At 46.4% G+C, this 72,089-nt stretch overlaps 1 protein-coding gene across 1 annotated transcript; it reads right to left on the minus strand.

Annotated features, from left to right (window-relative positions):
- Positions 1 to 19,914: 19,914 nt before the first annotated feature.
- Positions 19,915 to 29,937, minus strand: Mphosph6 (M phase phosphoprotein 6). Its single transcript, NM_001129881.3, is given in 5 exon segments — positions 19,915 to 20,585; positions 20,960 to 21,057; positions 22,727 to 22,817; positions 25,535 to 25,647; positions 29,833 to 29,937. Coding segments are annotated over 5 exon segments (486 nt in total). The 5' UTR covers positions 29,884 to 29,937; the 3' UTR covers positions 19,915 to 20,452.
- Between the last annotated feature and the right edge of the window lie 42,152 nt (positions 29,938 to 72,089).

A 72,089-nucleotide genomic window follows, 5' to 3' on the forward strand; every position in this document is an offset into this window, starting at 1 on the left:
ACAGCTAGGGAAAGAGAAAGGAGCCACTAATGTGAAGCCTCAGACTACTTAGCCTGGTGCATCATGGGGCTGAAGGTGCAGAGTAGACCCCGGAATATAAGGAAGCTTTCATGATATAGGCAAGGGTCGTGTGGTGGAAGGCTTGAAAGTCATGCCAGAGAGTCAGACAACCCAGGAGCGTTGGTCTTCTTGAGGTTTGAACCCCAGGCTTTGCATGTGACATGTATGTGCTCTCTCCTAAGCATCCATGTGCTCTCTGCTAAACTGTGCCCTCAGAGTCAAGAGACCTCAGAAGAAGAAAACAGAACATTCAACCTCGGCCTCAGCGGTTGGGGTAGAATCATCTCTCACTACCCACCGGGGGTCCCAGGACCTCCATAGATAACAAACTCTGCCAGCTAACGCCTGTGAAACGCTGTGTAACAAGCAGTCACACAGTTTAGCAGCTTAAATGGTTGTGGGAAGTTTTTCTGGGGGGTGGGTGAGTGGGTGACTGAGTCACCAAACCAGTGAGATGGAGAGGAGAACGTTTGTCATGTCAGCTGGATGCATCCAAGATCATTGCCTAATGGCGTGTGGCGTGGGGCTGGGTTTCAGGCTCAGTAGGTGGGAAGGTGGAAGCGAGCGAGAAGAACAAGTACGGGGCTGTGTGTGTGTGACAGTAGGTGGCTGGGCAAAGTTAGAATTTTGTTACTCTACTTCCCCAGTGCCTCCAGTTTCCAGAGATCCTGCAAGTGGAGCAGAGAACTGTTCTGAGACTGGGGAATTTCTGTTTTTAATACACACAAGTTTGGAGAGTTCACACACACACACACACACACACACACACACACACTCTCTCTCTCTCTCTCTCTCTCCCTCTTTCTTCTTCTTCTTCTTCTTCTTCTTCTTCTTCTTCTTCTTCTTCTTCTTCTTCTTCTTCTTCCTCTTCTTCTTCTTCTTCCTCTTCTTCCTCTTCCTCTCCCTCCTCTCCCTCCTCCTCCTCCTCCTCATCTTCCTCTTCCTCTTCCTCCTCCTCCTCCTCTTCCTCTCCCTCCTCTCCCTCCTCCTCTTCCTCATCTTCCTCTTCCTCTTCCTCCTCCTCCTCTTTCTCCCCCCTCCTCCCTCCTCCCTCCTCCCTCCTCCTCCTCCTCTTCCTCCTCCTCCTCCTCCTCCTCTTCCTCCTCCTCCTCCTCCTCCTCTTCCTCTTCCTCCTCCTCCTCCTCCTCCTCCTCCTCCTCCTCCTCCTCCTCCTCCTCCTCTTCTTCTTCTTCTTCTTCTTCTTCTTCTTCTTCTTCTTCTTCTTCTTCTTCTTCATGATCCTGTAGCAGGAACAACGGGGCCACCTTTGTGTAAATGCTGTGGGTTGCACAGCTGCAAAAGCATCTCCTACAGGAGGACCTAACTGAGGACTGCCTGAGAGACCAAGGATTGCTGGTGCAGACAATGCCAGCCAATCGGGAACTGCTGTTTAGAAGATGCTTTCGGGCTGGAAAGATGGCTCAGTGGTTAAGAACATTGGCTGCTCTTCCAGAGGTCCTGAGTTCAAATCCCAGCAACCACACGGTGGCTCACAACCATCTGTAATGGGATCCGATGCCCTCTTCTGGGGTGTCTGAAGAAGACAGGGGTAGTGTACTCACATACATAAAATAAATAAATAGTTTAAAAAAGATTTGTAGAAGAGATACTCTCACTGGGACCAATGGGAGCACCGGTGGTATTAGAGGGGCTTGCAGCAGTGTTCCGATGAGCTCCCCACATTTCTCACCTGCTCCTGGGTGTCTCTGACTCTGTGCCACCTCACCTCCAACCCCCAAGGGCAGGTAGGGTCAGGCTGAGTAGTCTAGGGCACAGGCAACATGATCCCTTATGACCCTGCAAAAGGAATCCTCTGAGGGCCTGGATTCTAATTGCTCCTATCCTGTCTGGTGCTTAAGAGATCTATAAAACAAAAATGTCTCTTACCTGTAGGCCTCACTTGCCCAAGGACAGGTAACTTCCTGGAATGCTGGGGGCTGTCGGTCAGGTAAGGTGTCCAGCCGCGTGCTTCCACTTCTGTAGATAAGTTTGGTTGCCCTGACAGCAACAAGATGTGCTTGCTCACACGCAGAGGTATGTAGGGAGGAAGTATGCTAGGATGTACGCTTGTCCCTGATTGAGCAAAGGCTGGTAGTGTGTAGCTTTGTGGATTTGCAGTTAAAAGCTTCTGACTAACGTAACTGGAGTCATTCTCTGGGCATCGCAGGTGTGGACCTGGCCAGTGTCCATTGTCCTGGCCAGTATTTAATAAAGCTATAAATACCCAGTGGCATTGTTTCTGATTAAGAGAGAAGCTTTATATAGCAAGCAGTAGAGTCAGGAGAATTAGACCCAAAGGTCCTGTTAGGGGCATAGAAGGGGCTCTAAGAGGTCCACTCATCACCCTAGTAAGATCCTTCGGTCTTGTCTTTGGTCTTAATTCATTCTAACAATTGTCTAGCATTTCCTCTGCTCTCCCTGTTTGATTTACCTAGAGACAACATTCTCCTAGGAAGACACATATCCTACCCCCTTTTCAGCTGCCCTTAGGTCTAGGCCTCTATGGTTTTGTAAGACTGTGGTGACCAGAGATTCTGGTTCTGTAGGATGACTATACTCCGCCGGGCTAGGCTGAGATAGAGCTCCCTTCTGGCAGCTGGTGCCTGGCTTTTGAGGGCTTCCACCTCCAGAATGGGCTAGTCCTGGCTCATTTTGGTGGGGAGGGGGCTGAAGGAACAGGGGCTACCCAGAGAAAGCCCCTCTTGTCCACTGAGAGGGAAATGGGAACAAGTCCTGTGAAAGACTTCAGGGCAGAATGAACCAGCATGTTACCTCACATGACCCACATGCTACATGGAGGACAATGCTCCCCATCACACGTTCCAGCCCAAATCTAGAGATGAACAGCATGCTCCTCCCAGGACAAGGGTGTGCATGCAGGGAGGCTAAAGGACAGCATTGAGTCTGTCACCTACCATGAGTGGCCCCACAGGCCTCTGAAGAAATAGTTGTGCTGAGAGAAACATTGAAGAGGAATCAAATGCAACCGTTTCTCATAGAGTCGTAAAAATGAAATAATATTCACACCCATAAGATTTATACACCCTAAGTATACAACTCAAAGAGCCTTTTGCAGTTTTTTTAGACAGAGTCTCACATACCCTGGGCTAGTCTCAAACTCGCCATCAGCTAAGAATGTCTTTGAACTTACCTGATCCTTTTGTCTCTACGTCCAAATGCTAGGATTATAGGGATGTATTACCACCCCCAGCCATGATTTCTTTAAATACACCCTTAAGTATTTATATTCAGTTTTTAATATGAGCGCTTGGGAACTGAAGGAAGAAAGAAAGGAAGAAAGTGGTTCAGGATCATTCTGAGCTACATAGTGAGTTTGAGGCTAGCCTCAGCTCCATGAGGCCAAGTCTCAAATAATAATGACTACAAACAACTCAAGATAGCAAAATAAGAAAAAGAGACGTGAAGAAGGACGCAAGACAAGAGTCTGATCAAGGCGACAATTTTATTTCTCCCCAAGGCTGGATTTATACCATAACATGAGTAACAGAGGGAGGGGGGAAGTAAGAAACATTTATGCAGGCCAAGGACACACTATTCGTGTGGTCAGGGAATTGGCTGATGTTGACACGATGTCAGAAAGGTCACAGGTTTGTCATATCTATTAGTCAGCAGGATGTTGGTTTTTTAGAAAGGTTACAGGTCATCACATTGGGTATCTGTTTTTCTTTTTTCTTTTTCTTTTTTTTTTTTTTTTTTTTCGGAGCTGGGGACCGAACCCAGGGCCTTGCGCTTGTTAGGCAAGCGCTCTACCGCTGAGCTAAATCCCCAACCCCCCACATTGGGTATCTTAATGTCAGATGTTATCACATGATTATTCGTCTTGACCACCAGATTTGTATTAGTCTTCTGCAGCTGGCTGGGGATTTTCCATGAACCCAGTCATATTTAATGCTAACCATAATAATAACATCAATAATGGAGGGCTTCAGGGGCATGGCTCCCAACATGTAGATTTCTTTGTAGTTAGGAATGGTGGTGCACATGTTTAATCTCTGCCTTTGAAGGCAGAGGCATGAGCAGTACAAGTTCGAGACCAGCCTGGGCCACACAGAGGGATCTTGTCTCAAAGCAACAGTAGCTATAATAAAACCTAGTCCCTGGTGTTGGGGATTTAGCTCAGTGGTAGAGCGCTTGCCTAGCAAGCGCAAGGCCCTGGGTTCGGTCCCCAGCTCCGAAAAAAAGAAAAAGAAAAAAAAAAAAAAAAAAAAAAAAACCTAGTCCCTGGAGTAAGACAGAAGAGACTTCGGAACAATTTGCCTTGTCCATGATGCTTCCCGCGTGATTTTTTTCTTTCCCTTCAAATTATTTTTTTCTTAAATTAAGATCATCGTCACCCTATTTTTAAAAATTAAGATCGTGGGGTTGGGGATTTAGCTCAGTGGTAGAGCACTTGCCTAGCAAGCGCAAGGCCCTGGGTTCGGTCCCCAGCTCCGAAAAAAAGAATTTAAAAAAAAAAAATTAAGATCGTTATCCTATTCATACTGAACGCATATTCAGACTTTTGCAGTTTTGTAACCAATGTTTTCCAATTACTATTGGCTAACTTCTGTGCTCACCGGTGTTTCTGGTGCTGCCCAAGCTGTCTTCGCTTTGTTTTGAGTCTGGGCTTCAGCGTTTCTCACAGAGAGGGCATGCGCAGTTCTCAGGCTTTCCGACTTGGAAAACAAAGGTCACCGTGGAGTTCTACATCCAAGTGACAAGTCCTCCCAAGTGGTCCCACTTCTAAGATGGGCTTGCTGGCAAGTGCTTGAAATCCCAGAAGGCTGAGGCAGGGGGAAATCATGAGCTTGAGGCCAGGTTCATAGCGATGTACACAGTGAGAATCTGTCTGAACGCTAACACTGGCTCCCCCACCCCCACCCCAAACGCAACAGCAACAGACCAAGTAATCAACATAGCAACCAGCCAACAGAAACACCAGTTCCATTTCTAAATTAGACTCCAAGGTCCGGTTGCTAAGGGACCTATCTTTTCTGGGAGTCATCATGTTTGATTTTTGCTTTCCATTGTAGCCAAGTCCTCCTGCTGGTCATAGATACATTTTGTCTGTTGCGTTCAAGTTTGCCCACATCCAACCTTAGGGATAACTATGCGCGGGCTCAGGTCTCCACCGTGAGCAGGCAGGGTCAGAGTGAGGAACCGCCCCCTCCCTCCTCAGGGAGAGCACTCAGCAGGTGTGAGGCCCTAACGAGTGAGAGCTCCGCACTGACTGGAGGGAGGGAGCTCTGGAATGTGGCTACAAAGGCACAGCCAGACCATCTGGAGTCCACTGTGGACGTCATGGAAATCCATAAACATTTTCAGCAAAGAAAGGGCACAGCGGAGTTCCAGATTCATAAAGTGACTTGGCTTTCGCTGCTGGCTTCGCTCTTCTCTTTGCTTCTCCTGCATCTCCAGAATTCCTTGTCTTGCTTTCTATGCCTAGGCCTGTTTCCGCAGCCTCCGGGCATTTACATTTGGAAAATGCTTCCCACAATACAGATAAAAGCTTCCATCATTAGCGTGCAGACAAGAGAGCACCCCAGAGTACTGGCTTTAACCCTGGGTTGTAAATTGTCTTGACTCATAGCAAGCAGAGACAGAATTTGCATTAGGTTTGGCCATCTTCCGTTAAGTTAAAACACACACACCAACTAGTTATTCAAGGAACACGGGTGTGAGAGAAAGAGAAATGAATAGAGACCCATAGTTGAACGGAATCTTAAGAGAGACACCAGCCAGTCACAGCGCAGAGCCCTGACCTTAAGGTCTTAAGTGCCTTTTAATCTGTGAAGTAATGGTGTTTAGCAGATAATCCAACGCTGCTTGGATATTGTATGATGTGAGGAAGTCAGTAGTCACTTTAGTTGTGATTACTGTAAGGGCTTTCACAGACACAGGCACTAAAATACACGTATGACGTAAGTGGTTGGATTACAAATGACACAAGCCGGCGGTGGGTAGGTGACTGAGGTAAGGAGACGCCTGTGAGTGGGTAATTTTTGAAATAGAAAATTGGGGTGTGTGAAAATTTATCTTAGGGCATCTGTTCTTTATAGAGTTGAGATGGACCGTCATATAAAGTCTTTGGAAGAAATTTAAAGCACTTTTAAAAAGAGATATGAATTTAATCAACATGAATGCCCAGACGAAGCATGAAGAATGTGGCTTCTTCCCAGTGATTCTTTTATCTTACTTTTGAAATTAATTTTTAACATTAGCATGGGTTTCATCTTGACATTTTCATATATATCTTCATCAGTGATTCTGTCCTTGATTTCTTCACTGACACCCCTTTCATTCACCCAACCTTTTATCCAACGGACCACCATCCATCTGCCATTTGCCTGTTCATCCACCATCTGTCCACCAACCCATCTGCTCATTCATCTGCTTGACATCTGTCTGTCCATCCACCCATCCATCCACCCATCCATCCACCCATCCATCCACCCATCCATCCATCCATCCACCCACCCATCCATCCACCCATCCATCCATCATTTGTCCATCCATCCACCCATCCATCCATCATTCGTCCATCCATCCACCCGTCTGTCCATCCATCCATCATCCATCCATCCATCCACCTATCCATCTGTCCACCCATCCATCCATCATCCATCCATTCATCCATCCACCCATCTGTCCACCCGTCCGTCCACCTGTCTGTCCATCTATCTATCCGTCATCCATCCATCCACCCATCCATCCATTCATCCACCCATCCATCCATCCATCTGTCCACCCATCCATCCATCATCCATCTATCCATCCGTCATCCATCCATCCATCCATCCACCCATCTGTCCACCCGTCCGTCCACCTGTCTGTCCATCTATCTATCCGTCATCCATCCATCCACCCATCCATCCATTCATCCACCCATCCATCCATCCATCCATCCATCCATCTGTCCACCCATCCATCCATCATCCATCTATCTATCCGTCATCCATCCATCCATCCATCCATCCACCCGTCCGTCCATCCATCTATCCATCCATCCATCCACCCATCCATCCATCCACCCATCCATCCATCATTCGTCCATCCATCCACCCGTCTGTCCATCCATCCATCATCCATCCATCCATCCATCCACCCATCCATCCGTCATCCATCCATTCATCCATCCACCCATCTGTCCACCCATCCGTCCACCTGTCTGTCCATCTATCCATCCGTCATCCATCCATCCATCCATCCATCCATTCATCCACCCATCCATCCATCCATCTGTCCACCCATCCATCCATCTGTCATCCATCTATCCATCTGTCATCCATCCATCCACCCATCCATCCATGCATCCATCCATCCATCCATCCATCTGTCCATCCATCCATCCATCCATCCATCCATCCGTCCGTCCATCCATCCGTCATCCATCTATCCATCCGTCATCCATCCATCCATCCGTCATCCATCCATCCACCCATCCACCCATCCATCCATGCATCCATCCATCCATCCACCTGTCCATCCATCCATCCATCCATCCATCCACCCGTCCGTCCATCCATCCACCCGTCCGTACATCCATCCACCCGTCCGTCCATCCATCCACCCGTCTACTTAGCATATAGTACCCATTCATCCATACACCCATCCCCACCAACCCATCTATTCTTTATCCACCCATCCATCTATTCCACCATGTATTCATTATCCATCCGACAATCCATCTATCTACTCACCTACCATCCATCCTATCACCTATCCATCTGACTAGCCATTCACTTTCCATTCAGCCTACCCATCCAGGCACACTTTTATCTAATTATTCATTTATACTGTCTTATCTCTCCATAAATTAGCAATGAAGATCGCTACAATATTTGGCCCAGATTTTCTGTGTTAATTTGTGTTACTCCCACTAAAGAAGGTGTGGAGATGAGGAATCCTAGCAGCTTATTTTGAGGCTGATGGGAAGACATAGAAGGGATCAAGAAGGAAAAGCTGTCAAGAAGTTGCCTCAGTAAGGACAGCATCAACTGCAACAGCAGCAGTGGAAGAGAACACGTTATGCATACACGTCTCAAAACTATCCAACTGGTGGCTATGGCTGTTTTGATACAGCTTGTGGTCAGTGGCTGGTTGAGTGCCGTCCTGAGAAACTGTTTCTGGTACTTCTAGAATGCAGTGTCCAAGCCAACCGTTCCTCCACAACTCCGGGGAAAAGTTATTTTTTGTAATCTGATCGGTCAGATATTTAAATAAGGCATAGCAGTCTTTAAAAGGGTGTATCTATATTGCATGCAAATTACATTCCACTGCTGACTAAATCGAGCAATAATTCTCCTGGTTGGTTGACAGAGCTGCAAGATAACAGAGACCCTATGTGGTGAAGATTTGGTCCTGACCTTTTCAAGGGTCCTGAGGATGTTAAAAACTTCAACCTGATGCTAGTCTCTTCCTTGCCCTGTTTTCTCAGAGAAGTCCAATGAAGAAAAGCCTTCTCCTCTCTCCTCCTCCCCCATCTTCCTCCCCTCTTTGTTGTTTTGTGTTGCAGTCTCCCCCCACCCCCAGTATGGCCTTGAGCTTTCGCTTTTCTTTCAAAGAATGAAATTCTCACCCGTAATTCCAGAACTTGAAAGACAGAGGCAGGAGCTAAGGAGTTCAAGGCCATCTGGGGTATACAGTGAATCAAGCCTAATCTGGGCTACAATAAAACAAAAAAGTATTTACTCTCTATCAAAGAAATGAAGAGTGAATTAACTTATATTCAAATTTCTATACTAAGAGTTGACTTAATATGAATTAGAATTCTTGGAATCAGCTAGTTCCGATTCTAACACTTGAAGTTATTAAAACCAATAATCTTCCAACATGCATTATTCATACTTAAGAGCAACGTTTCCCTACTTTCATAATTACTACTTCTGATCGCTTGAATCTATTTAGTAGCTTGCCGAGTGTATGCACTATCTTTATTGATGAGAGCTGGTCAGCTCATGGAGACCAGGCATTTCTTGGTTCCCACCCTCACCTCTCTTAGACACAGATGTGGCAATGACCGGTTTCTGGTTTCAAAATGATCCACAGGTGCTGTGGAGGGCGTGTTTCCAAGTCGCATTCTCTCAGTCTTAACCCTTAGGTGTGTCTGGCTCAGAATGAAGTTAGAAGGTCTTCTCCTCTTCCTCCTCTTCTTCCTCTTCCTTCTCCTCCTCTTCTTCCTTCCTCCCCCCTCCTCCTCCTCCTCCTTCTTTTTCTTCTTCTCTCTCTGATGTATGAGATAGGGTTGGTCTCTCTCTCTCTCCAGACAAGACAGCAAACACACACACACACACACACACACACACACACACACACACACACACACACAGAGAGACAGAGAGACAGAGAGAGAAAGAGACACAGAGAGACAGAGAGACACAGAGAGACACAGAGAGACACAGAGAGAGAGATAAGTCAGAGGATGAGGTAGGTGTCTTTCTTAATCGCTTCTCTTTGAATCTCCGACCGAACCTGGAGCTCACTGATGGCTAGGCCTCAGGAATACTCCTGATTCTGCCTCCCATTGCTGGGGTTACACTTAGTTTGTATAAACAAACTCTCGATCCAGTCGTTCCTTTGCCTTTTGCTGGATAGCCCCGGTCACTGCTGTTCCCCTTGCTAGAGACAGCAGGGACAACTTTGTGGTGTGCATCTGGCTCTTTGGGGATGGCAATTTCTGAAAGTTCAGTATTCCCAGAATGTGGGGGTGGAGGCCACCCTTTGTTGACCGATTCTGAACTCGGCTGCTGCGTCACCACTCTCCGCCCATGGATGAGATGGCCTGGGACTGACAACACTCGCTCCATCTACACAGTTCATCCCATCATGACCTTCTTTCCTGCAACTCTCGGGGCTCTCGACTCACAGTGACACCGGAGGAGCTCCAGGAGTCAGAGAAACGCAAGCGAAAGCAGTGAGGTATTTGATGAGATGGTGACATCTGTTCTGAGAGCCTCTCACGCTTTAGTGTGTAACGCAGGCTGGCCTCAAACTCCTACTACCCCCGCCTCACCCTCTGACGTGCTGGGCTACAGGCATGAGCTCCTACGCCTGGCTGTGAACCTTTTAAAGTTAATGTTTCGTCATTTCTGGCTGTTAAAATTCTCCTCCAATGCTTTAAAGATGCTCGGAGTCCATCTTGTATGGATGGCGTGGTGGGTCTTGGTGTGGCTCCTCCGTTTTTCTGACAACTTAAGGGGTGGTCCTCCAGCTGCATGCTGGGCCTTGAGGATGTATGCCAGCATTCACCCCAAGACCCAGCATTACTGATGATGCACCAAATCTTCATTTTCTGTACTCCGGGGCCTTGGGTTTGGTTTAAATTCTTCTTTTAAAAAATGAAACAGCTCCCTCTGAAGTTAAACACCCCACCCATAAAAAACCGGAAGAAGCTATTTGTCATTTTATCTTTTGCCCTGAAATTCCTCTGGTCCAGTCTCACCACACAGGGAGAGCTCTGGGTTCATTTTTGGGAGCTTGGCTTGGATGCCTTGCACCCCCACCCCGCACTGCCCCTCTTCCCACTTTGCCTCAGAGTCGAATCCAGAGTGGAATGGGGACTCAGCCAGACAGGAACAGAAGGCTGAACAATAATGGCTCAGTCCCTAACAAGACTGACTCACTAGACCGAGGGTCCGAGAGCTCCATCCCAGAAGGCAGGCAAAAAGCTGGTTTGATAGGGTACACCTCTAATTACTGCAGGGGTGAGACAGAAGCAGACATGAGCAGCTCCTTGGAAGTTTCGTGGCCAGCCAGTCTAGCCTGCTTGGTGATGTTCCAGGCTAGTGCCTCTGCCTCAAATGAAAGATGTCCGACAGTGCATGAGGAGTGAGGTCTACACCTTCCACGCTCACACACATGTGCAGCATCCCCCAACATGAACATGTGTGCATGTGTGCACACGCACGTACACATGCACACACATTTAAAAGTATAAAAATTAAAAAGAAGGGAATTGTATGTCCCCAAATAATGAGGTTCTGATTTCTTGGGGGGGGGCGGGGAAATGCTGATAATGATTCATTATAATTGGACCTTGAATTATAATGAATTTAATGGGGGCAGATTTTGAGTTTGTGAATAGACACCCTCAGATACAGGATTACCATAGAAACAGTGAAGGATGCAGAACCTTTGTGGAGCCCAGTACACACTAAATGAGTTCATAGAAGAGAGTCAGAAAAACCACTTGTAGTAGGTTGAGTAATGGAAGGTATTTCTCATTCCGTTCGCTATTACCTGGGAAAGCTCTGCTTTCCCAGAGGAAAGCGGTCCAGAGGGGGACCACTTGAAGAACTCAGGGGCTGGAACTGAATGAAGAGTGAGTCAGGACTCCAGCTTTCCAAAAGGGTCATATTTCACACATGATGGCCCGAGAACTTGTGATGATAAACGGTGATATGCCAAGAAAGCGCTCATTAAATGATTGTTTCTCAAGCTCCTTTTGGGTTGCCATAGATGCACACGCAGTATTTACCATGGAATTGCTGGCATCGAGAACATCTTTGTCAAAATAATCACTGTGTCTGAAACAGCTGTTCACGTGAGCGGAACCCACGACATGGGTAGAAGGTCGATTTATAAAAAGGCACTAATGAAGGCTGGAGAGATGGCTCAGTAGCTAAGAGCGCTTGCAGAGGGCTTGTGGAGAACATGCTTGGTTCCCAGCATCCACGAGATGTCTCAAAGTAACCTCTAACCCCAGTTCCAGGGGACCCGATATGTTCTCTTGGCCTTTATGAATATGTGCACGCATGAGATAAACACACAGGCGCACATGCACATACATGCATTTTTAAAAAAAATAAAATAAATAATAAAATAAAAAATTACTAGCTATAGAAATACATTACGCTTTTAAAACAGAGTCTCCGGAGAGGACAGGGACTCTAAGGAAGACCAACAGAGTCAACCTGGACCCCTGAGGGCCCCTGAGACTGAATCACCAACCAATGAGTGAATATAGACTGGACTCCCCCCCACCCCCGACACACATATGTAGCAGATGTGCAGCTTGGCCTTCGTGTGGGTCCCTGGATTAGCTGCCTGCCTGTTGATTCTGTTCCCCTAACTGGTCAGCCTTATCTGACCTCAGTAACAGAGAATACAGTTAGCCCTGTAGTGACCAATGGACCGGGGTGGTTTCCCCTTCTCAGAGAAGGGAATGAAGCATCGGGCAAGAGCTGCAAAAAGCGGGGAGGGGGTTGGGAGAGATGGGGACTGATATTGGGATGTTAAGTGAATAAATAAATTAATTAAAAATATTGGGGTCTTATGAGACTAGGCTGTTTTGGAACAGTATCCTCAGAATATTTTTTCCCCTCCAAAAGTATGGCATGAATGAAGCATGGGGCTTTCTTGTCAGGGTTCCAGTCCTAATGCTCTGCCTTTGCTGTGTGGGAGCAGGGGCACCCAATGTCTCTGTGCCTCTTCGTCTTCCTGGGACAGAGGGAGATACATTTCATCCTCTCTTCTCATACCAGTCAGTCCCCGTCTCAGCGTTAGATCTAAGCAAATGATTAAAGTTTGAAATGCCCCGGCGCATGATACTACATCTCTTTCCCTTAGTCGTCACAGTGGGCTGCTCTTGGTCTTCGGGAACACTTATGACCGCAGCCGCTCTCCTCCGAGTAGCATCTCTGCCCCAGTATCATCTGCTCCCTTGTGGTTACGTGAGAGGGAGCTTGGGTAGCCAAGCGTGGCTCTGTGTACCGTCTCTTCGTGTAGCAGCATGGGGTTTCCGTTTCTATGGATTCAGAATCTGGTCTGTAGTTAAGACCAGTCTTCTGGGCTGGGGATTTAGCTCAGTGGTAGAGTGCTTGCCTAGCAAGCCCAAGGCCCTGGGTTCGGTCCTCAGCTCCGAAAAAAAAAAAAAAAGACCACAAAAAAACAAAAAAACAAAAAAAAAAAAAACAAACAAACAGAAAAACAAAACAGTCTTCTGTGTTACCCAGAATTTAGTTAGGGTTTACTGCTGTGAACTGACACCATGACCAAGGCAACTCTTATTTATTTATTGGATATTTTTATTTACATTTCAAATGATATTCCCTTTCCTGGTTTCCCGTCCATAAGTCCCCTATCCCACACCCCTCTCCCTAGTTCTCTAAGGATGTTACCCCTCCCTAACCACCCTCCCTTCCCGCCTCCCCTCCCTGACATTCCCCTACACTGCCGGGTCCAGCCTTGGCAGGACCAAGGGCTTCTCCTCCCATTGGTGCCCAACAAGACCATCCTCTGCTACATAGGCAGCTGGAGCCCTGGGTCAGTCCATGTATAGTCTTTGGGTAGTGGTTTAGTCCCTAGGAGCTCCGATTGGTTGGCATTGCTGTTCTTATGGGGTTGCAAGCCCCTTCAGCTTGACCAAGGCAACTCTTATAAAAACATTTAATTGAGGCTGGCTTACAGGTTCAGAGATTCAGCCCATTATCATCAAGGCAGGAACATGGTAGCATTCAGGCAGACATGGCGTAGAAGGAGCTGAGAGTCCTAGATCTTCATCTGAAGGCTACCAGCAAAATACTGGCTTCTAAGCAGCTAGGATGAGGGTCTTAAAGCCCACGTCCACAGAGATACACTTACTCCAACAAGGCCACACCCACAGCGACACACCCACTCCAACAAGGCCACACCCACTCCAACAAGGCCACACCCACTCCAACAAGGCCATACCCACTCCAACAAGGCCACACCCACTCCAACAAGGCCACACCCACTCCAACAAGACCACACCCACCCTAACAAAGCCACACCCACTCCAACAAGGCCACACCCGCCCCAACAAAAGCCACACCCACTCCAACAGGCCCACACCTTCTAATAGTGCCACTCCTTGGGCTGAGCATATACAAACCACCACAGAGGGTCAGAACCAATGGGTGAATGAATTTATCAAAAGAGGATTTATTAGATTGGTTTGCATGGTTTGGGGTCTGGGAAGTTCATCAGCGGTGACCTGCACACTGAAGAGGCTATAAAACTAGTAGCTGCTTAGTCAGTGAGGCTGGATATGATAGAGGGAGACATCGGCCCTTTCCCAAATGCTCTGTGATGGAGCTCCTCCTCCAGTGTGACGTCAGTGCCTAGCAGGCTGCAGGAAAGTCACGAGTTACCCGGCAAACTAGATTTAATATCCTTCACCTAATAGCTTTCAGGTTTCTCCCCCCAAGCCCTGGCACAGCCAAAGGTATCCATTACCTGGTATCTTGCGGTTCAATTACTTGCACCCGGTCCACAGAGGCACGCCCAAATGGCTGCATTTTAGTTAGAGATAGTCTGAGCATTAGAGGGAGAGAATCTGAAGATCTGATAGTGTTATAAAGCTGGGTGTGGCCACACACACCTGAAATCCCAGCAGAGTTCAAGGTCAGCATGGATTACATAGTGAGTTTTGACCTTGTCAAAAGAAAACCACAATCAAAACACAAGCCTTGGACCCAAGCTGCCGCCTGCACAAGAAACCAACTCCTGATCTACCAGTCAGGCAGCCAATGTGCTAAGCAGCTCACGCTTGCAGAAAGCCAGGGTGCTCCCTCTACTGATAACCTGGACACTCAACAATAGCTTAAAAAACATTCGTTTTTAAAAACTACAAATAGGTTTCATTATGACACTTGCACACACATGTGCTTCAAGATGGTTTTCCTGTGCTGACCCTTTCTGTGCTGACCCTTCCTGTGCTGACCCTTCCTGTGCTGACTGCTCTCCTTGGTCACCCCCACCCCCATTGGTTTCAGTGTCACATGTATTCTTCTTACTCCTTCACCCATAATCCTTTTCAACTTTGTTTCATGACTTCACACACACACACACACACACACACACACACACACACACACACACCTAAAATCTATAATCTGCACGAGAGAAAAAAGCATGATGTACGTCTTTCTGATCCTGACTTATTAACACAATTACTTCCAGTTCTGTCCATTTTCCCGTAAATGTGCTGGTGTTGGTTTTTTAATTTTCATTACATTTATTGTATTCACTTTTACAGCCCAACATCAGCTGCCCCTCTTCTCAGTACCCTCCCATGCAGATCCTTCCTGTTCCACCCCTCAGATGAACAGCTTGGTCTTCATGTGGGTCCTCCAACAACAGAAGCAGGGTCTGTTCCTAAGCCTGTTGCCTGCCTGCCTGTGGAGTCTATTGCCCTAACTGGGCTGCTTCATCTGTCCTCAGTGAGAGAGGATGCATGTAGTCCTGGAGTGGCTTGATGTGCCAAGGGTGGGGGTGGGGTAGTGACTTCATTTCCTTAACCTTGAGTAAAATTCCACCCTTTCATGTACCACATCTTCAGTACCCATTTGTCTGATGAACACCGAATGTCAACTCCATTTCTTAGCTATTATGAATTTGCCACCTTAAATACAAAAACAAACCCTCCAGATATACCTTTGATCAAACAACACATAGCCAGTACTTGAAAAAGTGTTCCACATCCTTAGCCATCGGGAAAACTGCAAATTAAACCGTGAGATTCCATCCGAAGGCAGTTTGAATGGTTGTGATCCAGAAAATCAGTAACAACAAATGCTGGAGAGGACACCGGGAACAGAGAACCCTTATTTCGTTGCCAGTGGGAGTGTAAACTGGTGTAGCTACTAGATCAGAAGGGAGGTTGCTCATAAACTAAAAACAGAATTACCATGGGACCCAGCTAGGTACTAGCTGTGGAACAGTAGGTCACTTGGGCCAGGTGAGGCCTAGCAGCCATGTTCTCTAGTCTTTGTCTCTGCCACCAAAGTCAAATATATGCCTTGAATCATTTGCGCAGTGTTCCTTTGCAGCTTCCTCATGCCAAGCAGCTCAAACAGGGCACACCTGCGCCTTCCCTTCCTTTACATGCTAATGCATTTCCGATCTCCGACCTGACTTTGAGGCTTTGCCAAAAATCCAAGTGGGTTGGGGATGACACAAGTTCAGGCTAAGTAGCTTTTGCTTCATTGCCTGGTTGGTTTTTATTTGCACAGCACTATGCCTTAATAGGTTTTGTGGGATTTATGCTTCATTTATTAAACAAGTATTTATGCCAACTGTGAACACACCTGCGATCTCAGCACGTCAGAGGCCAAGGCGGGATTGCCTGGTAACGGCCAGAAACACTGGCCTAACTTATTATTGCCCGTTGACATTCTTTTTCTCTTCATAGTATTTACCCATGGCCCATGTTTGAAGCTTTTGATGTTCTTCCCCTTTTAAACAGAGCCTCACTATGTAGCCCGAGTTGGCCTGGTACTTGCTATTTGACCTAGGCTGGCATTGAACTCACGATCTTGCTTTTGTCTCCTGAGTGCTGGCATTACCAGACATGTATTGCCCGCCCTGCCCAATAGTTTTAAGTTGGCATGTGAGTGAGAATCTTCACAAGGGAAGAGAAGTCTAAAGAAATGACCGGTGTGTGGTGTTAATAAACTATTTGGACTGAAAGCTTGGGGCAGGCTGTGAAGACAAATGGGACAGTGAAGAGCTAGGGTAGGGCAGTACGGATTCTGGTGACATCCTATGGGGAGGGTAGAAAGCCATGGGATGTCACTAAATGAACCAGGGAAATGGCGGCCATGTTTTCAGCTGAACTTCCGATCTGTTCACGAGTCCAGGGGTCCACGGCAGTTGGTGCTCCTCTCCAAGATCTGGGATGACAAAGGTTTATGTCAGGGATACTACAGTCCTAACTCCCATCCTCTGGTGACCGAGGTTAATTTCCGGCATTGTCACAGAAAGAACATTCTCGCCCAAACATTCTTCATGGCTTGCTGCTTAGGAAGGCAGGTCAGATGGCCCCTTCAAAAAAGTTGCAGGTCCGGGGTTGGGGATTTGGCTCAGTGGTAGAGCGCTCGCCTAGGAAGCGAAAGGCCCTGGGTTCGGTCCCCAGCTCCGAGAAAAAGAAATTAAAAAAAAAAAAAAGTTGCAGGTCCTCAAGCAATTTCAGCTTGAAATAATCAACAGACCGATTTAGCATATTTTAGGATAGCTCCTTGGCCATCTTTACCTTAACAGGAAATGCAAAACAAAGAACTGGCCACTTTAGACTTTAGTACTAAAGAGAGAGAGAGAGAGAGAGAGAGAGAGAGAGAGAGAGAGAGAGAGAGACAGAGAGAGAGAGAGAGGGAGGGAGGGAGGGAGAGAGGGAGGGAGGGAGGGAGAGAGAGAGAGAGAGAGAATGTGCATGCAGCTGGGAGAAGGCAGGGCTAAGTCTGCAGCGGGGGTCCACAGGGATTTCTGGTCTCCTCTCCGGGTGCTGTCGATATAGCGCAGACAGAGGGAGTCAGGAACCAGGGATTCATGGGTCTACCTTTCCTTCCCGGCATCTGCGTGCCAGGCAGAGAAGGGGAAAGGCAGATACCTGGGCAAGCAGAACCCAGTCTGATTTGGAGTGAGTGCGGAGGACGGAAGGGTTGGAGGAGAGGCGGCCTTTTCTCAGGAGTTTTAAGCTCAACTCTTTTAAGATTAAAAGCCTTCCCCAGTGATCCTTAATGAAGAGATGATCCTTGCTTGCTCATACTGGTTTATTTGATGGCGGAGGCGAATGCATACATTTATTGGGATGAACCAGGGATTAAATAGCTTTTAGGGGAAGAAATGCCCAGGAAGGGAAGCTCATTGGCTAAATGCTCAGGGGCTAAAATACCTCATGGGCACGAACTCCAGGTACTTGTGTTCCATGACTCAGTACCCCTGGTCCTCAGTGGGGTGTTGTGGTTATGTGTTCCAGAGCAGGTAGAGGCAGGCAGGGAATGACTCCACTCCCGCCCTTCTCAATTCGGAGGTTCCCAGGGTTTGAGCTCACTCAACCGTACTGTTTCTTGGTCTGTTTGGTAACAAGGTCCCGCATGCCTTACAGAGTAGTACAGGAAGGTATCCTGCCAGGAGCTGCCACCCTCCCCCACCCCCACCCAGGGGAGGGTGGAAGCCTGGATGTTTGGCAGCTGAAACTCTTGACATTGGATGAGATGCTGCTGTTCAGTCAGACCCAGGGCCTTGGTGTTGAATGGGGTGTGTGGTGGGCCATGATACCAGGCGGAAGTCATTAGAGTGGGAAGTGGATGCCTAGCGGTGCTGTAACAAGCACTCGAAACAGCTTACACTAAAAATCACAGGAGCCCACAAGGGACCTAAAAGCAAGACAGAACATGGTACCTTTGCCTTCAATCCCATCGGTCTCTTTGGGGCTCAGCCTCCTGCTTGGGTCTGTAGAGATGCATGGAGCCTTGAGTGTCTCTACCTAACCCATCTCACTCCTGTTATAGCTGAAGGCACAAAGGCTAAGTCGTTATCTTAAACTGGAAAGTCACCGTAGATGTCCAGATGTCCAAAAAAGTCTGGTTCCCACCCCATTGGGATCCTCCACGATGGTAAGGCTGCACCTTGGAGCAGAAGGGATCCCAGTGTAAATGGGTAAAAGGTCCAGTGACCCCCAGTGTCTTCAAGGTGCTTCAGGCTAAAATAGCAAGAGCTCGGGCAGGGCAAGAGGTCTGAGTAGTTAGGTGGTCTGAGCTGAATCTGGTTCTACCAGGTGAGCCAGAGTTCTCGCTGTCCCCATGTCCCCTTTACCTGTTCCCTTCTCCAGGTGGACACACTGAATCAATTGCTTTTTTACCTGCTTTTTAACCATTTCTTCTCTTTAGTTGGTGCATTGGGATGGGCTACCAGAGCCCTTCTCTGAAGGGACGCCACAGGCTGTTTTGGTAAGGAGGACGAAGGAACAGGAACCAAGGCAGCGGTGTGAGAAAGAACTCTGTCCAGTTTCATCTGGTCTACTGATGCAGCTCAGAAGCTGGTTGGCATTGGAGAAATGGCAAAGGCTGGGTATGACTGGACCCCTTTATCTGTGGGATCAGTATCTGTGATCTTCCCACAGTCAAACACTCAGGGAAGACGGAACATTCACATATTCTGTGTGGCGGCCCCCACTTTTAATCCCAGCACTGGGGAAAAAGAGGCAGGCAGATCTTTGTGAGTTTGAAGCTAGCCTGGTTTCCACAAAAAGTTCCAGGCCAGCCACAGTTAAGATTCTGTCTCAAAATAAACAAGAAGGGAAGAAGTTGTACCTGTGTTGAGGGTGCTGACTTATTGTTATAACAACACAGCGTAAACGTGAGGATGACGTCCACATCTGGGGAGGATGCAGCACTGTGTTTAACCTGGGGATGGGGCACATACTGCCCTATTCTCTTAGGTGCTTACACATTCTCAGACGTGGTACCCTCCAGAATCCCTAAAACAGAACCTTTCCCTATCAAAATATGACCATATAGAGAGGGTAATGTCTGCTATAGTTCAGCTGAGCCACTCAGCGCTCTCTCTCTCTCTCTCTCTCTCTCTCTCTCTCTCTCTCTCTCTCTCACACACACACACACACACACACACACACACACACACACACACGGCTTCTAAACATAACCCATCTTTCTACTTAGCAGACTCCCAGCTGGTATAGGACAAGTTTCTAGGAGACCCGCTTTATCGCTCTGGTCACAGGCCTACCTGAGCAGTACTGAACAGCAAGGGTAACATACAACCCACAGAGCTGAGGTCACATGACCGTAGTCTTCAGAGATCCATGGAAAGGTATGTCCTTCACTCATCACTGATAACAAACTAAATGAAGTCAATAATTGTCAGGATGTCTGCACAGATAACTTCATGTGCTGATGCACTTAGAACAGGGTCTAGCCTGCGCTAAATTCTATCTGGCTGTAGCCTATGAAGCTGGTAACTGTACATGACTGACAAAAGGAAACCTTTTATGGTTCAACCTCAGATATTAGGATATTTTCAGCTAATGGCTAGTCCTTATAAGTTATTACTGAGGAAGACTAAAGTTATTTCAAAGTATAAGGAAACAGAAAAGTATGTGAAACATATTTATTACAGAACATTAGAAAAATGATGCAGATGACTGTTTAAAACACACCCACCTCACACTTCTATACATGACAAAGGCCTAAGAGCACACAAGACTCTAGGCTGGAGAGCCATGTCTGTTCCTGGCCAATCACTTCTGAAAGTTCTCAAATATTTAAATCCAATGTGAATGGATTGGCTGACATGATTCACAAAGTGAAACATAACTGTGAGGGCAGTTACACTAAGGCAGTAATCAGTCTACAACAGTCCTTCCTGGACAGCAACTGAGAACATGTGTATGTGTGTGCATTCACACAGAATCAGGCCAAACATCTGGGGAGTGGCCTGTGCCCACATATTTAACGCCCCGAATGCCGTATAAAGGATGTATAACATCCATTATCCATCTGTCTTCAGAACAGCACACTTCCAAACCTATGCGTCTCTTAGAAGGGACAGGGTTTTAACCAGTACAGAGGATAAGAGGGTGAGTTCAGACCATGCTGTGCTCACAGCATCCACTGGATCAGAGGCCGCCATTTCAGTCTTGGGGCTTTAAGAACATCTTCTTAGTTTTAATGGCCTTTATATTTCCATTTTCATCTTCTTCGTAATTTGCTCGGTCCCTTTTCTTGGCAAACTTTTTTCCAATTGTTCCCACCAAAGTCTCATATCTGTTAGGAAGATACACAGCACAAATTTAATTTCAAAGAATAAAAAGAAAAGGAATCAAGACTTGCCAAAAACATCATGCCAAATGCAACAAGAAAAACAAAATTTATAGTGGAAAGAGACTGCATGACTTAAAAATCTACAGAGTTGGCTAAGGACAATTAAATTCTCTGCTGGTTTTGTTTCTGCATCCCCCAAACAAACCGAGACATATGTTTACTGTCACCAGAGCCAGCGATGGAAAGGGCCCTCATGGCCAGCGTGCCCCAGCAAGAAGCCAATAGGCCATTAGGAGCAGGCAGAGTAGGCACACCTCCCCACTGTGCCCTAGGGTCACTCTGTAACACCCAGCATCCCCACGGCTCCTGGCTGTTACCTTCTTGCCATTTCTTCATCTGACACGTCGACCTCTACAGTCTCCTCCTCTTCTGCTGCCTCCGCTCTGTTCTTGGAATTCATCTGAAGCATTAACTTCTGAAAGACACAGCAGAGCACACATCAGGGAGGCAGGGGAGGGGCTGGGGTCAAGGCTGTCTTCTGGCAGAGTTTAGTCAGAGAGTCCCTTGTGACAATGGACAAACTGTGACATCAGTGCCAGGAAAGCTATCATTTACAACATGAACCCTACCTGTCACTCATAAGGGGCACACAGCTCACCATGAGAGGACAAAAGGAAATAACCGTCTCCATTTCCTCTGAGTGCACCTCTGAGCCAAATGGAAAAAGCAGGTCCAAGGCAGTAACTGTAGATCCATCCATGGGGGTAGGGTGGTGGGGGTTAGAGCACTTCATCTTTCTTCACACTGTACTAACCACACGTGATTTTCTGACAAACTTTTAAACAATTGTTTCTTTATAGCAAGGGGAGGCATTCATGAACACTTTCAGGACTGATTGAAATCTCTGCTGAGAGACACCATGTCCAGAGACCTGGGCCATTTTCTGAGCTGTTAAACCCAAACCTTCCTACTGAGGAAGCACTTTGGGAAACTTATCCACACAAACCCCAATCTTCCGCCAACAAACTCATAAATCCCAAGTGTTTGCTTCCTTTTGCCTCCCAGTTTCCTGCCCATTTAAAGCTTGGAGGAGGCTGAGCAGACAAAATGGACACCAAACATGGCTATCGTGGACTCTGCAAATATAACACGTTGATTACATGCACACCCTGTGTCCCCCACTACAAATTCTACCTCCCAAACCAACTCTCCATCTTTGAATAAACTTTGGTGTGGGACTGTGGCTTTTTCAAGAGGAATCCAGAAAAGTGACTGTCATCTGGGGAGGTTCTGCTCATCAGGGGGCAGATGACAATAGCCAGAGACAGTTTTAGTCACCCCTTCTGAGTTGAAGAAAGCAGGTGTGACACTGGCATTTAGTGGGTGGAGGCCAAAGCCTGGGGGTAGCCTGGACAATCCTTTAATGTCCAGGACAGCCAACATATAGGACAGCCCTAGTGTCACTGCACAGATTGAAGAACCATGGCTAAGCTGGCACAAACTGAAGTTCACACCACACATCTGCATAGACCAAGGCCACAGGAGGGCTCTCAACAAAGGCACTGGAGTTCTTATAATATGACAAAGGCCTGATTTTCTGTGAACTCGAGTCAGGAAAGTCAACTGACAGCCCAGTTACAAGTGAACATTCATTTTTCAAACAGCCTTTTGAAGGGATTCACTGGGATAAAAAAAAAAAAACAAAAAAAAAAAACAAAAAAAAACCCAACAATCTATTTACCAGCTTGGATTAAAACCTGTCCATTACAAAGTCAAATGATACCACTCTTAAGTAGCATTTTTCCATTAAGAGAGAGACATTTACAGATGCCGGAAAATAACTTCTCATAATAGCATCGCATGAACAGTCCTGACATCCCAGTAAAAGACCCAGTTGAAACTCTAACAGTGGCTGCGTCAGGGACCGCACACCGCTATATTAAATTACCCACTCAATTCTTCCATAAAACCAGACTGCCATGCTGCAATTTCTTTAAATAGCTATGGCAATATTTCAAGACTTGTTATTTTTTATATAATGAGGAGAAATGGTACCTGGTGGGGAGAGACTGAAGCTCAAATTATTGGCAGGAAGAAATTCAATTGGAAAAAAATTTTAAATTTGAAGCAATTATATTTAATACCTCAACTTCAGGATTAAACCCCCTGAATGACATCCTTCCGTAGAGAAGATCTTCACACAGGGAGAAGCTCTGCTCTTCTATGATGAAGCTCCTGCACGGGAAACAAACCACGTTAACAGTGCATTTGCTCACAAGCAGGCACAGAAGGGGAAGGAGGTCAAGCCTGGGTGGAAATCCATCTTCTGGGTCTTGGAAAGGAGGAACAAGCAAGAGCACAGTGAGATCTCTACCCGGGAAAGGCTGCTCCATCTGGCCAAAGGCACCGGGAGACCGAGCCATGGCCTCGGGCAGGCTTCCTCCCATGTCACACAAAAACCCCGGAATTCTTTTTTTTTTTTTTTTTAAAGATTTATTTATTCATTTATTATATATAAGTACACTGTAGCTGTCTTCAGATACACCAGAAGAGGGCATCGGATCTCTTTACAGATGGTTGTGAGCCACCATGTCACCATGTGGTTGCTGGGAATTGAACTCATGACCTCTGGAAGAGCAGTCGGGTGCTCTTAACCGCTGAGCCATCTCTCCAGCCCAAAACCCCGGAATTCTTGATAAACTTGAACTTTTCATAGCTGAAGCAAAACATCAGACTCTGTGACCCCACGTAGTCATTAAATATTCAGGAGAGCAGAAGAGCAATTAAAGCGCATGGCAGGGAACCAACATCAGGTCTGGGCGGCTCTCACAGAAGGCCTGATTGGCTATAAACACCAAAAACTGAAGACTGGCTACAATGGCTCCTGTTTCAGCATGAGCTTGTGATTTTGGAAGCGACTAGCAGGTCTGGAAACATGCTTCAGAACAAGCTGCAGCGGCTGAGAGAACTTATCAGGGAAAGCACAGACATCATGGACACAAATGCTCTCCTCTTGGGAACAGACCACAGTATGTCTGACTCTTAAGAGTGACTCTTTAGCCTTTGGTTGACCAAGTCCCAGGTCAGCAGGCCAGCAAGGGCCAGGCCTCAGACTCCCTTTATGGAGTCCTGCTCTGCTTCTCATTGAAAACTATTCCCTCTGCCAAAAACACACAGGTGAGTCGGGGCCTGGGGAGGAGCAGCCAGGAAGGAAAGAATGGACAATCTGGTCCAGATATGATGTGAGGAAATGCCAAGGAAGCAAACTCTCCTTTGGGACCAGGAAGCGGAGCAGAGACTGGCCTTGCTGAACCGGGGAGGCAAACTCAAGACCATGGAGGGGGCTGATACATGGTCAGGAAGACAGAAAGGGACTTGCTGCGAGGTCCCTGTGACTCTCTGGTGGAATTTTAAGTTGCAGGCTCCTGGGAGGACAGATGCTCCCAAGGACAGAGCCTAGATTAACAGCAGGATGCTGTCCACCCCCAAGGTAACCATGCTGCCACACCAGGGCTCTGTCCTTGGGAGCTCCCTGCTCCCAAAGGAGTTTGCGTCCTTGGCATTTCCTCACAGTTGTCACGGTCCTGTGCTGTCAGTGGTTCTTTTTCTGTGGCCTCTGTTAAAAGGTGCTGTGCTTGGTACTCCAAAGGCCCATGTTGGGGAGGTTTGGTCTCCAGTGAGGCCATGGGAGAGTAAGGCCTGGTGGGAAGACACCAGGGACACTGTATTTAGAAAAAGAAACACTTTCTAGAGTTCACAACAGTGAGCATTATGGAAGCCAGAGCCTGACCCCAGTCTCCTGCTTCCTGCCTCAAGACGCTCTCTATACACCAGGTTCTCCAAAGAGCTGAGCGGATACCAGTGTCATGTCCTTGATCCTCCCCAGAATTCTCCAGCTAAACAAATCTCTCCTTCTTCACCCAGCCTCAGGCCCTTCATTATAGCAATGAAACCCAGACTTGCATGCCAGAAAACACAACGTTTAGAGTCCACCTAGATAATCCAGGATAATCTCTGGAAGATCCTTGACTTCATCACAGTAGTTTGCCATTTCTGCTAAGGGTATGTATGTATTCAAGAGTTGAAGTCCTGGGTATTTATTATTTGGGGCAGAGGCATTTTTCTAGCCTACTCCATCTGGGAAATAAAGTGAATCCTGCCATGTACATTGGACAAATACTGTAACAAATGTGCACAGAACAAGGAGATACTTGAGTTCTGTCCAGCCAAAGAGAAGAGATCAAGCCGCATCCCTGTGATATGTAGCAGAAAGGCCCTAACTAGGAGTATGGCTAATTTAGCCAGAAGCAAAGATGAGAAAATTCTGTGTATCAGAAACACCGGCATGTTAAGCAATTGTCTAGTGGGACAAAACTCAACACTTTATTAAGGAAAACAACTAAACTCAGAGAGTCAGCCCCCCACACACACGCACACACGCTCGCGCACACACACACACACACACACCCCTCCCTCCCACTCTTGTTCACACCATCCCTAGGATTGGAAGTAGAAAACCCACCTCTGGTGTGACAGCCTCAGTCCTCTCTGAGCGGGTGACTCAGAGCAAACAACCCCCCACCCTTAGCCCCAGTGCCAGGTCCTCCACAGCAAAACGGGCACCGTGGTGCTGAGTACTCCTGGGTTTCCGTGAGTATGAATTAAGGGATAAGGAATGCTTAGCCTAGGGCAGACTACCAATGCGGCAGTGTTTGTGACATGAATGGGATTAGATGTAGTACTGATTAAAACAGACAGACAAACATCCCCCAGGCTGCCAAAGGACTTACAGGAACAGAGCTGGTCGGGCCTATGCATTAACCCACCCTTGGGACTTGGTGTCCCTGTGTAACATACTCAGGGTGGCAGTTTTTACAACAGAGAACATGGCGCTACAGGACAACTTGGCAGGCATCGCAGGGCTTCCCGACAAGCGAACCCCAGGCACCTACTCTTTCTCCTTCAGCTCCGGCAAATCCAGGTACCAGTGCTCATCACTGATCATCTTCCGTTCCTCCTCTTCTAGCTGTTTCTTGGTTTCCGAGTCCAGGCCCCTCTGCATGAACTGTTAAAACAGGAGCAAGCCAGTGTCAGTGCGCTGGCTCATGGGTGGCCATAGGTCCCGGGGCACAGTAACGGTTCTCTGAGCTTCAATGATCCTGGATGTGTGTTAGCTTTCCAGGCTCCCCAGTGGTTCGAGCACAGGCTCTCATGCTGCCCCTGACATTCTTGGTGGCAAAACCTGTAGACCTGAGTAACCGCCCCCTCTCTTCAACTTTTACCTCAGCAGATACATGAAGGCACACAGTCACACATATCTACACTGGACAGAGAGGACAGAACATGGCTGTGAGCCAAGCATGTCTAGGGTTAGGAACACCCCAGGTCATACTCTAAAACTGGCAATTTCACCTCCCTCAAAACAGAGGGTTCAGAGCAGACTCTGGGAAACTACAGTTCTCAAGCTGGACCAGTAACTGTCTAGGTTTTTTTTTTTTTAAGGTTTCCCAGACAGAATTTCTCAGTGTAGCCCTGGCTGTCCTGGAACTCAAGAGGCCTCTTCAGTGATGGGATTAATGAAGCATTGTGATGGTTTATATATACTTGGGGCAGGGAGTGGCATTATTTGGAGGTGTGGCCTTGTTGGAGTGGGTGTGTCACTGTGGGGGTGGGTTTAAGACCCTCACCTGGCTGCCTGGACATGAGTATTCCACTAGCAGCCTTCAGGTGAAGATGGAGAACTCTCATGCCCTCCTGCACCAGGCCTGCCTGGGCGCTGCCCTGCTCCCATCTTGATGATAATGGACGGAACCTCTGAAGCTGTAAGCCAGCCCCAATTAAATGCTGTTCTTTATAAGACTTGCCTTGGTCATGGTGTCTGTTCACAGCAGTAAAACCCTAACTAAGACACGTATGTTTTTCCTCCAGGCCCCAAGGTCCCACAAATAATGACTCCGAGACTCAAATATAGTTACCAATACCTAGGCCAGATAGCTAGCTACGTTCCCTGACTCTCTCATAACTTAATAATCTCATTATTTTATTCTAAGTTCTACCACATGGCTGGTTACTGGGACCCAGTTACATGCGACCATCTTCCTGTGTGTCTGGGGTCAAGTCCCCTGTGCTTCTCTCTATCCCAGAATCCTTTCTTCCTACCAGACCTCCCACCCCCTGACTAAACTAATAGGCTAACAACATTTTTTATTGATAGGTGAATGCTTTTACACAGTGCATAAGAGATTATCTCTACAGAGCACAGTCATGTTGACTCAGTTCTGAGCTAACTGTAGTCAGCTGAGGAGGGCAGTGGGCCCTCACTGGCCTACAAGCCTACAGCACTTACTGTCTTGGCCTTTACAAAGTGCACCAAACCCTGTAAGGTCCAGAAAGAGTCAAGACCACAAACCAATACTGTTCTAACCAAACCTTCTGCCCACATCCTTCTCTCCCACCAGAAGTGCCCCATCCTTGCTATCTGCCCCAGCCAGAGGAATTCAAAGATGCTGATAGGCAAGATGGCTCTGTGGTTAGAGGCCCCTGTTGCCAAAGCTGACAAGCTGAGTTAGATCCTCAGGACCCACTTGGTAGGAGAGACAACTCCTGTAGGTTGTCCTCTGACCTCTGTGTGAGCGCGCGCACACACACACACAAGAAATAAATGCATTAAAGAGAAGTCGGAGGAGTCTAAAGAGGTGGTTAAGTCCTGGGGGGCTTAGGTTCGACTCCTAGGATCCACCTTGGGGTCCACAAATCCCTGAAACTCTAGTTCAAGGGAACCTAACATCCTATTCTGGCCTCCTTGGGCACCAGGTGCTCACATGGTGCAGACACACATGTGGGGAAAACGTTTTAAGTAAAACAGTGGAACAAACAAACCCAAAACGCCCTGAAAGCAGGTGAGGGAGGATTGAGTGCTCAGTGCTCTCCCTCTTGCCCCATCAGCTCCAGCTGAACAGCCACCTGAGCTGTGATGGCTCCCACACCCCCTGCCTTCTCCTAGGGCATCCTGGTTCTACATATGCTCACCGCCCTCCATCCCACCAGCAAGGGCTCTGTCAATCCAGCCGCCGAGGCAAACGCAACCCAGGCAATGCTCTCTCTCACACGCTTGTCCTCTTAGATGTTGTCCACTTGGGTGAGGAAGAGAACGGCTTTAGTTGTCTTCATGGCCAGGGCCAGATCTTGAGTGTCCACCCTGACTTCCCAGCTTATCTGGCTTCTGCCCAGAGCTAAGAGCACTTGGTGCTTCCCAGACTCACTTCATTTCTCTGACATCACTGACTACAAATTGCACCGACTGCTCAGGACTCTGATTTTGCTCACACGCAGAAAGAAGTACTTCCCTGACTAATTTAGGGGCAACTGCCCACCCTCCTTCCCCATCCTGCTCACTCCCCGACCCTGGACACAGCACCCGCTCGTGCCTTCCTTCCTTTTCTTGGAGACATGTTCTCTAAGATAGTTTTCACTTCACCATAAGCACCGACAGCCCACAACTTCTCACAGCGTGGCTTAATAAATCACCTTTAAGATGGTGGAGATCTGACACCACCCATCAGAAACAGTACTCGGAATTCCGATCGTTTCCTGGGCTAGCAGTATGTTAAGAGGAGACTCTACTGGGGTGCTGGGGAGCAGGGGGCCACGGCTCCCAGACAGCTATATCATTCTGGGGGTAAGCTCCTGAAACTCTACAGTGTACTGTGTACTGAAGTACACCATTCCATAGGTAGGACAGCTGTGTTCAACACATTTTTATGACACTGTAAAGCCAGGCTTTGTAATCAAGCGCCCCCTGAGTGTTTAGGGACAGGTGCTAGACACTAATCATTACCATCGAAGGCTCTGGGCCTGATGACCAGTCTTTCCAGCTGTTACTTCTGTTTCAGACCTCAGCTGTCATCAGAGATGAAGACTGTTATGTGAATTAAGTGGTCCATTATATACAATACACTGAGAACAATGTCTAAATATAGAAGGACTGTAAATATGTTCTACGAGTATTAAGCTTCGAGATTTAGCTTTTCCCTATTTTTAACTCCGGTGTTCGTCTGCCCTTAACCTTGCTCTCCTTTTAAATTGTAATTAAATTGATTCCATTTAAAACAATTTTTATTGATTCCATTTTTATTGTTGTCTTTTTGACATCTGAGATAGGGTCTCCTACCTATCTAGCCCAAGCTGGCCACAAATTTGCTAAGCTCCTGCCTCCACCTCCGAAGTGCTGGGATTACAAATGTGTGCCATCAAAGCCACTTCAGCTAGTTCAAATTGGTTCGGTTTCAAATTTGAAAATCATGGGACAGGAAGGTTGGCTCAGTGGTTAAGAGCACCCTTGGCTCTTGCGAAAGACCCAGTACTTATACCTGCTTGCTGGCTTAAAAATCCAGTTTCGGGGGCCCCAACATTCTCTTCTGACCTTTGCAGGCAGCTGAACACACATGGTGTTATGTACAGACGCACATGTACACACAAAGAAAAAATAGCATAACCCCCTTTAAAAACTCATTTTGTTTAAAAGTTAGTGGAGAATCATTGCCCGCACCCCCATTACTGAAACTTTCTCCATTCCCACCACTAAGACAACGTTCACTCAGAACACAGGAACTTTTAGCTGGTCCCTTTGACTGTAAGCTTATGTGTTGCAGGGTGGGCCTTTCTGATTAACTATCATCCACAGTACAGTTAAAGTAGCCTTTAAAAACAACAACTCAGAAGACAGTTCCTTAGTGCTTATGAGACATAGGAACGAAACTTCAGTCTGGCTTACAATTTATTGGATGTTGTGACCACTAAGTTTTCAGACTCGTTTTACTGCTCCATGTCTTTCAGACGTCTGAGCTGCCTTTCGTTCTTAGAAATGTCCCAGATTTTCTCTTCTTTCCCCTCCTTAGGCTTCTGGACTCATTTCCCCTCAGTTTAGGACACTACCTGACAGCCCTCACGTTGTTCCTACTTAAGGACCAATTCTCGCGAGAAGTCTTAAGTTCTCAGGCGGCCCAGCCACCACCGCACTCAACACTGTAGGTTCTTATTTACGTTGTGCAAGCTCCCTCCCCACAGCAGGCTAATCGAAATCTCACCCCTGACGCCCAATGGCCCTCAGGCTGAGCGAATGAATGGGGTGATGCTCTGGCCGCGGCCATTCAGAGCCAGTCTGCCCGTCGCTTCCGCCCGAGTCCCACTACGGGACTTCTCGGAGCTCAGCCTCCCCGCCAGACTCCCCAGCATTCCCCGACCCCAGAACCTTCATGCGCAGCAAGTTCTTGGATAACTTAGTCTTCCGCTCCGACGCCATGTTGGACACACTTTCAGAGGCTTCCCGCCGCACCGCGCTTGCGCACGGTCAAGAGCGGAGCGAGACGTCGCGTTAAACGTGCCCCGCCCTCGCCACGTCGCCTCCGGGAGTCGCAGATTATAGCTCCGCCTCCACACGTTTGCCCCGCCCACGATTAACCACACCCACCGTGTTGCCCCGCCCCAGCACCCGGTCTTGCCCCGCCCACGTGCCTAGTGCTGGGCGCTGCTTCTGGCTTCTCCCGCTCTCAGAGCGCACGTCTCTCCTCAACGAGCTGTGGTAAGAACTCTGGCCGCCGCGGGGCGACTGCAATCTAGGGTTCCAGGGCTTACCTCAGGAAAGATGATGAAGGGGAGGATGCTGGAGCTGTGGTTGGGGCCTCTATGACACCCGAGGACTCCCTAACTATTTTGGAGGTTCCTTGTGAGTTCCAGCTGAGGCCAGTGAGGTTGCTGCTGGAGTTTAAAAAGTTTTAAAACCACGAATGGTGAGCTCCCCGTGTAGCTTGTTTTCTAACACTCTCAGTAGCCGCTGGCGTCGGTATGCAAGCTCAGTCACATTGTGAAGGGGACCACAAACCCAGGCTGCACAGCAGCTGCACGGCTGCACAAAAAAAGCGCGCTGAAGACTGATAAAATATGCATACACCTGTTCGCTGTGCATCTTTGAGCCTCAAGGATTTCCTTCCGAAACAGGAATAATGGCAGGAACTACCAATAGCTGGATGCAAGGAACAGCGACAACCTGTCAAGGGGCCGGGGGTGGTTTAGTGGCTGAAAACACTTGCTAACAAGCCCGAGGGTGTGAGTTTGATCCCCGGGACCCCCATGATGAAAGGGTGGAATGGACTTCTGCAAGTTGTTCTCTTGACACTTCCACACATGCCTCACCTCACAATAAATAAATGCAAATTATTAAGAATTGAAAAAAAAACACCCGACACCTTGTTTTAATAAGCCGAATAATTATAATGGTAAACATAGTATCTTTGGTACTTTCTGTTTAGTGCTTACCGTACCTTCTAAAGACTCTCCCCCCCCAACCCCCCATTCTCAGGTTCCACACTTTAGAAGACACACCTAATACCACTTCAGCTATATGCATGCAATGGTTGTCGGGGTTTTTTTTTGAACTGTGTCTTGTACCACTTAAGAACACTGAAGGACACCATCACTGTCATGTAACCTGCCGGAAAAGTGGCAAAGCCAAGATTCATAAAGCATTCCGGATATTAAAAGCCCTGCAGGTTTTCTCAGTGGAGTAAATAAAGACATAATGTGTTAAGTGGTTACAGAAACACATTTACTCATAACTGTGAGTGAGACGTTGGTGAGCACCGAGGGGCTAAAAACACATTCCCACCCTTTCCTGGAGCTGGCGTTCTGTATGTTGGAAAGTAGTAAATACCACAGAAGGAAGAGAGCAGCTGCAGTGAGTGGCTTTTAGGGTCACTTTAAACGTAGTCCAGGATGGCCCTCTTCAGATCAAAGAGCGAAGGCTTCAAAGTCACGAAAATATCATATGAAGCCTCGGAGGTAGAAAACTTGTGAGCTCACTGGAGAAGTCTACATGCCAAGGAAATAAGCCCTAAAGAAGCCCAAACTATGACTACCTTGGTCATAACTGTAAGAAATACAAGTAGCTGACACCTGACACTCCCCCCCACCCCTGAAGAATTTCATTATGGTGGCCATAGAAAAATGAAGCGTTCACATAACTGTAGATTACAGTTGTGACAAGAGCCTGCTGATCAGAGATGGGATAGCAAGGGTTCCCCAAGCCTCTCTGGCCTGGCAAAGGTAGTATATCCCAAATGGTGTGACATTTAATTACTTCAATAATCCCTTGTCTTCCTAGCCCTCACCCTTCCTTACCCCTCTGACCTGTGTTGGGTTTTATTTTGATATTTCCACCCCACCCAAAAATTTCACTCCAGTCACTCCAATGATACCTCTTCTATTTAAAAAAAAAAAAAGGAGAAATTGTGGGATGTAAAACCATGCCAGGAAGTTTGGTAAGGTAGAGCAGGTTGAAACCTGGAGACTCGGTGGGCACACATCTGAGACTTAGGTGACTCACAGCTCCCTCCCAGATTCCTGGCCTGGTTTTATGTCCTACAAGTTAGCCCAAGGAAAGTCATTCTCAGGGCTGTGTAGTGTATTCCTTTGCTGCAGGTTACCTACTCCCCATCTTGCAAACCTCAAACTCTACCAAGCAAACAGTAAGTACCAAGCGGTCATACCCACTAGTGTACTTCCTAGAATTCTGACTTTTGACTCCTGTGCAGGATTTTGAAAGAAGTGCCTGAGAACAGAGTCTTAGTCTCCCCATCTGTCTCCAGGAAGCTGGGGGGCAGTGTTGAATTAACTCTTGAAGGATGAGTCCTTTGGGGTTAAGAAGAAGAAAAAGTCCTCCTTTGTGGATAGAATAGCATCTGTACAACCAGTAAAGGCTGACACAACCTCCGTAGCTTCATTGGGATCTCTATGATTTTTTGTCTCCCTGAGCGCCGGGTGTTGATTTGTTTCCCTGAAACACCGATGCTCTTGTCTCAGTTCTTCAGCTCTCGTTTGAGGGATGAAGGCCAAAGTTTCCAACCAGTCCACTCAAAAAAATTCCGTATTTTTATTTGACGTTGCAAATACTTAAAATGAGTATCGAAAGGTCCTACGTGAGTAGTAATTTAGGACTAAGAGTGTAATTGTGGCCTTGAGTTACTCCCCACAGAGAAGATGACGCCTTTCGATGGTATTAAATTATAGAACACAGGATAGATGCCGAACTCAATAACCTGTTGTGATTATATACAATAAAGGAATCATTGTTTTGTGGTCAGAAATATCTTGAGTAGGTCTTCACATACTTCCAAGTCATGTCGCGATGAAGTTTGTTGGATTTGTCAAAGCCAACTATTAGATCCATCCAGAAGAGGACTCCTCTGTCCACATTGACTCCCCCTACCTCTTCCCTCTCTTCATTTCTTCAGCACTGATTTCAGAGCTGCTGTGACAGCACACACCTCCCCAGTGCAGGAGCTAGAGTGGGCGAGTCTGGGGCCAGCAGTGGATGCTCTCACGCAGTGACTCAAAGCAGCTGGTATATTAAGTACCACACACTATTTTTGTTCACGCGCTTGCAAGTACCAGGTATGAAGGGATGTATACAAAACAGATCGATTAGGATGCCCAATTAGTTCATGGAATTGATGAGGAGGCTGAAGAAGCAAAGGGAAAAGGGCAGAAGCCAGGACTACCAAGGAATCTTGGAAGCAGGGATAAAGGTAAACTGTCACTGAGTGAACATGAACACCAGCAGATTTCTCAGCTCTGAAGACTCTCTGCTCATAATTTCAAAGTCACGGAGAGTCTCCGTCTGTCCCGGTTTAGGGGAGGACTTGATTCATAATCCCAGCGAGACGAGACTACATAGTGGGGAGAGTAATGCTTCAAGGAGAAATCCCACTGTTCCTCCAACAAGAGACAGTCGTTATGTTAGCCCGAATGGCAGTGGCAAGGACAGACACCAAATAAAGCAGAGAAGGGGAGGGCGCTGTGGAGACAGTCCCAGCAGACAAGGAATTGAAGTGTTGATTGGGAAACCCATAATATCCAATATGACGTCTGTCTTTTCTCATAAATTCTGCTCCCTCTTCCTGCTTCCTTGATTTGTTTGCTAAACAGATACTTACAGGCTGGCTTCCAGGAACATGTAAATTGCGAGTCCGGGGCAACCAGCCTCAAAACTGAAGCATTGCAGTGCACTCCTTCTGCTCTTGTGAGAGATTACTCATTAAGTTCTATCAGCTCCTTATCTAGACATGGCTTCACAGGTTGTATGGATAAGTACTTTCTAAACACCTCTTGACCGTGGAAATAAAATGACAGGAATAGTCGGAGGAAACCAAAGCACATTAAAAAGGAAAAAAAAATGTTTTCTTTCATGGTTCTTTTGACACACTTGGGAAGAGAGAACCTCTGTTTTCAGGATAGGGCCTGTGGATTGCCTCCAGTGCATTTTCTTGATTGCTAATTGATGGATGTGGGCAGCGCCACCCCTTGGCTGGTAGTCCTAGGTTGTGGAAGGAGGCTAGCTGAGCAGAATCAGTAAGCAACATTCGTCCCATGGTCTCTGCCTTGGTTCCTGCCTCCTGTTTCTTGTCTTGGTTTCTCTCAATGGCTAGACTGTAAACTTGTAAGCCAAAGAAACACTCCCAACCTCAGCTTGATTTTCATCAGAATGTTTTATATAGTTTTAAAACCACAAGACATAAACTAAACTAGGACAGTTATCTCACCCAACCTCCACACAGGACAACACATGCACACCCATGCGCACACACACTCACACTACTGCTGTGTGGAGGTTGGAGGTTAAGGTCAGGTATCTATCACTCTTTGTCTCATTTTTAAATGGTTTCTCAGTAAATCTGGGGCTCGCCATGTTAGATGGACTAGCTAAACATCAAGCCAGTGATCCTCTTGCCTCTTCTTCCTATGCACTAGGAAAGGGCTGCTGTGCATGGGTAGTGTGTGTTCGTGTATGTGATATGTGTGATGCGTGTCTGTGTGTTTACATGGAGGGTGTCCGATGACATCTGGCACTGTATGCTATCACCCTAATCTTACTCCTTTGAGGCAGGGTGTCTGACCAACCTGGAGCTGAGCCAGTGACTAGAGAGCCTCACAGGTCTTCCTGTCGCTGCCTTCTCACAGCCCTGGTGCCATGCAACACCGTGGGCCTTTTGTTTGGTACTGCTGATTTGAACTCAGCTCCTCATGCGTGCTCAGCAAGCATCCACCGCCGAGCCATCTTCCCAGGCCTTGTGCTTGAGCTTAGGACCTTGAGGTAGGACCTGAACTTCACTGACTGATTTCTCCAGCCCCTGCTGGGGTGGATCTAAGGAGCAGTTAGGATTAGGAAACTGCTAAGCTAGATGGAATCTCTAACTTCATAATTACATAAAATACACTTATATTTTATATTTAGAATATATGTAGACTTATACCGTCTTCATTACTTTTCTGTGGCTCTCATGAAACACCATGAGCAAGAAAGTTTATAGGCAGGAGGATTTATTTGGGCTTTACCATTGCAGCGAAGTAAGAGTCCATTGTCGTCATCACCATTTGGAGGCGTGAAGGGCAGGACCCTAAGCTCTCAAAGCCTACCCCCTAGATGATATGTTTCCTGTAACAAGGCCATCCCTCCTAAACTTCTCAAGCTGCCAGCCATTGGGGACCAAGTGTCGAAACACATGAACCTCTGGGGGACATTCTTACTCTAACCATCTCACTGTGTAGCCAATTGGAATTAGATTCATTCATATTTTATTTAGCTCTCTCTGTACCCTGTTCTCTGTCATTCTTTCGCCTTTTCTTGAAGTCTTGCCTCAATGATACTTTTTTTTTTTTTTTTTAATGACTGGCTGCCATATCTTCATCTTTTTTCTCTGCCTTCTTTTCACTTTAACAAATCCCTTTTGGGATCTAAGACATTTCCAGTTCCAAGAGTAGGGGCTAGATAAATCACTCCTCCCCCTACGAGGGGTACCAGATAAGCCCTCGGGCCTTAGAATTGTTAATAAGTTGTTGGGAAACCTGATTTGGATTTGAGGAGCTTTGAGAGACTTGTTTGAGACCCTAGGAGGAGTTAGGAGGGCAGGAAACGGGAAGGAAGGAGTCTTTCGGCCTGCTAGAAAGGGTCTGAATGGTGCTAGAAGGGTTGGGCGGCTAACAAGTCTGAAGAGCAAGCTAGGCCTGGAGTCCAAAGGCCGCGTGTTGGTAGGATTTTTACCTCAAGTCTCTGTGAAGCGTTGAACTGTTACAAGCCAGAGAGTGAGTCCCTTTTGAAGTGACACAAAACTGCCATGTTTAAGACCACAGTGCTGGCTAAGAGCAGAGGAGGGCCGTGGAGGAAGGGAAGGCACGATTAAGCAGAGAGGTGTTCAGGTGGTCCGCCGTCTTCCAGATTGTTTTACGTCAGTCTTTCTCCACCACTTTTAGACTGGTTTCCCACTTTACATGAGTCTCCTCTCACCTGTGAGATAAAATTCAAACCCGTGTCAGGATTTGGTGGTCAAGTCTATACTTGTAGCTTGTAGCTTCATCTCCTGTCTTCTTAGCTCTCTCCTATATATCTCCATTTTCTCCTTGGTAGCTCAAAGACCCTACAGATTCTATGTAGATGGGTACTCAGGAGCTGGAGGAACGCCCAGAGCAATGTTTCCCGTCTGTTACCTTGCAGACCCTACCTACCTGTCAGTGTTTGGTCATATTTCATCTTTCCCTTGCATTAGAGGAAAATGGTCAGGCCGCGTTACAGTTTCAGGGCCCAATTGCACAGCCCCTTTTAATTTTGTCTGCCCCGACAGCAAGCACAGTTCCTCGGTTTTCTATGTACCTGCGTCTTTCAGAGCTTGAAGCGCCGTTCTTCATCTACTTAATACACACTGAGTAAGCACAGAGCTGCTCTTTAAAGTGGGCGAGGCAGCGTCTTTTAGAATTCTACACATCCTCTACCCTCACTCACAAGCCGAGAGAATGCTCCAGCAAATTCTGCCCAGCTGAGTTTTTAGGTTTTTATTTTATCTTAAAAAAGAGGAGAAAGATCAAGGGTGAAATGAAACCAGCTACTCCCCCTACCCCCCATAATAATTTTATCAGAACGCTCAGTTCAGTTAAAATGGTATCTTTAGAGCTGTTCAGGGAGTTTCTGAAGAAGCTAGTTGCTCAAAGGATTATGAAGAGAAATTATTTTCTTTAAAAAACAATCACCAATTTATTCAACCACAGGCCTAACCCTGCAGTACAGTCGTCGTGGGAGATGGGGATGGTTGTCTAAGAATGAACGAGAATGTGGGCATACCGTTGGGGGAACATGATTTTTTTATTATGTGGTTGTAGGTGAATGCAAGTGTGGGGTCTACGGGCATGCGTGTGCTTGTGTATATGTGTGTGCATATGTGTGTGCAACGTGTGCATGTGTATATGTGTGCATGTGCATATGGGTGTGTGTGTGTGAATATGTGTGTGCATGTGTATGTGTGTGCATATGCGTGCACATGTTCGTGCGTGCTTGTGTATGTGTGTGTGTGTGTGTGTGTGTGTGTGTGTGTGTGTAGAGGCCAGAGGTCAATCGTAGGTATTGCTTTTAAGTTGCTGTCAACCTTGCTATTTTGAAATGGGGTCTCTCACTGGGATGTAGGGTTCACAGTTCCACTAGGCTGGCTTGTCAGCAAGCCTCAGGGATTCTTCCCCTGACTCCCTAGCTCTGGGATCACAAGTATGTGCCCACCCTTTTAGGTGCTGCTGAGAAACCAGGCTCAGGTCCTCATCTGTGCACAGCAAGTGCTTATCTGTTGGACTCCACCCCCAGCTCTGGGAGCACATGATGATTATAGAACTCAGTTCCCAGTGGAGATGGGTGTTTAATTTCCCCCTAGAGGGTAATTTGTGTGTTTGTTAACAAGGAACAAAAGAAAGGTCTCAAATTGGAGTTCCAGAAAGAACAGGCGTTCTTTACCTCCAAGTCTTAATGCTCAGAAAACGAGACCAGAATAAAAGAGTCAAAGCCAGTGGACAACGAGGGGGCTTTTGTGATGAAACCTTGCTAGGTACAGTGGCCTTCGGCTCATTGTGTTATCTTGCCATTCAAAGAATAAGAATTCCACCACTGTGAAAGCACATACACAGTGAATACAGCCCATATTTCTCGTTCAAGGATGTTTGTTTGTAGCGGGCTTATGATATATATATATATATATATATATATATATATATATATATATATATATATATAGAGAGAGAGAGAGAGAGAGAGAGAGAGTAAGTTTTATTTGAGATACTCTTGTGCTTTATGGGTTTTTTTTCCCTGTTGTAACTTTTAAAAAAAGGAGGAGGAGGTGGAAGAGGAGGATGAGGAGAAAGGAGAAAGGAGAAAAGAGGAGGAGGAGGAAGAGGAGAGGGAGGAGAAGGAGGAAGAGGAGAGGGAGGAGAAGGAGGAAGAGGAGGAGGAGAAAGAGGAGAAAGAGGAGAAGGAGAAGGAGGAAGAGGAGGAGGAGAAGGAGGAGGAAGAGAATAATAATAATAATAATAATAAAGAAAGAGAGAAAGAAAGAAAGAAAGAAAGAAAGAAAGAAACAAACCACACTGCACCTTCCTTGATTGCTTCCTGTATGTTGAGAGCATTTATGCCTGAGGTCTTGATTTCCCTGTGACCAACACCACCCCATGCTCACCACATGGTGGAGGTTGATGGAAAGAGACCGTTTAACTCTGATGCTGGTTCTGAATCTCCCTCCGCCTAGTTCCTCTCCCTGATGATCTTACAGTATGTAGATATTCCTGGCCACGGTGGCACAGGCAACCTTTGACTTTCTAACAAAAGTGAGTTAAAAAAAATAGCAGTTCTCTCTTTGAATGAATCCATTGGAAACATTAAAATGCAGTTAACTATTTTGTTAGCTAGCAGCAGGTGGGTATTTTTGACAAAGAGGGAAAGATTAATTAGGTATTAGTTTCCTCTGATTAAGAAAGGGTATGTTTTCTAAATAATGTTTTAAAAGTTATTCATTTCCTTGTTGTGTGAAAAAAAAGACATTAAAAAAGAAAGGAAAGGACATGACCGTTCTTAGACGTAGTGGAGGAGAAAGTTTATTGTAGATGTGTGGAAGAGTACGGTCAGAGGCAGAGGCGTCTGGGAGAGTCCAGAGTGGGCAGGACCAGACTGAGCTGGGCCATGTGTGTGGGGGGTTGTGAGAAGGACGGGGAGAGAAGAACCAGGGGCAGCAGCCAGGAGGCCAAAGGTACAGAGGGTCTGGTAACCAAAAGCTGGATTGTATAGGGATGAGTCTCTGAGGGGAAAGGCAGTCCAGGCCCTGGGCTGGATGGAGAGTTCAGGATAGAAGGAGAGGTATGCCAGCCATACCCTGTAACAGGTAGGGACTGAGGGATGCTGGGAGAACCTGGTGGCCAGATCCACTTTGATATGTTAAATAGGCACCCGGGTATGGAAAGTTAACACGTGTAACCCATCCAGAAACGAACAACGGAAAGAACACAGGAGACTTGCTCCCTTTCTGCTTCAAGTCCTATTCCTCAGAGGCAGCTTTTATTAAGTCCCGCAATTTTCAAAGTTTATATTGAGAGCATACTCTAAACGTGTTGATTCTCCGGTGATTCGATTTAAGAGAGACAGGTGTGGCTCATGAGGCTTCGGAAGGTGTTGTGACTTCCCCCCCTCACGTGTGCCTGTAAATGCTGCTTTTCTGTGTGGTATAAAGTTTGGCTGTGACTTCGATTGACCATCGGGTGGCAACCTAGATGGGATCATGGAAGAAGTGAATTCATGCTTAATAACAGGCTGGGCACAATCTGTCTGAAAAATTACAGCTTTGCACAGATGTTTCAAAGGGTCTGTTTGTGTGTGGTGGTGGTGGTGGGCGGGGGTCGGGGTGGAACTGCCAAGTAGCAAGCTGTTTGAGGGACAGTCCTCTTCTCCGTTAAGCAGTCTCACTCCTTGCCCATCTCCTGAGCCACTTCAGAGCCAATGAATCCTCTTCCTTCTGCGAAGATCATGTGAAGCAGGAGACACAAAACCGAGTCACTGGAAGTACACAGCTGTGCAGAAGTACACAGCTATTATGGTATGGAAGGGGGTTGCTTGCTTTATGGCCCCTTTCGTTGACACGGTTGATTTTAAGTGGCATCCTTTGAACTATTCATACTGAGTATGCATGAACTAACTTCCATACACGCAGAGGTGTCAAACCCGGTATAGATCTTCATTCTCCTTAAATCTACTCAAACTCAAATCCAAGATCTTATTTTTCTGCTGGGTTGGCAGGAATTAAGTGTAAATACTTGTTAGTACTTTCCTGCTTCAAACATGGTACAGCGGTGACAGTCTTCGGGGGTGTAGGTAAAGTGCGTGTGATCACTGGTCACTGGGATGACAACATCTATCCATGGTGTCCTTTTGGGCTTGTTTCTAGTCCATGTTTGGATTCAGGGAGGCACCGGCACTCAGTATTTCTGGAGTACCGTCTCCAGAACACCTCCTTGTCTTGCCGTATCTTGTATCATTGGATCTTCTGAAGGTTGAGCTCTCCTCGGCATCGGGGAGGGGGGATCCCATTCCCTCTTGCTGTCTAGGAAGTAATAGTCTCTCTCATCTGCCTCTGGGCTACGAGCACCACCCTTTTCAATGAGTGTAGGTTTAAAAAAAATAGTCAGAACTATAAAAGATAGGCAGTTTTCTCTTTTTGCCACACACAGGGCTCTGTCTGTCCTTGTTGGATTTCTATCGCTATGATTAAACATCGTGACCAAAACAGACCTGGGCTTTCCACACCCACAATGGCATTTGCATCTGTCCCCCTTGTACATCTAATGTTTGGGCAGTCACATTGGTGAGATTTACAGGCATTAGGGATGCCTGATGTCATTAGGAGACACAGTTTCATGGGAAACTCCATGATCCTCTCTGGCTCTTACAATCTTTCTAGTCTGTCTTCTCGATGTTTCCTGAGTCTTAGGTGTGGGTGTGTTTTGTAGATGTGATGGGTTGTGGTTTTCTGGGGGTGGTCTCCCCCTGTTGCAAAGAGAGGTTTCCTTAGTGAGGGGAAAGGACTTCACTTATCTGTGGGTATAAGGACACATATTTATAAACTGTTTTAGGGATTGTGTGGTTTAGAAAGTTAGTACCTGTAGATTCTCCTCCAGTGACTATGATTTCATTAACACAATGAACTGCACGTGACTGAGTAAAACTGGAAGCAGGAGAGCTGGTCGTCCCCCGCCCCCCCAGAAGACCACATCAAATGGTCATCCTGGAAACCATACCTACAGGTAACTTGTGGATTCAATAGGAAACAGGCATCCACCCACGCACTCACGCACACACGCAGGCAGGCAGGCAGGCAGGCAGGCAGGCAGGCAGGCAGGCACTCACTCAAAAACAACAATTAAAGAGGGGCCCTGAGTTTGAAGGAGAACCGGGTAGAATTCTCCACGGAGGCTACTTACGAAGGGAGAAAATGTAATTAAATTACAATCTCAAAAATAACAATGTGTCAAAACAAAACCGAAAACAAAATCACAAGACCTGGGGGAAGAAAAGTCTTTGTCTCAGCTTACAGTTTGCAGTCGGTGATCCAGGGGAGGCAAACCAGGAACTGTAGCCGAAATTGTGGAGGAATTCTGCTGCCTAGCTTGCTCCCCATGGCTTGCTCAGCTTGCTGTCCTGTAAAACCCAGGACCAAGTGTGGCACATTCCACAGTTGGCTGGGACCTCCCTTGTTGATCTTCAATCAAGAAAATGGCCCCCACAGACATTCACAGGGCAGCCCAAAAGAGGAAATTCCTCAATGAAGGTTCCTTCCTCTCAGGTGTCTAGTTTGTGTCAAGTTGACAAAAGCCAGCCAGCACAGCCTCCTTCCCTGCTCCGGCAGGAAGTATAAAAGGTGACAACTTTGCTGGAGCTGCGCACAGAGCAACACCTAGATTAAAATACGGACCCCACTAGCATCGCACATGCTCAGTTTTAGTATGACAGAATTTTGCCGAGCACAGTCCAGTTTATGTGTGCCTATCCTGGTGAGGAGAAAACTCAGGAGTTCCTTTGTTAAGTCTTGGTTGTATACAGACTAAGGATCCCTTTTCCCTTTCTCATCCCTTGACATCCTAATATGAGAGAAAAAGGAAAGCACTTCTTTGGTAGTTCTCCAAGCAGTAATTATAATAGTGTATTATTTATACACATCAATAAATGGCTCCCGTAACGTTACTGAGCGTTGCTTCTCCGTGCTAGCTATTGGGGTGGGAATTTTAGAGCATCGTCTAAACCAGGGGAGCTGTGCTGCCTTTCGTTTGTTTGTTTGCTTTAGGGGACAGGTGTTAGGAGTGATTCATTGTCATTAAATTATCATTGAATCAGTCGGGAATTAATGACTGTGATTTAAAGGTATGGAGGCTTGGCATTTAGCAGGTAAATGATGAGAGAAGATGTTTAAATTTTTTTATTATAGAAAATTCCCTCTCTTCCCTTCTCTTTCATCTTCCCTTCCCTTCCCTTCCCTTCCCTTCCCCTCCCCTCCCCTCCCCTCCCCTCCCCTCCCCTCCCCTCTCCTTTGAGACAGTGTCTTACTACCTAGCCTAGGCTGGCCTCAGACTCATGATCCCCCTTGCCCAGTCTCCTGAGTGCTGGAATTTGAAATGTGTACACACCCAGGCCCAGCTAACAATTTCAATAACAGCCAAAACTAGAGATGAGAGAAGAGTTGTATTAATCAATCCAAAATCGTTACTGTTGGAACTTAACTTTTCAAGAGGCGATTCAGAATTTGCGTGTAAACATTTCAGGGCATAGCCTTCGAAGATGAGAACCAAAAGCACACTGACGATGCCGTTACCACACTTCGACATTAAACAGTGACGGACGCATAACAGCTTCCTTATCTTTGCTTAAGGATTCGTTTAGGTTTAGTGCAGTATTCCCATCAGCAGATTCGATGTACGTGTGCCGTGCTCACATATCCTACAGATATCTGGGGTGTGCTGGCAAGAAAAAAAAAAAGCAATTCATAGTGTAATGTTTTAAGATGACCAAAGCCAAGGGTAGTGGCTGTGTTTATAGTCCAAGTGCTTGAAAGGCTGAGGCAGGAGGATTACCATGAGTTTAAGTTTCAAATTTGAAGCCAGCCTTAACAACATAGTGAGTTCAAGGCCAGCCTGGGATAGCCAGACTCTATCTCTCCCAGCTCCACTAGAAAAGCTACACCTGTGTTTAAATGTGAACAGGTTAGAGGCATAATTCTTCCGGCTAAGAACAGAAGCTATGGGTAGGAGGGGTGGCCAAGCAGGTGAAGGTGATTGCTATAAAGGCCTGGTCACCTGAGTTCCATCCCCATGAAACCATATAACTGTGGAGAGAAGGAATGACTCTCCAAGTTGTTCTCGAACATGACCATACATATATCACGGCATGGATACACACACACACACACACACACACACACACACACACACACACTTTTCAGAAGTCGGGATGAGTGCATTTGATATTGGAGGTGAGGGTAAGCCTCTCTCGTTTAACCTATTGAGTGTTTTTTAATCTTAAAAAATGTTGGAACTAAATTTTCAAAGGGATTCAGGAAAGGAAGAACTTGAGTCAGTTATTAGAATGTGAGATGGGAGACTTCTCAGGTCAGAATATCATGACCAATTGCTGCCCCTCAATCGGCTGGCCCTCTTTTCCTGGGAGAGACAGGGCAGCAGCTGAGTGCCAGGTGCTTTCCCTCTGATGACTTAATGCTCAATGTATCCCTCCAGGGCAGGCGTTGCTGTTCAGATTATTCAGATTAGGAAAGCATCCAAGGAAATCAGTGGTTTGGAGGAAGCCGAGTGTGGCTGGGTTCTGAGCTTGAGGGAACAGCTCTCCATGACCTCAGCCCTCCTCGGAAGAGCTCACTGGTGCAGGATTAAGGTAAAATCATAACTGCCTCTCTTTGTTCAGTTAAGACCTTGCCTTAGTGAGGGTTTTACTGCTGTGAACAGACACCATGACCAAAGCAAGTCTTATAAAGGACAACATTTAATTGGGGCTGGCTTACAGGTTCAGAGGTTCAGTCCAGTATCATCAAGGCAGGTGCAAACGGAGCTGAGAGTTCTACATCTTCATCTGAAGGCTGCTAATAGAAGACTGGCTTCCCAGGTAGCTAGAATGAGGGTCTTAAGCCCATGCCCACAGTGACAGACCTACTTCAACAGGGCCATACCTCCTAATAGTGCCACTCCCTGGGCCGAGCATATGTGAACCATCATAGACATTATAGCAGGTCCTCATGTTTTTTTTTTTATCTCCATCATAGACATTATAGCAGGTCCTCATGTTTTTTTTTATCTCCATCATAGACATTATGGCAGGTCCTTATGTCTTTGTTAACCTGTAGCAAACTAGAGTCACCTGGGAAGAAGAAGCCTCAGTTAAGGAACGCCTCCATCAGATTAGCCTGTGGCTATGTCCATGGGGGGAGGCATCTTCTTTCTTTTCTTAAAATTATTTTATTTATTTATGTTCCAGATATTGCCCCCTCCAAGTCCCCCCTCCCACAGTTCCTCATCCCATTTCTCCTCCCCCTTGCCTCCAAGAGGGTGTTCCCCACACCAGGCAGCCCCCTTCCCTGGGGCCTCAAGTCTCTTGAGGATTAGGTGCATCTTCTCCCACTGGGGCCAGACCAGGAAGTCCTCTGCTATATATGTGCTGGGGACCTTGGGTCAGCCCATGCATGCTGCCTGGTTGGTGTCTCAGTCTCTGGGAGCTCCCAGGGGTCTGGGTTAGTTGAGACTGCTGGTCTTCCTACGGGGTCGCCTTCCCCTTCAGCTTCTTCAATCCTTCCCTGAATTCAACCACAGGGGTCCCCGACTTCAGTTCAATGGTTGGGTATAGGTATCTGTGTCTGTCAGATGCTGATAGGGCCTCTAAGAGGACAGCCATGCTAGGCTCCTGTCTGTAGGCACATCATAGCAACAGTAATAATGTCAGGTCCTGGTGGGAGGAATGAGATGGATCCCAAGTTGGGCCCGTCACTGCACTGCTTTTCCTTCAGCTTCTTCCCCATTTTTGTCCCTGCAGTTCTTATAGACAGGAACAATTCTGGGTCAGAAATTTTGACTATGGATTGGTAACCCCATCCCTCCACTTGATGCTGTCTTTCTACTGGAGATGGACTCTTCCAGTTCCCTCTCCCCACTGTTGGGTGTTTTGGCTAAGGTCACCCCCATTGAGTCCTGAGAGTCTCTCACCTCCCAGGTTTCGGGTACTTTCTAGAGAGCCCCCCACCTCCTACCCCCAGAGGCCGCATATTTTCATTCGTTCTCCTGTCCCTCTGGGTTTCTTTCCTGTCCCCCCCCCCCAACGCCTGATCCTGTTCCCCTTTCCCCCTCCCTCTACCCTCTCTCACCCAGATTCCTCCATCCCTCTGCCTCCTGTGATTCTTTTGCTTCCTCTTCTAAGTGGGATTGGAGCATCCTCACTTGAACCTTTCTGCTTGGTACACTTTATGGCCTATGGGTTGTATCCTGGGTATTCTGTATTTTATAGCTAATAACCACTTATCAGTGAGTACCTACCATGCATGCCCTTTTGGGTCTGGGTTACCTCATTCAGGATGATATTTTCCTAGATCCATCTATTTGCCTGCAAAATTCATGATAGCCTCATTCTTAATAGCTGAATAGTATTCCACTGTATAAGTGAACCACATTTTCTGTATCCATTCTTCAGTTGAGGGACATCTGTGTTATTCCCAGCTTCTGGCTATTACAAATAGAGCTGATATGAACATGGTGGAGAACATGTTCTTGTGGTATGGTGGAGTGCCTTTAGGGTATATGCCCAGGAATGGTATAACTGGGTCTTTAGGTAGAACTATTTCCAATTTTCCGAGGAACTGCCAGATTGATTTCCAGAGTGGTTGGGGGCATTTTCTTGATTGCTAATTGATATAGAAGAGTCCAGCCCACTGTGGGCGGTGCAATCCTTAGGCAGGGGAGACAAGGTTGTATAAGCAAGCGAGTGAGCAGTGTTCCTCTGAAGTGTGGCTTCTGTTTCCATTCTCATCTCCAGGTTTCTGCTTGAGCTCCTCCAGCCCTGGCTTCCTTCATGGTGAACTGTCACACAGAGCCTATACCAAGTAGATCCTTTTTTACCCCACCTGGCTTTTGGCTCAAGTGTTCTATCACGGGGATAGAGCAGCAAACTGGGACAAGCTTCATGTCTCTTCTGTTTTAGGAAGCATTTAAACGCCAGGCAGATGGTGTTTGTCGTTGGTGGCTCTCTGCATTGTTCTCCAGCTGCCTAACCTTTCCTTCACAGAGACTATGATTAGGCTCTTCTCAATCTATCTGTCTATGAAAACAGGAAAAAAAGAAAAGAAATTGCAACAACAGGAGAATTAGAAGGGCCAGCACTTTGATTTGACATTCCTTCCTAATCAGAGATGCAAACACGTGGCTGTAACTTTAAACAGTTATGGATTAGCTCCTGCAGGTCATTCCTTTTTAACACCATGGCTCTCTATCCATATTGCTTTGGCCTTCTCAGGTCACATTTTTTTTTTCAGGAATAACAAATTAACTTTATTATCTAGTAGAAGAAGAATGAGATTTGGAAATCAAATTAATCTATAAAGCAACATACTCCTCCGTCTCGCTGTTACCCAGGAGTTATTATTTTTGCATTTGCAACACTGGCTTTTCTTATCTTGGGGAGATCACTGAGATAATGAGGTACACCGCAGACATCCTAGTCCTGCCTGAAGAGGTGGCTGCCCCTTACAAGATGTTGCTTCAGCTGTTTCTTTGGTGGTGGGCAGCTGGTTGGAGGAAATGCCCCTGACAGTGTAGGATTTCCAGAGCTTAGATCCCTCTTTGCACACAGTGAACAGGCATAGCCAGGATGAACGGCCCCACCGATCCCAGGAAGACATCGTACTGCCGTGTGTGGCTGTTTGTCTTCAAATAAGATTGGAGACTTCAGTCCTTCAGATTTAAAATTCCTCCCCTCAGCCAAGTACAGTGGTAGGCTATGCTAGTGGGTGGGCAGTTCGAAGTGTTCAGAGAAAAGTGTTTAATATTAATTCTTCTGCAAATGCATGTACCTGTCGGCTTCGTGTCTCTGTGTTTGGATACTTCGAGGAGGGTATTTTGAGAGTCTTGTAACTATGCTCATTGAATTAGTTTAAAAAATACAATCCTGTCTCCTTTAGGGCAGAGATTTCCTTGAGAGGGGCAGTTCCCACAGCCTAAGGTTGGGGAACATTGCAGCTTTCTCAAAAAGACCTTAGGCCAGGAGCTAGGTGATAGGGAACCCAGTTTTGTAGTCTGCCTCCTGTATAGGTCTCCAGTGTCCAGGGCCTAGCTGATTTAGGATTTTGGCTTTCTTGTTTTAATCTTCTGAGTCACCTTGAAGAAGTTTCTAGATATGGGTTTTGGTTGTATCATAAGCATCCTGCAAACCAGTTGGTCGAGAAGACCATCTATAAGGGTTACAAGTTCTATGATGTTTTAAGGACTAGGGTTAGAACTATTCTTTTTTTTTTTCCTTCGGTTCTTTTTTTCAGAGCTGGGGACCGAACCCAGGGCCTTGCACTTCCTAGGCAAGCGCTCTACCACTGAGCTAAATCCCCAACCCCAGAACTATTCTTAAATACCTCCTCTGCCTCTCCTAGTCAAGCTCATTAGGAAACGGAAGGCCCAACGGTTCTGAGCAACCAGTGGCAATTCCGGGGGCTAAACAGTTACTGAAGCAGTGATGTGGTTTGGGTTTGAACTCACGTAGTTTGAAACCTGCCTATCCGCTGTGTGACCTTAAGCAAGTTAGAGAGCCTCTCTGTACTTCTGCTCCCAGGTCTGAAAACTAAGCATGACACTAAGTTGAAGGCTTACCGTCGGGCTGAGACAAAAGAAGGGCAAAAGAACCTCACAATCCCTGACACACCAGTCAGTGCTGTTGGCCTCCTTGTCTCTTACTTGATCGCTGTGCAGTTGTACCCCATCTTTCCTGACATAGTGATATATCTTATTACTTCCATTTCTCATTAGAGCTGATTGAATATTTTAGAGCACACTTTACGATGTATTATGTTAGCCAATGTTTTAAACGAGGGAGATGTAATAAATGAGGAATTTAGAATCGAATAAAAAATGAAACAATGCATGTCTGAGTAGAGTCAGGTGATGTCAGATAATATGTTCTTTTTAATACGGCTATGATTCAGTTACTGATTTGCATGAAGAGTGGACCATTTTAGTAGCTCATTAGATAAATTTGGTCCAATTAACCAATATAAACTTATTAAGAACGCACATCTGGAATGCCACACTGTTACTGGAAATTCAATGGAACTCGCACTTCCAGTAAAGGAAATCCTTAATTTTTCAATCGAATAGGAAATGTCTATTCTGAGACCATGTAGACGAAAGGATTTAACGATGATTTGTGCCTCAATTACAATCACTTAGTGCCTCTTAGAGAGAGGCCCACAGATTGCCAGGTCTCTCTGAAGACATATTGTCATACCCACCCTGGCTATTCCCAGGCATACGGTACACCTGACGGATAAACAGCATCAGCCCTGTGCACTGAGAGAAGCTTTCTCTGTGTGGGGCAGAGGCCTCAGGCTGTCTACTAATTCCCCCAAGCTACTTCCTTAGTAGATCTCTGATTTCTTCAAACATTGTCCTTATGTGTTTAGGGGGTGCTGGGGTTTTCTTCAGCTTCCAGAGGTGGTGAATCTTGAGTGCTCAAAGCTAGACACTCCAATGGCTACCTTTTCAGGTACTGATTAACCCAAGAGTCAGAGTTTGGCTAAGGAGACCTGAGGGAGGGTTCTTGGTGGGGGATGGAAATAAAGGTAATTCTCCATGTAAAATTTGCACTTAGAGACACCCCTGTCCCTTTGATCCTCTTCATTGGACTCCCAGAGTTGGGGAAGGGGGGCTTGCTTGAGGGCAGGGGGTGGGCGTCTGACAGCCTGGGGAGAGCCAGCCTCAGAGGAAAATACTGTGCTTATGTTAGCAGAATGGAGGGAGGAGGAGACTGGGTACTGGTTGTTGCTGGTGAATTACCACATGAGGGGCCGGTGGGACTTACTGCTTTGTGATACAGTAAGAGTCCTTGTGTAAGCTGGCCTTGATGGTCTTGAGTTGTTAACAGAAAATAAAAAGCTAACTAATAGCATGTGCAATCATTTTATCTCAATTTCTCCTAGGATCCATTGATCCTAGTTTCCAATAAGCTGGATCAGTAGAACCAGCCAGAGCCCGTTTTCGCCTGCTTCCAGGTACCAAGGGACACTATCTGTGTTTGTGTCATTTCTTCTTCCTTTCCCTCCCTCCCTCCCTCCCTCCATTTTCCCTCCTCCTTCCCTTCCTTTCTTCTCTCCCTTCTGTTTCTCTTTCTGCCCCCTCTCTCCCCCCTCCTTCCATCTCCCTTTCTCTCCTCCTCCCCTCTTCCCTCTCCTCCACTCTTCTACCCTCTCTCCCCTCTCTTCTCATTTCCTTTCTTTTAAGATAGGGTCCTTCCCCGAATCCCAGGATATCTCAAACTCGTGATCCTCCAGCCTCCGGGCTGGATTGCAGGCGTGTACCACTACCTCCAACTGTAATTCCTTACTCCTGAGTTAGTTTTCTGTTCTAGCCTGCGAACATTAAATTATAAAACGGTTGTTAAGCACACGGGATCTCTTTCTTTCTGTTGCAGTATCTGGAGCTCTTTGGGCATTGTCATTTGGGGGCATAGTGTACTGAAGCACATCAGTCTGAACAGAGGATTACCTCAGTCAGTGGAAGCACCGACACCAAGCTTTTGTTACATTAGCATAGCCATCTCCTTAGAGCCGATGTCTTCCTAACAGACACACTTAATTTAGACATCTGAAAATTAACTTTCTGCTTCTCTACCGTCTTGAGCACAGAATCACACCGTGGCAGCTGTAGATGAAGAAAACTGAACATATGTGAATTGAGATCACTGTTGTGTTAAATGGAACCCAAATTAATTTGCCATATATTTAACATATATTCAATTTTCTGCTAGATAATTACCAGACATAGCTGTTAACTGATTCATGTGAATCACTAGGGTTATAGTTTATAAGAACCTTTTAAAGTAAATGCAAACGGTTAATTATCGGGTCTAGAGGGAGGTTTGAGTGCCTTCAGAACCTCTTCCCCAGTTTTTTTCTCTCTCTCGACTCAGCTATTGTTCTGCGGCTGCCATCGCTCTGAAGGTCCACATAGGTATAGTTCCTGATATTAGTTGTTGGGGATAGAAGGCTCTCTATAGGTCAGTTTATGTTCAGACAACATGGTGTTGATGTGCATAGCCCAGTGGGCCAAGATAGGTAATGCTGGACATCTCAGAGGTTTGAACTAGCACGAAGTGGCTGACATGGAATCCCTGGAAATCCCAGAGTTAGTAATGATGCAACCTGCTACACACACACACACACACTCACTCTCACACACACACAAAGATATATATATATATATATATATATATATATATATACACACACACACAACTATATATATGTGTAGCATGTGTGTGTGTGTGTGTGTGTGTGTGTGTGTGCATGTGCACATGTTCATGCATGCATACTTGCATGCCAGCATGTATCTGGGTGCCTGCTGGTATATGTCTGCCTGTCAGTCTAGGTAGTGACCTTCTCCCAGAATGAATACAATAATATGTCTTATGTCTCTACAACTGGACATTCCTTCAAACTTCTGCCTCCCCATGCCCCTCTCCTCTTTTGGCATCAGAGCTTGCACCCCCTTTACTCTGTATCTGCTTTGAATATTGGGGTTTTATGAAGAGATTAATCAATGAACCCACTAAGGCCTGAAACGGGAGTAGGGGCTAAGGTTCCCCCTCAGAGCAACACCATGCAATTCTGGATTTCTATCAGTCATCTAGGCAAAACAGACCAGAGGTGAGCTGAGTAGCAGGGGTCTCTCTCTCTCTCTCTCTCTCTCTCTCTCCCTCCCTCCCTCCCTCCCTCCCTCTCTCCCTCTCCTCCTTTTCCTTTTCCTCTTCTTCCTCCTCCTCCTTCCTCTCTCTCTCTCTCTCTCTCTCTCTCTCTCTCTCTCTCTCTCTCTCTCTCTCTCTCTCTCTCCAGGAACATCCCTCAGAGGGGCCTCACTCCTTGGCATTGGCTCCCAGTGATTTCTTCTTCCCCTGTAACAAATACACTAATTAGACTGTGATCATCCTTTTTAACCCAACAGCAGAATGCCTGTGCCCCCTTCTGGTAGACACACTCGTATGCCAATACTGAGAAAGAGAACAAGAAATGCCTTACATAAAACTTAAGTTAGGCCTTTGTAAAGTCTGCTCATTCTGAGCTCCCCCTGCCTGCTGGCCCTTCTTTTTTTTTTCTTTTTTTTCTTTTTTCTTTTTTCTTTTTTTCCGGAGCTGGGGACCGAACCCAGGGCCTTGCGCTTGCTAGGCAAGCGCTCTACCACTGAGCTAAATCCCCAACCCCCTGCTGGCCCTTCTTGTGGTGTGCCTCTGAGGAAGGACTGTGGAGAGACATCATTAATCCTTATGATAAGGCAGGACAAGGGGGTGACTCATGTCAGCATGGGTTTTTGCTTTCTGCCTACAGAAACGCAAAACCTTCCTCAGGACTTTTGGTCTGCTTACTGGGAAGCCCTTCTCCGGCTCAGTCTCCATAGGGATCTGCCTGGAGGGTGAAACTCCACTCGCTCTGCTTTCCTCCCTCATGAACAACACCAGCCTTGAATCATTAAAAGCCCCACCCTAGGCAAGGCACTAGAAAATATGTAATACTGAGATGGTATTTGGCGTTATATTCGATAGAGGCTAAGCATATGAATTCTTTCATGAGCCTCTGTCTCCCAGCATCCAGGAATTTACTCATTGTGATACAGAGTTAATGCCGGAGAAGAGAGATATTTCTGAGAGTGCTAGAACAGGCCTTACAATTCTGTCTTTAACTACACTCATGGTGCTCACAGCCTGTCTGTCTTGAATCAGTAACACCTTTGGTGGAGAAGAATGTGGATATTTGGAGAGACAAGAAGTTTATGTAGTGATTATTTTGGTCTCTTCTAGCTGATCTGCCAGGCAGTGGAGGCAAACACCTTTAATTCTAGTGCTCTCAAAGTGGAGGTAAGTGGATCTCTGAGTTTGAGTCGAGCCTGGTCTACAGAGTGAGTTGTAGGACAGCCAGGGCTGTACAGAGAAACCTGGTCTAAAAAAAATTGGCTTATCTGCTTCCATGAGTCTTCCACGATGCGTAAGGCAGTCTCTCTCTCTCTCTCTCCCTCTCCCTCCCTCCCTCCCTGCCCCCTCCCCACACCTCTCTCTCTGTTTCTGTGTAGTTAATTGGTCAGCAACTCTGCATTGGTCTATTTTCCATTGCTATAATAAAATACCAGACACAGGCTAAGTGTGTAATCGAAGAGGTTCACTTAGCTCACAGTTCTGTTGACTAAGGGCCTGGCACCAACATCTGATGAGAACTTCATGGTAGATGGCACAGTGGTGGAAACGAGAGAAGGAGCCACACTCCCAACCAGGAGTTCACAGTGCAGGAGCAGGACCTCATGACAGTGACCTGTCCCTGCGTCCTTTGGAGGGGAGCCTCCCAGTGACCTAAAGGACTAGGTCATACTTCTTAAACAGCTGACCTCTCTCCGTCCTCTCTGAGGACCAAGTTGCCACAAATGCATCATTAGGACACATTTAAGCCATTTTCAGGCCTCAGCATCCTTTATCTCTTCAGAGAGCTCCTTCAGGTGTCGGAGACAATCCCGTTTCTTTTCAGTTTTAATAAAGTGTGTGTGTGTGTGTGTGTGTGTGTGTGTGTGTGTGTGTGTGTGTGAAATTCCAGTGTGGTGACATATATAAGAGTGCATTTTACATGTGCCGCATGCACGTACGTGAACATAACCTCTGCTCAGCAAACACACCTACATTCTAATCCTTTTTTGTTCTTTTTGTTCTTTCGCACATGTCTACAATGAAATACGATTATGCCCAACCCTGCTTCTCCCTGCCAGCTTCCTCTGTGTCCCTCTGAACACTTCCACTTCCGTCCTTCGCAAACCTTTTCTTTTTGACACAGGATCATACGCTGTAGCCCTGGATGGCCTGGAATTCGCTAGGTAGACCAGGTTGGCCTTGAATTCACAGCGCTCCATCCCCCACCCCTTCTTGGATGCTGAGATTAAAGGCATGTGCCTCGTACCATTAAGGCACTAATTCCAATTAGTGATGCCCCTCGTGGCTTGGGTCTGATGCCATCCACTGGGACATGAACGCACCACAGGTTTGTGGCCACACTGTCAGCTGTGGCATCCGCCAATAGCTTCTAAGGAAGAGGTGGGGCCTGGAGAGAGTCTTCCCGCGTATCCTGACTCTATTGTTCTTATAGCTGGCACTCAGCGCAGGCCAAAGGGTTCTGTAAACCCTCACAACAATCCAGCTTTAACTAGTCTCTAAGACGGTTCTTGAAAAGGAGCAGTTACCAGCAGGGGAAGTCCTAAGCCCTTCCAGAGCATTGTTAGGGGAGGACATTGGCTTGGTTGAATTCTGCCCATGATTTTCCCTCGATAAAAGCCAACCACAGATATAATGTAAGCAATACAGCGTTAGTCATCATCTGGGCTGCCGAACTGTCCACATGCAACACGACTTAATCTATAAAATGGTCCGCGCACGCTCTTTTCTACTTATTTTTAGATCACAGGCGACCTCCTGTTTTCTTTTCTGCCCCTATTCTAGTTAACAGTTTAAATGCTCAGATTTTCAGCTCATTCGAGAAAGATGTGAAACAGAGGGGCTAGGATTAGGTCCTTGAGGTATCAAGATCCCTCTTTCTCTTCTTGCTTCTTGGCTCCTTGGGTCGACTCTTTGGCCTCTGTCTCTAGAGTGATAGCTGCTCTTGGAGATCACTGAATTGCAACCAAGGGGCCTTTACTCTTGGGGATATGCACAGATCTAAGGCTGCAGCCAAACCTAGAATCGGGCATAGAGATGAATAGTTCTGCCTTGGCTAATGAATATCCCAGATGGAAATACTCTTTCCAGTCCCCTGTGGACATGCTGAGATTTTAGAAATGATACTATCAATCAATCTGTTCTAACAGAGAAACAGTCGCAACTATGTAATGGGGAATTTCTGTGGACTAGAAAACAAACCTTTAACTAAGCCTGATTTTTTTTTTTTTTTGAAGTTGGGAAATGTTGCCAGCCTGTTTTTGATGTAATTGAAAATGTTTAGAAGCGTTCCCAAAGAGTTGATTAATATATCAAAATCAAAGAAGTCAATTTTGAGTCTAATTTTGTTTGTTTACTGGGTATTACATGATTCTTGGCTTTGAAATTCTGCCACGCAGGGTGAAAAATGACTGTCAGTGTGAAACAAAGTAGTCTATTGAACAGAACATTGTGTCTAACAGGGAACAGATGATACCAGCCCCATGCATGATATCTGGGATTACAGCGTCTTAATCAGTCGGATTGCTTCCGGTGGAAACAGAGGTGAGCCCAGATCTGCCCATAAGGCAGTCTTTGCTCCACCTACCTCTGTTGGGGAACCCTAGGATGAGGAGGGGTTAGGGAGACACTCCTGCCCAGGTGGGAGGAATATGTTATTTTGGGATCTAGGGAGGAATTCTCCAGTATGTCCAGAGCTGCAAGTAATATCAAAATGAAGGGTGAACATAGCTCCTGAGAGAAGAGTCGCCATTTCATCATTTCCCAGGAAGTCTTTTCCTTCTTCAGGGGCGTCTTGATTTTCTAAACCCAAATAGATTGAGATTAATAATTATATATTGAAGAAAGAAATTCACAGAAACTTACTCTCTAAGAAAAATGGATGAAATCTTATGTGACTCCTTTAATCGAAACATGAGGTGATGTGGGGGAAAGGAGAGGGATCCCATTGTTTTCACATCTTCCCAATTTCATATACACCCCACCCCCCAACATCTCAATGATTGATATCTCCTGGAAACTGAGGTTTTGGTGGCTTTATCCATTAGACTTTCTTTTAAACCCAGGAGTCACACAACAATCTGTTACAGGCTTGTAGGTGTTGGCTTACAGTTCAGAAAATAAGGTCTCTAGGTATAGATGGAGCTTGGAATGAAACATTTAACGGAATCAACCTAATTGCTTAGATCTTAGGATGGACTCAATTTCTAGGTCATGTAGCCTCTGAATGGTTGTCTCCTAGATAAACCCATGCCTTTGGCCTTAGAAGGCTCTGGTTATCAATGGGTTTTGTGTCCTGAGCTGTTCTCTTATATTCCTTTGGTCCTCTTGTCTCAACAGCTCTTCCGAGTGAAGGTAGGTCTCTTACCTCTTTGTCTTCTTTCTTAGACCAAAGTTCTAACTCTTCAGTTACTCACATATGTATGTAGTCGCATACACACACACACGCACACACACGCACACACGCACACATACTGAATTACCATTCAATAGCCTGATACTCTATTTTACCTTTGGATTTCCTGGTCTAACAACTATAGAACTCAACTAGAAACTTGTTGCCTTGTTGAAGCCGCTGACAATACAGTTAAAATTGTTTTAGTTCATTTGTTAGCCATTTTTCAGTGTTAGCTCATTACGAGCTCATGGTCGGCTGAGGCCTCTTAGTCTATGTTAAATAAATGACTATTTCCCATCCACTGTGCACTCATGTATTCGACTTTAAATTGCTGTATTAGATCTTATCTTTATACCTAACTTGCATATATATTTTTTAAATTTCTGGCCTGCCATTCAAATCTGTCACAGCCTTACAAAATCTTGACTTTTCATCTGTGTTCCAGTTTTCTTGCCAGGTGCAAATTAAATAAGACTCCCGTGTTTCCATGTTATCATAGTATTGTAAAGGATAGAGTATTCTTTGCAGCGTGACATATCTTGGATTTTAATCCTAGCTTCGTTTCGTGCCTGTTGTGCGAAAGTGGACAGGCTGTTTAAATTCCCGGAGCGACGTCTGCTCACCTGGCAATGGGAAGGACCGTCTTCCCTGTGGGCGTGTTGTAAGCATCTGCAGCAAGATGAGTCTGCCTCAATGCTGTTCACACGCTGGGCTGGTGAAAACACCAGCCGTGGCACTTTTCTTCAGCAAGGACTTGGTCTTGTTATTTTTCTTCTTACCTGGATCTGAGTTAATCAGTGACAGAACCAAGTAGCTGGTCCGTTAGAGAACATTCTTCAGGTCGACCTCCATCACATTAGACACATGTTACGGTATAACAAACATGTGGTGAGCCTGTGTTCTCTACTGTTGTATTGAGGAGGAGAGTGGGAAGAAAGGAAGGAAGGGAGGAAGAGAAAAGCAAGCAAGCAAGCAAGCATTTATCCTATGGCACTGATGTTCTAAAAGGCAAAGATACAAGGAAAATACCAGTCACATCTCCAGGAAGAAGGCAGCAGCCTGTGTGTGTGTGTGTGTGTGTGTGTGTGTGTGTGTGTGTGTGTGTGTGTGTGTTTCTGTGTGTCCGCGTGTCCATGTGTGCATGTGTGTGAATGTTTGTGTGATAGGTACATAGACACACATATTAATGAATCAATTTTGTATATCATAATGACCGCTAGGGATAAGAGATAAAATATAGATCATAGATGGGATCTATGCAGGAAAATAAAGGAACTTCAAGAGTATGGTAAGGGCAGAGGTTATATTCTCTTTAGTATAGTATTTGTGCTGGCTAGTTTTATGTCAACTTGACATAAGCTAGAGTTATCTGACAAGAGGGAACCTCAATTGAGAAAATGTTTTCATAAGCTCCGTCTGTGGGGCATATTCTTAATTAGTGATTACTGGGGGAGGGTGCAGCCCATTATGGGTGGTTCCATTTCTGGACTGGTGGAAGGAAGGCTGAATGAGCCATGAGGAGCAAGCCAGTAAGCAGCACCCCTCCATGGCTTCTGCTTCAGCTCCTGCCTCTGGGTTCCTGCCCTGCTTTACTTCCTGTCCTGGCTTCCTTCCATGATGGACTACAATGTGGAGGTGTAAGCCAAATAAACCCTTTCCTCCCCAACTTGCTTTTGGTCATGGTGCTAGGTCCCAGGACTATACACCTAACTAGGACAGTGTTTTTATTTTTGGAGAATTTAATAAAATGTATTTTGATCATATTCACCCTTACTCCTTTCTCTAATTCCCCCCAGATCCACTCACACCTCCTTTCACCTTTGCGTTGCCTGCTTGCTTTAAGTGAGCCACTGTGTGTGCCGCTCAGATGCTCAAGAGTGTGGGTCCAATCATAGGAGTGCGATTGACCTCCAAGGGGCCATATCCTTAAGGGAGAAAACACTTTCTTCTATGGTTAAAGACCCCTGTAAGGAGATGACACTGGACAGGGTCCTGATTGCATAGGATTGCATAGGTGATGCAGGTCCCTGAAGGAGAAGGCTCGAGTTAGAAGGACACCCAAATCTAATGCAAAGGGTTGATGCTGTGAATCCTCAGCCAGACACTTGTATCTCACTACCAATCTCCCTAAGAATATTTAGAGACTTGGAAAGCCTCATTATATTAGTTACTTTTGTTGTGAAAAACACCCCATAGGAGAACTTTAAGGGGACAAGGATATATTTTAGCTCATTTACTTGAGGGCATGTAGCCCCTCATAGCAGGCAGGCACGATACAATGTGGAGGGCATGTAGCCCCTTATAGCAGGCAGGCACGATACAATGTGGCCGCTGGTTAGGTTGTCTACAGTGAGCAAGCAGGGAGGGAGGAAGGAACAGGGTGAGAGGAAGAAGAGGGGAGGGGAGGAGAGGACCGAAAGGAGATGTCCATTTCATTCATTTAGGGACTCTAGCTGGAGGATGGTGTCACTTACCTGTAGCGTGGGTCTTTTCCTTTTAGCTATGGCTCTCTGATGGGATCCTCACAGATACACTCAAAGGCATTTCTCCAAGGTATTTTTAAACCCAGTCAGGCTGACAAGTTCACCCCTTCTCAACCTGACCCCAAACACGTTCTTCAGTGTAAATCCTAGCAATTCCACCCTGTCCCCAAAGTCTCACGATGATGGCATAACATGAAGTATTTTTAGTTTATCTCTAAGAGCCACCCCCCCTCCACCCAATTTCAAGTTTAAGACTCAAAGTTATCTGTTAATTTTGAATCTCCGGAAAAACTAAAAAAGTCACATACTTCCAACATTACAGTGGTATAGAGGGAACACTCCTAGTCTAAAAGGGAGGGATGGAGCATAGAAAGGAGAGAGTGGACCAGTCTGAAGGCAGCAGGACAAACAGTAACCCCTGCATCTCCATGTCTGGCATCTCGTGTTTGTGATAGCATCACCTGGGCTTCAGAGGTCTTGGGTGGTCCTGCCCCTCCAGCTCTTTGACCTGCAACATGATCTCTTTCAGGCCAGCATGACTCATTGTCTACAGCCTCCCCTTGGATAACATGTTACCCTTCTGGTGTTTTAGTATCTCCAGTCTCCACTGAACCTTAGGCTTTCCCTTCCGGTTCATGCACAGTCCACACACAAGCTCCATGCAGAGATGGCGAACCCGCTGCATACACGTTTTCTGGCTGCGATGGCTTTCTGAAACATTGGCACACACCTTCATGGTCCCTCCAGTCTTTCGGTTTTCATGTTTACAATATGAAGACCGGGTGGACAGCACCAAGTTCTGCTGCCAGCTCTAGGTGTAGCCTGGCTCCTTTGAACCAGAGCTATATAAGCCCCCATGTTCGGAAGTCCCTGAGCATCTGGTTTCTAGCAGAGAACCCTAAAGCCCTGTCCTTTTCAGACACTCTCAAATGAATTTACGTTGTTACACTCTGTAGGTCTTCTGGTGACAGGGCTGGTACAAGGTCCGATCACAGCCATCTTGTCTGAGCTTGCCTTTAACCAGACTTAAGTCCCTTCCCTAGCTGAACTGTATATTTCTATTTGCACCTTGAACTGGGCTCATGTTCCTTTCCTGTCAAACTGCCCGATTTCCACATCATTCCCCTCCATTTTCTGCTTTCTTCCACCTTGTGTCTGAGTAAATGCCGTAGTACGTTTGGTGACCAGGCTGCATCCTGCATGTTTGTACTGTCTGGAACTTTCTTCCACCAGACAACTTAGCTCATTATTTTTCAGTCCGTTCTCACTCGCTCCTAGAATCCTGTTACCCTCTGGACTTGGACGCTCCCCCCTCCCGACATGAGCCCAGTCCTCACCATCTTCATCCATCAGCATGTTGGCTTTTCAGACTCCCACAGAAGGGCCTTTCAGGTTCTCCTTCCAGTGTTCGAGGGCTCCCGTAGACCACAGTGCCAAATTCTTCATTATTTCTCCCACAGCCTAGGAGCACATGGTCTGGCTTTGCCTGACAGCTGACCTCCTTAGCACCACTTCTCTGGAGGACTCTTATGTCTGTGCAAACCCTGGCAGACACAGCTTAAGGCCAGAAGGATTTCTTTCACTTCGTGACTTAAGAGGGGATGCAGTGCATTGTGGTGCAAAGGCATGGCAGGTCGAACTGGTCACACTGTATTGGTAGACTGGAAGCAGGTGGAGGGCTGTGAGCGCCGGTGCTCATTAGGCCTCTCCTACTTCATTGAGGTAACCAGCCCAGTCCATGTCACGATGCTATCTGTATTTAGGACAGGTCTTCCTTACTCTACTTAAACCTGTCCCCAAAAGCTCACATAGACACGACCTCAGGTGTGTCTGCTCTGTGATTCCAAATCCCGTTAGGCCGACAATGAAGATGAGCTGTCACACTTGCTCTCACGGAGAAAAGTTGCACGTGGATCTGAGCTTGTCTAGGAGACTGGGAAGATGTGAGAGTTGTTCGACCTCATCCCTAAAATACCCTTTCTCTGAGGAAATGCTTAGCTTCATGGAGCTTCAAGGACAAAGGGGGCCCTATTTATTTTCCAGCACTGTTATTAACAGAAACTCACGAGGTCTCTGTCACATCCCTCATGATAATCCAAGACACCTTGGCTCTCACCAGTCCAAGTGTACCCTCAAGAAGAGATGTGCAGGGTCTTTGTGAGTTTTGCATGCTGGCTTTATCAGTGCTCTCGCCTGGGCTCCCAGTGGTTGTGATCCTCTTTCCTCAATACTCTCATATCTGAAACATTCATTTTAGAATGTTTTCAGGCTTCAAAATCGATCCTGTAAGTCATCGATCACGGCTACACTTTCTTTCCTCATGTATAAAAATCGGAATGCTATGTTTCTAGATCCATTTCCCCAGCACTCTTTTCCCGTTCTCCACGATTCCTCAAAGATTCCTGACAGCGATGCCTCGATTAAATCTGTGAACTCTCTGGTACTCTGGGTTTTAATTTGTTTAGGCCTGGAGACTTGATCTCATTTAAAACAGCAAGACGGTCTCACGCTATCGCCTTACCTATCTTAGACTTCAATTTCTTCTAAACCACATTTATTTAGCCCTCCCGAGTTTAAAGATTTCTCTCCTTGATAAAGAAGACAGAAATACAACAGGAGTTGAGATGCATGACTTTCTCTTTGTTGATTGCTAATGTCTTGTCATCTGCCCCAGGCACAGAATCTGTGTACTTTTGATTCATCTTTTTACTTTGATTGTAGCTGATAATGAGTGTTATGTGTTTCTGACCCTTAGATGAACATTTAAGCTCATTTTATATCAATTTATTGTGTGGGGGGGGGAGAAGCTCTTCCATCTTGTGTGTTCAATTTAACCCAGCGTCCATCTTGAGGGAGGGCTCAGAAACCATCTTGGGTCGGTGGTAGCCATCCCACTTCCTGCCTCAGCAAGACCACAGGCCAATTACTTAGCATCTCACAGCCTGAGCTCTATGCCTATAAGATAGGAAGTCCGGTGACTCGAGAGTAAGTGATTCAGGGCACACAAAGGGCTGAGTGTGGCACATTCACACTTTGCTCACTGCCACCACTGCCCGCCACCGCTGCCCACCATCCCCTTTTTTTAAATTTTTTTTTTTACTTTTTCTTTTTTAATTAGTGCACATTGCTTTTACATATGTTAGGTTTCATAAACAATTTTGTTAGTATACAATACATTTTGAACAAGTTGCTCACTGTATCCTTCCCTTCCTCCTTCCATAACATGATGTTATTTTGATTTTTTGTTTTTTTGTTTTTTTCTTTTTTCAGTTGAACTTTTTTTTTCATCTTTATTAACTTGGATATTTCTTATTTATATTTCGATTGTTATTCCCTTTCCCGGTTTCTGGGCCAACATCCCCCAAACCCCTCCCCCTCCCCTTCTCTATGGGTGTCCCCTCTCCATCCTCCCCCCATCACCACCCTCCCCCTAACAATCACGTTCACTGGGGGTTCAGTCTTGGCAGGACCAAGGGCTTCCCCTTCCACTGGTGCTCTTACTAGGCTATTCATTGTTACCTATGAGGTTGGAGCCCAGGGTTAGTCCATGTATAGTCTTTGGGTAGTGGCTTAGTCCCTGGAAGCTCTGGTTGCTTGGCATTGTTGTTCATATGGGGTCTCAAGGCCCTTCAAGCTCTTTCAGTCCTTTCTGTGATTCCTTCAATGGGGGTCCCGTTCTCAGTTCAGTGGTTTAATGATGGCATTCACCTATGTATTTGCTGTATTCTGGCTGTGTCTCTCAGGACCACCATCCCTTTTTAATGTAATCCGGTCATCTTTCACAAGTATTTATCTTTTAAAAGTCTGGGCTCATCTGAGAGCTTCCTGGTCAGCCATCGTGTGTCTCATAGTTAGGGTACATGAGCCCCATTCTTCGTGTCTTCTGTCTCCACATGCCCAGTAACAAACGTAGAAACTAATTTGAAAGACAGCGAAATGAGACTCTCAGAGGCGGAATAGCAGACAGTGTGCTCGTGGCAGCATTGAATGAGGGTGTCCCACTCGTCTCAGTACGGTTGGAGACAGATGTAGAAAAGGACCGGGAATCCACAGAATCAGAGCACCCATTTTAAATCCCACTCTTCTCTGGCTTGAGTTGAATGGTCAGCGAGAAATTTACCTTGGTCCATAGACAAGGCCAAACAAATCTGTCACACGTCATGCAGATGGTAAAATATTGATCCACCACAGCAAGGAAACGTGAATGTGGAATCACAGAGTGACATGAGCCTCTCAGCCTCTCAGACATGGTACGGTGGTTGGTGTAGCCTTTGGCAGACTTGTGTGGAGAGGCCCAGGATAGATTTCTTTTGATGTGAAATTCATCACAGCGCTGGGCTTCTCTGATTGGAGAAGGAATCAAATGGCCCTCCCTTCTTCATTGTCAGGATATTGACATGCTGGAAAAGTGTCACCGCCTGGTGAGAAGGGTCCCACATTATCCTAATGATGCCTGAGGCTGACCAATCGGGTCGATGGGGATGCCAATCTGCCCGATGGGGAAAGAGGGTTTGTACCCGATTCCCTAGTCAAGTTCTCTAATCAGCCTTATTGGTTCTAATCACAAAGCTGATGTTTTAATCTCGGTCTCCTCAGTAGCTCTTAGCTTAAGACGGGAAGTGGGGTGTATTTTTATTGATACTCTCCTGCCTCATGTATTTCGGTTGGTATGAGTGGGCCAAGGTCAGAAATAGCGATCAGCTCTTTACCTGTAAGTATCATCCTGATTAGGAAAGCAGAGGAATAATCTAGTTGACTTTACTCCCAGGGAAAATCTGCTCACTCTTCTACCTTTCATCACAGTTAAACAGACAGAAAGACAAACAACCAGGCAAGACATAAATCTAGATGCCTGGGATGAAAAAGGAACTGTTGGCAGCGCCAGGCAGAGAGAAAAGAGGAGGTGAGCTGACTGGAAAGCAGCTCTCATGGACTGGTGCAGAAGGCTCTCAAAACATTGTTTCTGTCTTTAAGAGTTTTATTTTTAAGTGTGTGTGTGGTGTGTGTGTATGTGTGTGTATGTGTGGTGTGTATGTAGTGTGTATGTGTATGGTGTGTGTGTGTGTGGTATGGTATGTATGGTATGTGTGGTGTATGCGTGTATGTGTGGTATGTATGTGTGGTGTGTATGTGTGTGTGTGTGGTATGTATGGTATGTGTGGTGTATGTGTGTATGTGTGGTATGCGTGTGTGGTATGTATGTGTGTGTGTGGTGTGTGTGGTATGTGTGGTGTATGCGTGTATGCGTGGTATGCGTGTGTGGTATGTATGTGTGTGTGTGGTGTGTGTGGTATGTGTGGTGTATGCGTGTATGCGTGGTATGCGTGTGTGGTATGTATGTGTGTGTGTGGTGTGTATGTAGTGTGTATGTGTATGGTGTGTGTGTGTGTGGTATGTATGGTATGTGTGGTGTATGCGTGTATGTGTGGTATGTATGTGTGGTGTGTATGTGTGTGTGTGGTATGTATGGTATGTGTGGTGTATGCGTGTATGTGTGGTATGCGTGTATGGTATGTATGTGTGTGTGTGTGGTATGTGTGGTATGCGTGTGTGGTATGTATGTGTGTGTGTGGTGTGTGTGGTATGTGTGGTGTATGCGTGTATGCGTGGTATGCGTGTGTGGTATGTATGTGTGTGTGTGGTGTGTATGTAGTGTGTATGTGTATGGTGTGTGTGTGTGTGGTATGTATGGTATGTGTGGTGTATGCGTGTATGTATGGTATGTATGTGTGGTGTGTATGTGTGTGTGTGGTATGTATGGTATGTGTGGTGTATGCGTGTATGCGTGGTATGCGTGTATGGTATGTATGTGTGTGTGTGTGGTATGTGTGGTATGTGTGGTGTATGCGTGTATGCATGGTATGCGTGTGTGGTATGTATGTGTGTGTGTGTGGTATGTGTGGTATGTATGTGTATGTGTGTGTATATGTGGTATTGTGTGTGTGTGTGGTGTGTGTATACAGTGTGTATGTGTATATGTAGTGTGTATGGTATGTATGTGTGTATATATTGTGGTGTGTGTATGGTGTATATGTGTGTATGTGGTATGTATAGTGTGTATATGTATGTATGTGTGGTGTGTGTGTGGTATGTATGTGTGTGTATGCATGTGTGGTGTTTATGTGTATGGGTGGTATATATGTGTGTGCATGTGTGGTGTGTATGTGTGTGTGTATATGTGGTGTGTGTGGTATGTGCATTGTGTTTGTGTGTGTGTGGTATGTATGTATGTGATAAGTGTGTGTGTGTGTTTGTGTGTGTGTGTGTGTGTGTGTGTGTGTGTGTGGTGAGTATGTGTGTGTGCATATGAACGCAGAGGTCTCCAGAGTCCAGAGGTCTTTGGACTCCTTGGAGCTGGAATTGCAGGTGGTTATGCATGGCCTGATGTGGAGCGCTAGAAACCAACCTCTGATCCTCTGCAAGAGCACTATGAGCTCTTGATTGCCCAGCCTTCTTTCCTCTCCTAGTGTGAGGCTTTTTAAGTGTAGAAAGTATAGGCATGGTGCTACTCTGGGGGGAAGGGACAAGGATCTAGGTCAAGAGCACAGAAGTTAAGGTTGCTAATGCCCTGGTCTTAATTTAGTACAGCTACCCATCCTGGGCCAGCGATTTCTTCTCTCCACTCACTTGTGCACACCAGATCAATGCTTGTTGAGAGGCAGGGAGCTAGAGAGCATTCTGTAGAGTTGAATATGAAAGATAGTCACATAGAAGGTAGAGTTTAAATGTGAAGAACTTCCCAAATGACAATATTTAAAAACTAGAATAAAACGGCCCAAAAAGAGGAACCACAGAGAGTTCTGGTGAGCTGCAAAGTTAATACCAGGGAGCCCGAGTGTGGAGCATTCTTTAGGATTCCGGTGGGAGACTGGTATTTCCAGAGGCCAGACACCATAATGAAATCTCAATCCTAGACTAATGAGACATTTATTGGTCAGTTGCTCTGTGCTGCCGCTGTATTGCTGCTGGAGATGCCCTGGGCCCCACAGGAGATGGAGGAAAGGGAAAAAGAGAAAGATACAGCGTTAAGCAATAAGGGATGATGCGGTGGTGCCCACTGTACCTGACCGAGAGGAAGGTTGGGAAATCTCATGGAAGAAGTTATGTCTCAGCTGGAGGTTGAAGTGCAAGCTGCAGATGGTTGCTTAAGAACGGAGGAGGAACAGCTGGGACATAGGAAACGGGTCCAGATGCAGACAGGGCAGAGGAAAGGGCTTAGACTGCGAGTCAGAAACTTACAGGTGGCCAGCACCTCATCCACAAAAGTGACTCCGAGTCTGTCGTGAAGAAAGGAATCAGTTGTTAACTGCCTAGAATCCCAACAGCTGGGAGGCAGAGGTGGACGGATTGTGAGTTTGAGGAGAGCCTGGGCTACTAGAAAGACCCTGTTTCAAGAACAAAAATAAAATTGAAAGGAAAAGAAAAGGAAAAAAAAAAGGCCTTGGTGGGCTGGAGAGATGGCTCAGCGGTTAAGAGCACTGACTGCTCTTCCAGAGGTCCTGAGTTCAATTCCCAGCAACCACATGGTGGCTCACAACCATCTGTAATGGGATCTGATGCCCTCTTCTGGTGTGTCTGAAGAGAACTACAGTGTACTAACATATAAATCTTTTTTTTTCTAACATATAAATCTTAAAAAAAAAAAAAAGAAGAAGAAGAAGAAAAGGCCTTGGTGATGTCACTAGGCTGGGGAACTTTCCTGGGCATCTTGTTTTTAAGACTGAGAAGATTGAGGCAATTTAAAAAAATAGTTATTGAAGGTCCCCAGGGACTCTAGGAGGAAGCCCATGGCGCATCCTCATAAGGAGGTGAGTGGGGCAGGGGAGGAGTGTGGGAGAGTCTTCTAGATGTTTGGGGGGCAACATGGCGTTCCAAGCCCTAGAGAGAGAATAAGGCTAGAAAGGAAAGGGAACCCTGCACGGTAGCCTGAGGGGAGGAGGGGGGAGAGGGGAGATAGTTTAGTTTTCTATGTTACATTTTAATAATAGTCATTTGTAACTGCATAATGAAATTTGTGAACAAAAGTTCATTTCCAGAAGAATAATCTCTAACTGATAGGCAGCGCCTGGGTAGGATTTGGCCAGGTTTTAATTTCAGTTTGAATAAATAATGTAAGATACTAGGCCGGGCGAGATAAAAGAAAACCTCAGCGCTTTCATCTTTCCGTGATGGAAATAATAACTACTTTATTTCAAAACAAGTTTCCAATTAGTTTCTGTGAAATATTATTATCCTCCCTTCCCAGATATTGTAGCTCATTTTGAAACTTAATTTTGATAATATATAAACATTTCTGAAACTTACTCTACAATAATGACAGTTATATTTGGAAGGAGGAATGGGCTGCCGGACCATAACTGTGTTATTTGGAACCATTTTTAAATAATAGTAAAAATAATGAAAGAGAATCAATCAAAGCTTCGCTCTTCTTGACCTTGTACGGACTTGTCGACACAGAGCATAGATCTGGGCTACTTTCCCCAAAGGTCACATGGGTTTTTGTTTGCTTTTTATTTCTCTTTAAGAACAGTTATACTTCATGTGTCAACTTTATTTCATTTACGAAGGTGATGTTATGAAAATAATCGGTACATTTGCATGGTAACGTTACTGAGTACCAATGGTGTGCCGTATGCTGGGATTTGTGTGGCGCGTTAAGACTCGTGATCTCTGCTGTCCAGAGGATCTCTGAGGAGGCTGAGGGATTACAAATGTTTCCTCCTCTCACATATATACAGTTAATAAACTCATAAGGTCTGGGTGGGGAAGAATGCATCAAATAGAAGCTCGGACTGGTCACGCCGGATGGGGAAAGCCTTTGATAGGATTCAGTTAAGATGGGATATAGAGTGGCCAGGATACAAGCTGAGCTCCTTTGACAGCTGTACTAGAGTCCAGCAGCCTCAGTGAAATAGGCCACTTTCCCACCTGACGGTCGGGAGGTGGGCAGCTGAAGGTTGGCGGGCAGCTGTGTCAGCCTCAGCCCTTGGCTTCTACAGATGATCCTTTGAGGTTCCACATGGAGCCGGTGGGGAGAAAAATGGCGGTGTCTCTCAGGAGACGGGTTGGAAAGTCAGCAGCACGTCCTTGTTGCTCAGCTGGGCCAAGCCCAGCCCAGGTAGGCATGGAGATGCCAGTAGCTGGGAAGGTACAGAGGAATGAAATGAAAGGGAGGTAGAGGGGGGCTGTCTGTCACAGAGACGCAGGTGGGAAATTGCATGTGCTAAGGCAATAGGACCAAAGGGAAGGCCGCAGGCCTGAATCTGAGGGGAAAGTTGTGGGCGAGAGGTGAGGAGACAGGCTGTAAGAAGCCTGGAGTTTAGGGAAGGAGAGAGATGGGAAGCTACTCAGGGTGGATGTTGAGGAGGGGACCGATCTTTGAAGAGATGAGAAGAGACTGTTGTGGTTCGCCCTGGAGTTATCTGTATTTTGATGCTAATTCCACTGCCCCAAGGACAGCTGCTTAGTCAAGTACTCAGGAATCAGGTGGCTTCACCAGAAACTTCTCCCCCATTGAATTTGTAAAATACAGGTGAGGGGCAGGTACAGGATAGAAGGAGGCCTGTCATTGGAGGAGAAGGAAGGATGGGCGGGAGAGAAGTTTGAAGGAAGAGGAGGAGACTAGGAGAAAGGAGGAGACAGGAGGAGAGAGGAGAGGGGGAGAAGCCATGGCAGGTGATGTTAAGATTCTGTTCTGTGTATTTACAGGTTGTTATTAATGTTCTCAAGGGATGGATGGTACCAGGCTTTGTATGTTTAAGTGGGCAATTATATCTTATCAATTGGATCTAAGATTATTGTGTTGTGTGTTCTTTTATGTGAGGGTTTGAGTGTAGGAAAGTGTGCGGCGGCAGGAGACTCTGGGCCGCTGAGGAGTTGGGATGTGTTTCCGCCAAGATATCTAGCAGATGTCTTGGGACACCCCGGTGCCGGACCTAGTGGATAAAAGACAACTGTACTTTATTTATTTTTATATTTTTACAACAACAGAGACCATGAGCCACAGCTGGGGTTCTGTTGCTTGGGACACTGTGCATCGTGCAGGACACAGGCCTGTCCATCTCTGCCCTCCTAGCGTCTGCATTTGTGAAAGGGAAGGAGCTATCTCAGGGGTGGAGGATCCGGAAGGGAAGTATCCATGGAACCCTGCCTCACTCGAGCCGGAGAGGCCCCTGCTTTGTCTAAACTGCAGTTCCTGTCTTCCCAACATGCTTACCATGGGTTCCATCAAGATGACCGTGCATCCCACTGGGGCAACATTTACATAAAACACCACTTTGCAGTCTACAATTGAGGGGCGTTCCCAATGTGGATAGTAACCCTGTCTCTAGTTCTCAGACATTGCCACTCAGGAGGAATCTCCGTGCCCATCATGCAGTTCTTCCCCACCCACCCTAGCCTATGTCAACTGCTTGTCTGATTCCTGTCTACAGATTTATATGTTTTGGATATTTCAGATGAATGGACTCTTCTGTCTTGTAACCTCCGTTGACTCAATTCCTTCACTTAGTACGGTGCCTCTGAGCTTCCTATATGCTAGCACGCATCTAACCTGTTCTGCCCTTCTCATGGCTAAATAATGCATGATGCCAAGAGACGACATCTTATTTGCTCACTCCCTGATGGAGGCATAGATACTTAGGCTCTTTCTCCTTTCCAGTGATCGGGAACTGTGCTTTGGTGACCACTTATCACCACTAACTTAGTTTAGCCCAAAGAAAGTTTCTTATCCTTTATGGGAGACGAGGCAGAAGAACTGGGTTCTGGGCTCACTCAGTTACACACTGGTACCTGCTTCTGTCCTGCCTCAGGGTATATATAAGCCTCAGATCACTCTTCCCACCCCTCCGTCCCCCGGAGCATCATGGGTTCCCCCTCTTTACCACTTTCTGTCTCTATTTCAGCTCTTGGGATTTTTCACGGTCTCCAATAGCTTCTCTGTCACTCACTCCTGGGATCCCTGCCTCCCCAAGTGGCTTTGTGCCGTGTGTGTACCACCCGTCTCAGCACAGTTTCATTGTTTGAGGGAGTTGGAGTAGGGAATGGGGAAGACTCTGCTGCACAGCAGGGTCAGTTGGCGCCTCCCTTCCTGGTCATTCCTTTACTCCTCTTAAAAATACCAATCCAATACCCCCTCCCGACAAGGGCGTGTTAAGACCCTGTTCTGTACAGAGAAATGGCCTGGTGGTAAGATGCTGACCTGACTGAACGCTGGCTTTTCAGAGGCTCATACAAAAACTGCACAAACGAAGAAACCTCGAGATAATCTGGAATTTAGCAGAGATCAAGTCCAAGTGGGTTTGGAGCTGGGACAAAGCAGGTGGTCAAGGGTCGTGAGGGATATCCCCAGGGTACTTAGGGTAGGGGCTTCATAGCTTGAGGTTTCCCTTAGCCTCCCTAGAATCATGCACCACACTTTTACATTTGCATTTTCAGGCCTGTCCATCAGCACAGTACCCAGCCTCAAACCATTAACGAGCGAGGATGTGATTGGAAGGTTCGTCCCCCACGAGCCTCTCACATCCCGAAGGCTGTGAGCTCACTTTTCTGCAATTGCACTGTACATTTTTTTTTCCCAGCTTTTCCCCCCTAGGTACAGACCAGTGACTCTCCTTTCCCGATGAAGAGAACAAGGCAGGGGAGTTCACCCAAGGCCACTTATCACTTTTACGGAGGAGCCAGAACCACAACTCCTACCCTTTGAGTTTCCAGCCCGTTGCCTAGCTACCGTGCCTCCCTGCCTCTTCCACTGCACCACAGTGGAGCGGGCACTTAGTCATCATAATTGATGGTTCTGGCTAGAAGGGAGGGCTCCGAGTGTTTCTGGGGAGTTTGTTTTCATGCATGAATCTTACTCTTCCTGTGGTCAATACCTGTGAGCCTTTGTTTTGGAGAGGGGCGGCTCTGTCTCAGAGCTCAGTGGGATTTTCTTCACTGTGCTGATGAATTTTATTTATTTATTTTTTGTCATAGTCTTCTTATTTTTTGTTTTGGAGGGGGGGCGGATCTAGTTCCCATTTACACATCTTAAGAAAGAGAGATACCTTAAGAAAGAGAGAACCTACCTCTATTTGCTCTAAGAGTCTCATGACTGCAGCTTTAAGAAGTAGATTACAGTTGAGAAAAAGTTAACGATATTCCTCCAGAAACAATCCCCTCCTTCTGGTACATATTGAGGCCTGAGATCAACCCCAGGTTGTCGTTCCTCAAGAGCTGCCTCCTTTTCTCATGTGTGAGACTATTTCTCACTGGCCTAGTGCTCTTGGAGTAGGCTAGACCGGCTGGCTAGTGATTCTTAGGGATCCACCCTTTTCTGCCTTACCAGCACTGTCTGATGACCCCATTTGAGCTAAATAAAAATAAAAATAGTGGCAGTGTAGACAAGTTTAATGCCACAGATAATTGTCTGTGAGAGAGATGAACTTTTAGTATTTCCTGAAGGGCATAGAGAAGACAGTGAATAATTGCTCCTGGGGAAGAACAAAGAGTCACTAAGACTTGAGAGCTAGAGACACAGTTCATGGGGCAAAGGATTGGGGTTTGATAGCCCCAGCACCTATGTAATAAAATCTGGGCATGGTGACATGGTCCCCTGTCTTAGCTAGGGTTTACTGCTGTGAAGAGATACCATGACCAAAGCAACTCTTATAGAAGAAAACATTTGATTGGGGCTGGCTTACAGTTTCAGAGGTTTAGTCTATTATCATCACGGTGGGAAGCCCAGCAGTGTGCAGGAAAATGTGGTGCTAGAGAACTGGCTGAGAGTTCTGCATCTTGATCCCAAGTCAGCAGGAGACTGTGTGCCACACTGGGTGTGGCTTGAGCATAGGAGGCCTTTAAACCCACCTCCACAGTGACACACTTTCTCTATCAAGGCCATACCTCCTAATAGTGCTACTCCCTATGGCCAAGCATTCAAACACATGAGTCTCTGAGGGCCATGTCTATCTCAACTGCCACAGCTTCTAACCCAAATGCTGAGGAAACAGAGTCAGGGGGTCTATGAGGCTGGCTGGCTAGCCAACCTTCACCTAGTTGAATAATTCCAAGACACTGAGATTTCTGTTTCAATAAGACCAAAACAAAATGAGTGCAAGGCTTCCGAGGAAGAATAGCTTATGCTGTCCTTTGCCCTTCATATACTTGTGCATAAATGCTTACCTGCACATACAAATGCACCTATGCACACATGCATGCACATACACACACAAATGTGGACCCCGCCCCAGCCTTAAAAATGAGGAAGGTTTTAAAAATGAGTAGAGGAAAAGGGGTTGGGTCTGGGTTGAACTTACAGCCTACTTAGGGGTGCTTTATGCCAGATATAAGGGAGGGTAATTTAAACAGTGAGAATTTTCAGGTGACAGGCTGGAAAGGTGCTATGTTGACTAACAGGAGCCACACAGGTCAATTTTGAGATGATCATCCCAGATTACACCAGAAGACCTTGACTACTCATTCTTTATTTTTTTTCCTCCATCTTTATTAACTTGGGTATTTCTTATTTACATTTCGATTGTTATTCCCTTTCCCGGTTTCCGGGCCAACATCCCCCTAACCCCTGCCCCTCCCCTTCTCTATGGGTGTTCCCCTCCCCATCCTACCCCCATTACCACCCTCCCCCAACAATCCCATTAACTGAGGGTTCAGCCTTGGCAGGACCAAGGGCTTCCCCTTCCACTGGTGCTCTTACTAGGATATTCATTGCTACCTATGAGGTCAGAGTCCAGGGTCAGTCCATGTATAGTCTTTAGGTAGTGGCTTAGTCCCTGGAAGCTCTGGTTGGTTGGCATTGTTGTTCATATGGGGTCTCGAGCCCCTTCAAGCACTTTCAGTCCTTTCTCTGATTCCTTCAACAGGGTTTACTCATCCTTTAGCGACAGAATCAGACGGAGCCATGAAGGGGGTGCTTGCGGCTTTGAAGATGGAAGAAGGCTCCCTAGAAGCTGGGAAGGGCTAGGAAGCCCACAGCTCTGGAGCCCGCACCCAGCATTATTTATCTTAGGATTCTACTCTATCACTCCATCACTGAAAAATCCAACTTGACTTGTGTTTGTCCTGGATTGGCTGGTTAGCTGACATATTATCTAGCTTCTGGAGGAGTAGAACGACAGACTCTAAATCTAAAAAAAGGGTTTTATAAAGTAGATATTGACTAGTTGTTTTCTGTTACGGTCACACGGATGACAGGAAGAAATATGATAACATTTCAACAAAGGCAATTTAAGGTAAACATTAGGAAGAGTTTTCTTATCAGTAAAATTTATTTGTCTGCAGCAGCCTTCCAATTTATAGGCCCGGTTAGACAATGATAGCCAACAGTCAGAGGAAGAAAGGCTGTTCCTGAGACAAACAAACGGAACCTGAAATAAATTCAGCCAGAGGGATTATCGGGATAACCTGGGGAGCCACATCTGGTTTCATCACAGGGTTTGCAACTAACTAGAGAGGTGTTTACAGAAGAGCTAATTTAGGGACCTGATTATCCGGAAGGATTTTGTTATAGGCCACACTTGCTAGAATACCTGGTAAGGATACCTGTGATGGGCAGAACAGTGGTCCCCAAGGAGGTTGACGTCATAGGCCCAGGAAGTTGTGTCTTCTGCTACATAGCAAGGAAGGACACAGGCTGAAGAAGGAACTGAGTTTGCTTATTTACAGATCTTACAAGGGGGATCACCCTGGCTTATGTTAGAGGACCCAGTCCAGTCAGGCTTCAGAGTGGAAACAGGAATTGAACGAGATTGAGTCCGAGAGAGACTTGAAGGTTCTCTGCTTCTGGCTTGCAGCTGGCAAAG

The sequence above is a fragment of the Rattus norvegicus genome, chromosome 19 (assembly GCF_021556685.1).
Source record: "Rattus norvegicus strain SHRSP/BbbUtx chromosome 19, alternate assembly SHRSP_T2T, whole genome shotgun sequence".
In the NCBI taxonomy this organism is placed as follows: domain Eukaryota; kingdom Metazoa; phylum Chordata; class Mammalia; order Rodentia; family Muridae; genus Rattus; species Rattus norvegicus.